The sequence below is a fragment of the Lissotriton helveticus genome, chromosome 11 (assembly GCF_964261635.1).
Source record: "Lissotriton helveticus chromosome 11, aLisHel1.1, whole genome shotgun sequence".
Lineage (NCBI taxonomy): Eukaryota > Metazoa > Chordata > Amphibia > Caudata > Salamandridae > Lissotriton > Lissotriton helveticus.
The window spans coordinates 875571235-875643323 of NC_136072.1; positions in this window are offsets into that span (position 1 = coordinate 875571235).

The following is a 72089-nucleotide window of genomic DNA, read 5'->3' on the forward strand; positions in this document are numbered from 1 at the left end:
CCCCCTTGTCAAGGCAGCTAGTTTGAAACGCAACTGTCGCAATACTGTCAACAGTTCTCCATCTAGAAAGTTGTTATAAAAATTTACTAAGAGAACAATATCATCTTTACTAAAACGAAGTCTCAGTATCCGAAAATTCACTTCCAATTCTACAGGGGTTATTTTCACTCCCCCTATCGAATTTGAGACGAATACACTTAAACCGCCTTTTGCTCTGCCAGTTGCTACATGTAATGTGGGGGAAAATAGGTTTTATAACCTACCAAATGGATTTCAGTGGTGGTCCATGTCTCCTGGAGACATATTATATTGTAATTCTGGAAACAATTCAACCCGGTGCCATTTTCTACCTTAGGACGGAGTCCGGCTATATTCCAGAAAAGAAACGCAATAGGGGAACCTTCTTTAACTGGGTTATTATCCGCTAACACTATGGCCTGTTCTACTAATAAATCGTCAAACGTTCTAAATACCACATCCTTTCCATGCGGAAGAGTGGCTGGGACGCTTTCTGATGACCTGGCACTTTTGCTGCCTACTACAGAGTTGACTATCACCTTTTCAGTGCAATTTAATTCCACTGGGAGTATGCTGGGATCCAATGATTTAGGCTGTTTACCTTCAAGACCAACAATTGGGATTGGTAGGGTTATTGGTTGTATACGTTTGCAGCGGTCCCCGAAGACCTGGTTCGGGAGTCAATCTACTCCTTCCAGCCCAGAAAGCATGGAGAAGTGATTAAATGTGGGGACGTTAAAACCAGAACGTTCTGTATTGCACCCATATAGGGCGCGAGATATTGGAGGATTTGCCAACAATGATTGAGGGTAGAAATAGCTTAAGTCGCGTGTTGAAATTTCTTCTCCGCCTCTGTCGGTGTACCAATCGCCAATGTGTCTGATTACTCTACGGTCTCTGAAATTAATGATAATGACATCCCCCCTTATATCCTTATATATACCCAAGTCTTCTTACATGGAGAATTTCGCCATTGATATTGGAAGGTAATGGCCTATTGTTACTCAACCAGTATACCACTTTGTTTTTGAAGGCTTTCAGTTTTTTCAGCTACCAGTTCCGGAACCCCAGTCAGTACCACGACATAGGGTGCCGCCCCTGGTGGCAGATCTATTTTTTGCTGGTTTACCCTTGGGTACTTGACGGAGGGAGGCATCCTAAGTGCAGTTGTCTGAAAATTGTCTAATTTATTGGCCTGCCCTTCCCCTCTTTCTCCCCTGGGAGTAGTATGGCCCTTATCTGTTATCGAGAGAGCCGAGATGTTCTCATCTGGTACTGGAAATGGATCCTTACTATGTGGTTTATCAACTGGTATCAGCCCTGGTGTTGTAATACACGTAGGTTGTTTTTGTCTACGGTTTGTCAGTTCCCTAGTTAGGTCTGTATTAGTTGTAAGTGCTTTTTCTATGGACTCCAGTTGTTCTGCCATTCTTTTAATCCTCTCTACTAGTGGCAATATTAGAGATTTAACCAATTGCTCCATACTCCCCATTAGTTCTTTAATAGAATTGGAGAGTAGGGGATGATAATCTGACATGGTCTTCCTTGCAGTTATTCCTGGGCTCTTTGGAGGGCTCCGGAATAATTTGGGTGTTTTTGCACTTCTACCATTGAGGCAAATCCCCCCACGCTTTCTTTTTTTTGTTTTGGGCCCTGGTCCTGATGTTTTATTGTGTGTTTTCTTACACGAGCTATGCCTAGGGAATGTTATAGATGATTGTTCCTCAGATATGATTTCTACTGGTGGTTCTACGTTTGAGTCGTTTTTATTTGATTCAGTTGAAGCTGTTTGGTCTTGTAACTGTAGTGGAATGCCAATGTCACTAGTTTGATCATTTTCCATGCTGTGGACTGGTGGAGTGGTTGCTAGCTGGATAGAACCCAGGGATGAACGTTTATTATACAGATGTTCCGAGGATAGGCGCCGTTCCGTAATAGCTATATCACGTTCTAGCACCGAAGCGGCCCTAGTAATAAAGTGATCCAGTGTTCCTCTAACAGACCCTCCCACCGGGGATTTCCTGTCTTTACAGAGGCGTGAACTCATGTTTCTATGGCTTATATTTAAAGGCTGGAATCAAATACAGTTTGGGAAGAGAGAATAAATATCCTAAAAAGGCAGAACTACAATGAATTAGTTATAGCACTATGTAATCACACATTACGAAATGTTGTAAGTCCAGTAGTTGGAAGTTCTAAAGAAAAGAAAAACTGTGACCTTACTGTAAATGTCCCAGATCCGCTATAAGGGGGGTGGCCCAGCCCAACCTCGGCCAGCCCCGGAGGGCCACAGACGGCCCGCCCTTGGCCGGGCTTCGCCTGGCTCGTCCCGCGCTGCGGGAGAGGAGAGTTAAATATATACTAAGTGATGGGAGGGGCTTCTGCAGCACGCTCGTTGGACCCAATGCCTCCTGGGTCTGGTAGTCCTTTATGGGCTCAACGCCACAGCCCCAAACAACCTTGGCGGTAAATGGATGCAGCGTCTCCCACGCAGCGGGAGGCGCAAGGTGTAGGCTCCGCGTCGGGTCCCTGTGCGGAAGAAGGAGTTGCAGGTAAGTTCAATTTAGCCCCAAAGCAGCCTCGAGTTGGATTGCTATGTCACAGCGTGAAATAAATGTCATTAGATAGGAAATGCCTGGTTCCTTTCTGTAGCAACCTTGATCATTCAGCATCAAGTAGGTCCCATTCAAGAGTAGCTTGAACACTGAATGAATCACGCTAGCTGGAGAACCCTTCAGGTAACAAGACAAGTTTGTTACCAAAGCGTTGCATGCCCCATGGAGAGAAATGTCTGTGCAGACTAAGGACACGCTTAAAGCTTCCTCACAGTAGGAATCACTATGGAAAACCTCTGTATCCCCATTCCTTCATCTAAACCTGAACGGTAAATCCCAATACTCATGCACATCACCTTCCCCTAGCTCTATTTATCAGCCTACCTGTAGATATAGGACACAATATTGGAATTGGAAAGTTGTGAGTGGTAGAGTGATGTAACCATGGATTATCCAGTCTGTGGAAGATGCCTCAGCCATGGTGAAAGGTAATTGGTCCATTTTTTCATTGTGCAACGTGGTATATTTTGCATCTCTGCATGCCATTACTGTCTGTATATCCGTTAGAGCATATTCAGAAAAACAGACTAGTACTGTTGATGTAACGTCATGACACATGGGCAGAACGTAATGATTGTAATGTCCTGCTCAGTATTACAATGGGCATAATTGTGACTGTCTTGTTCTAAAATAGACATGTCTTACTGTATAATGTTGATTGCAGAAGACACTATATTTCCCAGTGAATACATTATGCATGATAATGTGGTCATAACATTGTCAACTGCAGCCATAGGCTTTTCTTAATTAAACCTGTCGATCTTGCACAATCTCTCAGTAGCTTCCCTTTGAGAAATTGTCCACAGATCGTTGTATATTCCATACAAGAAGTGCTTTTGACATGGGTTAGGGGACCTAATAAAACCCAGTGAGATCCATGTCATCAGAAAGAAAGGAAAATTATTGCTTCACTTAGGAAAGTGTTGAGTTTTTTATCCAATCTAGGAACAACTTTCCAACACTATATGGCGATGCCACCCCGAGTGTTCTGTGTGTACCTATCACTGATCAGGACTATTGATCTTTAACCCTTGGATGTTACCCAGGAATTGACACCTGTTTGTGTCTGTCAGCCACACCAACCATCCATTCCAATTGGGGTCTGAAGAATTGAAATATTCATAATGTATTATGGTATCTAGTGTATCCTCACTGAAGTGTGTTAAGAGCTGCCAATTCTCCAAGCGTGAGAATGCAGGAATACGCAGTGTGTTCAAATCCTTCATTTTGGCTCTACCAAGACAAAACTTTTGCTGCACCAGGTCCCTTAGTTCATGGTGTGATGATGCATGTGGTTGAAAAAGCACGTTCACAAGATGTACTTGGCAGCACTCTGGAAGATTGTGTGCATTCAGAAGTAGGAAAAGGACAGTTACCAACCCAATCCAGAGAATGACGCAAAGTAAAACAATTGTAATCCAAAGATGTATTCATGGAACACCCTTTGCTAGGAGGTCATGTTGTAATAATTTCATAGTAAGTGTAGGTCAGCAATTTTCTGTAATATTTAGTCTAACTTTGATACACACATAGCGCTGCGCGTTAGAAGCGGGCTGCTACTGGCTATTTTCAACTTTTAAACTGCCCGTTTTGTCGTTTGTTTTATTTTAAGTTGTCCGCTTTTCCCCTGGTTTTAAACATAGCTAGAATTGTTAAATAATTGCATAGTCCCCCTACCTGTGCTCTTTTGCCACAGACCGCATTCTTACACTGTGGCACCTCGCCACTCTCACTGCCACTTGGGCAGCCCGGTCCCAGCGCTCTGTTGACCTGGGGCCATCTTGGGTGGGGCGAGCTAGTCGCTCTTCAGCTACTGGCTGAAGTATAGCACGTGGACTCGCTAGAGGCTGCACTCGGAGCAGTACTTAATGCGGGTAGGTGATAGCCTTACTCCCTCTCTGAACCTTTGATATGCACATAGCGCTGCGCGTTAGAAGCGGGCTGCCACTGGCTATTTTCAACTTTTAAACTGCCCGTTTTGTCGTTTGTTTTATTTTAAGTTGTCCGCTTTTCCCCTGGTTTTAAACATAGCTAGAATTGTTAAATAATTGCATAGTCCCCCTACCTGTGCTCTTTTGCCACGGACCGCATTCTTACACTGTGGCACCTCGCCACTTTTACTGCCACTTGGGCAGCCCAGTCCCAGCGCTCTGTTGACCTGGGGGCCATCTTGGGTGGGGCGAGCTAGTCGCTCTTCAGCTACTGGCTGAAGTATAGCAAGGGGACTCGCTAGAGGCTGCACTCGGAGCAGTACTTAATGCGGGTAGGTGAAAGCCTTACTCCCTCTCTGAACCTTTGATACGCACATAGCGCTGCGCGTTAGAAGCGGGCTGCTACTGGCTATTTTCAACTTTTAAACTGCCCGTTTTGTTGTTTGTTTTATTTTAAGTTGTCCGCTTTTCCCCTGGTTTTAAACATAGCTAGAATTGTTAAATAATTGCATAGTCCCCCTACCTGTGCTCTTTTGCCACGGACCGCATTCTTACACTGTGGCACCTCGCCACTCTCACTGCCACTTGGGCAGCCCGGTCCCAGCGCTCTGTTGACCTGGGGGCCATCTTTGGTGGGGCGAGCTAGTCGCTCTTCAGCTACTGGCTGAAGTATAGCACGTGGACTCGCTAGAGGCTGCACTCGGAGCAGTACTTAATGCGGGTAGGTGAAAGCCTTACTCCCTCTCTGAACCTTTGATACGCACATAGCGCTGCGCGTTAGAAGCGGGCTGCTACTGGCTATTTTCAACTTTTAAACTGCCCGTTTTGTCGTTTGTTTTATTTTAAGTTGTCCGCTTTTCCCCTGGTTTTAAACATAGCTAGAATTGTTAAATAATTGCGTAGTCCCCCTACCTGTGCTCTTTTGCCACGGACCGCATTCTTACACTGTGGCACCTCGCCACTCTCACTGCCACTTGGGCAGCCCGGTCCCAGCGCTCTGTTGACCTGGGGGCCATCTTGGGTGGGGCGAGCTAGTCGCTCTTCAGCTACTGGCTGAAGTATAGCACGTGGACTCGCTAGAGCCCTTTATAATTGTAAGGATATGACGCGCAGCGTGTACGCGCATCGTGGGCGCCGCAGTGACGCCGGAGTCACGCCAGAGTCCAGCCCGTCTGCGCCCGTCCGCGCTGAGGAGGCGCTGGGCGGCTGGACTCTGGATCATGACCTTAATAGATCCCCCCTCCATAGGTACTCCCTTCTGGAAATGCTGCGCCTGAAACCTTGCATTGCAGGATGCACGCATACTTTTGAACCTGCCGATTTTCTCTTCCCCCTACAATGTGGCTGTTATTCTAACCCTAGGCCTATCAACCCCCCCCAAAACTCTCCCTCTGGTCACTCGGATCCTATTAGACCTAGGAGTAAGGGAGTAGAAGGCATTCTGGTCAATGTCCGCTCCCTCGTTAAAAATAAGATAATGTTCAGGGAGATGGTTTCGGATAGAACGCCCGACCTTGTATTTGTCACCGAAACATGGGCGAAAGAGTCGTCTGGCCCTGACCTAATTGAAGCTGTCCCTGAAGGGTACTGCCTGGCTAGACTTGACAGGCAGGGCCGAGTGGGAGGGGGCATAGCGATCCTCTATTAAGATCATCTACAATGCCATATTGTACCTATCCTTGACATACCGGAGTGTTTTCAAGCACTTTATTTCACTATAAAGGAAGTACAGCGCCCCTTACTCAGTGGTATCCTATTATATCGACCACCAGGCCCGCAAACTGGCTTTACCTCCAGTCTCTTGCAGGTTCTGGAACCATACTTTGGTCGGGAGAATTTCACCATCCTTGGCGATTTTAACTACCATCTAGAATGACATGATGTCTCCGATACTTTAAGTCTTACTGAAGGGTTGGCGTCCTGTGGACTTGTGCAGTTAGTCCGCGGGGCCACTCATCGGGCAGGCCATATGTTGGATGGAATTTTCTCAAATGACGTCCGTCTTACCACGAAGGATCCGCTGCACTTGTCCTGGTCTGACCACCTTGCAATTCCATTTCATCTGCAGTATGAGAGGGAGGAAGGAGGCAAAAAGGGAAATCACGTTGTGGAAATGGCGAGAAACTTCAGGAATATTAACAGTCACTCGTTTGAGCCCTGGGCTGCTTGTCTTTCTACCCCAGCCATGGATAATGTACAGACTGCAGTTGGTCATTTTGAGTATGTTATTACTGAGGCTATGAATGAACTGGCCCCTACACTGACCCGCCGCCGAGCCAGGAAGAAACCATCTGCCCCGTGGTTCTCCGACTCCCTTAGGCTCCTCAGACAAGAGGTAAGGAGGAAGGAGAGGCTCTGGCACTCCAGTTGGGACCTCAAGAATAAAGAGGCTCACAAAGTCCTTATCAGGAAATATAAGGCTGAGATCGTGCAGGCTAAACAGGATTACTTTGTGACCCTGACATCCTCGCTCTCTTCGCCGAAGGAGCTTTTCAAAATTGTTGACTCCCTCGTCAATCTACAGGCCCCTGACCCTGTCGTGCCTTCGCAGGACCTATGTGATAGGATTGCCTCTTTTTTTCACACGAAGATAGAGGACATCCACCTAGCTCTTGAGAAACAAAGAGCCTGCATTAGTGTACCCACTGTCGTGGCTGAGATAAACATGCTAACCACCGACTCCTCTTCATTGGGCTCCTTGGACTCCTTTCCACCTATTACTCTTGAGGATCTTGAAATCTTGACTAATAAGATCAAATCCGGTTCCCCCATGGATACTTGCCCACTGAAAATCATCAAGCAGTGTAGGGAGACCCTTTTACCACCGCTGCTGGAGATAATGAATCTAGCTATAAGAAATGGTGTCTTCCAGTTGGAGTGGAAGAAGGCAGTGGTAAAACCTCTGCTAAAAAAGGCCTCCCTTGACCCGGAGGTCTTAAAAAACTTCCGCCCTATCTCGTTGCTTCCCGCTCCGGCTAAGATGCTTGAAGTACACCTGAACAAGCATCTTGCGGCCTTTGTGGAATGCTCGGGCTGCTTGGACTCCTCCCAGCATGGATTCAGGAGGGAACATAGTACCGAGTCGGCCCTCACCATTGTGCTCGATAACATCCGTAGGACAGTGGATGGGGGCCAGACCACCCTCCTGGTCCTTTTGGATCTGACTGCTGCCTTCGACACCCTCTCCCCCTCAGTACTTACATCTCGTCTGAGGGACGTGGGGGTGGGGGGGGCAGCTTTGGATCTACTGACCTCTTTCCTTGCTGGGAGGGAGCAAAGAGTCAAACTGGGTGAGTTTCTATCTCCATCCCGACCTGTGCTTTGTGGGGTCCCTCAAGGGTCGGCTCTTAGTCCGACCCTGTTTAACATCTATGTGACCCCACTGGCCTCACTTATAAGATCTTTCGGGATGGAGGTAGTTTCCTATGCTGATGACACCCAAATCCTCGTCTCTCTCTCCCATTCAGACGTGCAGACCGCCTCCAAGTTTAGATCCTGTATGGAGGCGGTTGGTCACTGGATGATTCAGAACTCTCTTAAACTGAATGGGGAGAAGACTGAGGTGATGGTGTTTGGAGGGAACAACAACATCTGGTCAGATAGCTGGTGGCCCAACTCGCTTGGAGCTTGCCCTTCCCCCACTACTTCTGCCAAGAACCTGGGGGTGATGATAGACCCAGTCCTGGACATGAATGGACAGGTGAGCAGAACCATCTCCACCTGCTGGGGCCTAATCCACACCCTGCGGAGGATTAGGAAATATCTCTCGTTACAATCCAGAAAGCAGGTAGCTGTGGCATTAAGAGGCTCGCGGCTAGACTATTGTAATGCGCTGTATGCGGGGCTGAATAAGAGCCTCCTGCAGCGCTTACAGGTGGTCCAAAACGCCACGGCAAGATTTGTCTTGGACGCTCCCAGACGTACTTCGGCTACGTTAGCCAGGAAAACATTGCACTGGCTTCCTGTAGAATACCGAGTACGGTTCAAGGTCCTGTGCATGACATATAGAGTCATTACAAAAAACAGTGACTCGGGAGTAAGCTCCATCATTTCCAACTACATCCCTGGAAGGAACTTGCGTTCCTCCGGGAAAATGCTTTTGTCAGCCCCTCGCATAAGAAAAGCTAAATGGGGTGGCAGGGCCTTTTCCACCCTTGCCCCTAAATGGTGGAATGAACTTCCTTTTGATCTCAGGTCCCTACCCACATTACAGGCATTTCGTGGTGCACTTAAAACTCGCCTCTTCCGGCAAGCCTATGTGTAGTGGATGAATGGTTCTATTTTCTGATTTTATTGTTAGGCGCCTTGATACCTCCGGGTTATTGTTTTGCGCGGTATAAATTATTTTCAATCAATCAATCAATCAATCAACTTCTTGTTCTTCACTGACTTTAGCTTCTTTTTTCATTGTTAAAGAAAAAAGGTAATTTATTAAGTGAATTTAAGGAGATACAGTTAGCACAATGTGGGAAAATGTTATCTTACAAGCTTGAATATCTTACATGCAATACATAGGGTATACCTACTCAGCTAAAAGGGATTTTTCTACCCACCACTGACGTCTCTGGTTTGGGGGGAGTAAGGCTCTCGGAGAAAGGCACGACTGAACTACTCAGATAGACTTGTTAAATAAGAACACAACGATTGTTGGGGTGCCGTGTCATCAAGTTCCTACTAATCTGTACGATCTGTGCCATTTTTTAACAACATGAGCTGGGGGGGGAGGTGCCTAGACTAATTCCGGACTTCCCCACAGGATATGTTGACCTGTAGACCAGCTAGCTCATAGCGCTACCGTAATGCACCGTAACCTTATCAGGGAACAAATGGTTTCTGCCATCCACTGAACACGACAACCCTGACCCCTCAGGGGTTTTGGAAACAGATCAGAACCTTTCGCTCAGTGAGTCAAGCTTGCTTGTGCTCAGAGAAATATACAGAATACACAGTGGGACGTTTTCAGTATATTTATTGAACTAATGATATTCTTGTATAGAATCCATGTGCTGCAATAATCAGTAGACAGAAGCAGATGAAAATGATTACAAGCACCTAAAGCGTAAATAGCAGATATCGTTTTACCATGGTGCTAAAACCTTTTATATATGCAGGCATATAACAAGGCAGTATTTGACTACTCCTACACTGCAAACCCTATTCTACGTGTGCCTAAAGGATGTGTAAGTGTGAAGCCAAGAATCCCCCAAGGGACAATCCAACCCCATTACCTGGTGATAGAAAATATAGAAGCATGTCTTAGTCACAAACTGGACACCCCCTCATGATGATGTCAGACCACTGCGTGGTGAAGTCTCAGCATGCAGGGACCCTTTGTTCCAGCTCACTTGCCTCCTCTCCTAGCCAACTGGGATGCTCATTATTTATAATAGAAAGTAGCCATGCGAAGTACGTGTAGTTTAGTGATGTTATGGATATGCCGATAGCTCTGTTGCCCCATGAATAAAGATAGGACGACATTTGTACATAGTGTTTAAAGAGGCCTAGTACATAATGTTTGAGGCATCGTGATAATGTTGTGTGAAGCTGCATGTGTAAACAATGTAGTTTCAGAGAAACTAATCCAACATTGTTGTGTATGTAAATATGTGCAAATGTTCTCAGCTGAATTGTTATTGTGAGGACAATGTAAGAAATAAGCTGCTTCACTATATGGACCTAACCTTGGAATATAACACCTGGGCTCTACAATAGAATGCAGTAAAATGTATAAAGTGCACGGCTGCTGCCAAGGAGGCTTCCCGGTGCTCGTGCTACTGAGGTGTGCTGATGGATTATTCCACACCATAACAGGGAGCCACAAACAAGTATGTTTTCAACAATTTGTTGAAGGATAGTTCGGAGGGTGTGAAGAAAAGGGTAGACAGTGAGGTATTCCGAGTTTGGTAGTCAGGTAAGTAAAGGAGCGTCCACCTTTTCTTGTCTTGGGGATCCTCAGGACACATAAATGTTTTTTCTCATTAGCCCAGAATGCTCTCTCTGATGATAGGAAATTAATCTCTTCCTCAGATAGCCTGGGCCTTTATGCTCATATGCTCTATAGGCAGTGTTAGGTTTTTAAATGTAATGCAGTCAGCAATGGGCAGCCAATGAAGGTTGCACCGGGAGGCCGTGACAGAGGCATGTGCAGGTAACTGTAAACATGACTGCAGGCCCAACAATTGTGGTCTTGCTGTGGCAGTTTTAAACTGCCAGTTCAACTTTCAAAATAATCATTTTGGCAAATCAAAAACCTTTCTTTAAAATATTAATAAGTCGGCCCGTAGTAGGCATTACAGGCCACATGGCAGAGTGCATGGTTTTAAAATGGGAGCATATACAAAGGTATTGTTACACGTGTCCTTACAGCCTCAAAAGCTATTTTATCAGTAGCAAGGCTGGCTGTTTCATAAGGAAGCATTGGGGTGCAATATTACAGGAAATTCCTAAAGGTCTTCATTATTGGCTTCTTTAAAATATTGATCAAAATCGTAATTCACTGGTCAAGTTGGATTTTTCTTAAATATTATACAAAAGGTACATTTTAGGAAGTTACCATTTCCTTGCCTAAAACCTCTTGAGGCTAATTAGCATTAGCCTCCATCTGCAGTAATCTGAGTGCTTAAGCCTGATTGAGGTGCAAAGATTGCTCCCGGAGAATGACAAAGGCCTTGGATGTGGGGATGTGTTGCTGTTCCTTTGACTGTTTGACCAGTGGGCTGGGCTTATGAACTGGATTAACTTGAAAGTTGCTTATAATGCCACATGCACATTTTTGCTGAAAACTGGGCAATCACTTTATTTATCCTCCATTCAGGCATGCAGCAATCACAGTGGGCGAGGAGATGCCCTCAGAACTGGTTTATAGTGTCTGCAGTAGAGAGGTTGCTTATTTCAATGGCCACATCTTTAGGATGGCCACACATGCTCTACACAGGGGAATAAAGGCAATGCCATCTTGGTTTAGTTGGTGAGGGACACTGTGGGATCTTTTTGCAATAGGGTACGAATGAAATGCTGCAAACAGGGATAGGGTTACCCATGAAATCTTTTACCTATTGATTAGGGAAGACTTGTGAGTCTCTCCCACTCACAGGCTAGTGCCAGACATTAATGTGGCATACACACTACTTGGCCTGTAGAACTTTAGAAGAGGACTGGGCCTACTGTTTGAGATCTGTGAAGAGCCTAGGAGACTGAGCTTGTTCTCCCTCTTGTATCCAGGGCAAAGCAGTGGACTCCAAGGTAATCCTGGGTGGAGTTCACGGAGTTCCTCATTGTGGCACTCCACGAAGTGCAAAAGAAACTCTACCTTGCTAGGTGTAGCTCGGCAAGTGGCAGAGTGAATTAGATCAATGCTGTTAGCAATGATTGTCAGCGCCAGGTGTTTTTCCGCACTGTTCAATCATCGCGAACAGCACCATGCACAGAGCAAGCATAGGCAACCACCCACAATGAGAAACCCAAAGGAAAGATGTTGCACAGTTTAGTGAATTTTCTCCATGTTTATTTAATACATTTGAAATATTTGTTTAATTCACTAAGTGGCCTAGTCTACCAAGGGGTCTTCCAGCCAGTAGACCCAGTACTAGTCATGGGTGCATGAAATAGCTGTTTCTGTGGTGTCTGTTGAATTGAAACATCATTTAGGCCATGGCTGGCATTCAGTAAAATTACAAAATGTGTCTTTTTGTGCGGTATTTAAATGTTTTTGTCGGCATACAGTTTATAGGTGGGGTAATATATTTTATGCCTTCGGAGGATGTATGTTGTAAAAGGTTTTAGCCCAGGAATTTTTTTGACATTGCTGAATTAAAGTCGTTTTCTCCTGTGTTATCATGCCTCCTTTGTGTAGACAGTGTGTGAGTGTGTTTGCGATAGGCCACCATTTGTCTTTATTCCCCATGCCATGTGGCCAGGGGCCATTTTTAGGTAGTCAGTGTCCATAGGCCTGCAAGTGTTCTTTGTTGTGGCCATACCTCTTTGCTGATTTCTGTTGTTGTGACTACGTGGCTGGCTGCCATTTTGTATTGGCAGCCGGTGTGCTTTTGCCATAGACCTGAATATCTTCTTTTGTTGTGGCCATGCCTTCTTGCTGCTGGTTGTTGTGACCATGTGGCACTGGCTGGCAGCCATTTTGTGCATCCAACAAGTTTGTCTTTGCCAAATGCTTGCATGGATGGATGAGATATCAGATTAGTCATATGCTTGAGGATCAGTATAATATGTAAATTAATAATGATTTTGATGCACAGTGCTTTTAAATATATGAAATGCATTTTAAAAAATTTATTTTTGACTTCCAATAGGTTTTTTCTCATTCTCCCATTTAAACAATGACAATTACAAATTTTTTTAATTTCACTTATTTATTTCAATTTTTTCATTTTAATTGTATTTTTTATTTTAATTACATTTTATTTACTTTATCTAACTTTTTTCATTTGAATTATTTCATAAATGTTATATTTTAAATGCTGATTTCTTTCAGTTTTAATTATTTTAATTTTCTTTTTAAATGATATTCTTAAATGTGATTTTTTTTTGTGCATTTTTTTTCCTATTTTTCCCTTGGTCGATCCATTATCCATCCATCCACCACAGGTCCACAGCCACGCAACAACATTCACTTTTTTAGATATATAACTCCCTTTCTTCCTGGACACCCTGGCTGTGGTGCACTTTAGACACATCAGCATCATCCACTTGTGTAATGACGATTATTCAATTTCCACCTGGATCATATTGCCTGCCATAGGTGCACACTAACCTCCATTTTATTTAAATATTACTATTCACCCATGCAGTTCCCTGCGTGCCACAGGTGTCTCTTTTAGAATATATTGACATAAAGGAAAGAGCTCTATCATTCTGTATATTGTGTGTGTTATTCTGATAGGGAATTTCATTTTATGGGATGGTGGTGAGGTTTCACTTAAAATGATTTTTATTACCTAAGCAGACAACCACATTATATTGCCTTTGTCTGTAATAATTCAAACTGCAAACAATGCCGAAGGACGTTTCTCTCTAAATGTTTGTGTTGCTTATTTGCTTTTAGGTGCACAAGAGAATAGATATCACCTGCAGTATTGCCAAAGAAAAGGCCTGTGCAGTCACATGTCAGTCCTCCAATCGCTTCTGCAGCTGAATTCAACTGCTAAATGAGAGCTTTACGGTGACCCCAAATAAAGATGCTTCTAAGAGAGTAGAAATTGAGAAGATGCAGCCTCCCAACAGTGACATGTTGCTCCAAATCTTTTTTGGACCACCAGGTCATGTGCCTGCTGCACCAGCCACTGGGGAGCAAGCTGAGAGCAGCCCCCCACATCAACGGCAGCACCCCACCTAAGTCCAGGACCATGTCTGTCAATGAGGTGGCCACTGCAATCATGGCGTTGCCAACGAACAGTGACACTGAATTAGATTTGACCCTTTCAAAAAGTAGTGTCAATCGTTTTAGGAAACAGAGCAAAGTGGACAGCAGCCACAGCCAGCAATATAACATTTTCCTGATGTTGGACCAGAACAGGAGGTTGAGCTTCCTTCTGAGCAAGAACCTCTTCTTTTAGAATCATTGTCTCCCAGATCTCCAGCAAGGACATCAAAGGGTACTTCTCCACTATCTTCTTCATGCACCGCTTCTGATGATGATAGGGACATGGAGTGTACCCCGGCAGAGTCCAAGAAACCAAGAAACAAAAGGAGAGGCGAGGGAATAGAAAAGTTCCTGGAAACCTTAGACTTATGGAAGGGGTGATGAGGAGGATGACATTGATGAGGCATTCTTTGTGGAAAGTGACACAGAGGAGTCCGACATTGCTATGCTCGGAGGGATGTGGCACAAGTAGCAACAGAGGCTCCCATATTTGTGAAGCCCCAACTGAGACCTGCACTAGCCTATACCTCAGGAGAAGTATTCACTTCAGAGAGGCAATCAATGACACGCCCACCTACCTCAGTTCTTCTTCAAGCATTGTAATTGACCGAGTAAAAAAATATGTCTCCCCAGTTTGGGACTTTTTATGGTAGCACACAGGGAGACCACATTGCAGTATGCAGCATTTGCAACATGCTTCTTTGTCGATGTCAGCCTGGTTCATATTATGGTACTCTAGGCGAAACAGCCCATATGAAAAAACAGCATGCAATCCAACAGGAGGAGCACCTCAAAAAATTGATGAGCATGGTTGTTGTGGTGAGGAGAGCTGGTTAACATCAGCTACAATTCCAATATCGGTGGGAGGTAATGATGAGGAAGAAGAGGGTGACATCCTCATGCAGAGCATCCCTGTCCTCAGCAGTGCACCTGCAGAATCAACCATCTCAGGGACTTCACAATTGCACAAGAAGACTCAGAGTGAGACGGAGACACCACCATCTACTTCTTGAAATACTCCTGTGTCATAAGCTCCAGAAAAGAAGAAAATCCAGGCTACGCTTACAGGCATGTTTAGGCAGGAGGGGACCTAGGTGTGGAACCAACCAGATCCACGTTTGTACAATGGCAAGCTGGCAAAAATGTTAGCGTTGGGCCACCTACCATTTTCTTTTGTGGAAGGAGTGGGAGTCTTAGAATTTATAGCAGCCATCTACCGAAAATGGAAGCTACCAAGTCAGACCTATTTTGCCAGAGTTGCTGTTGCAGCGCTGCCTCACGATGTGCTGCAGTTGGTTGGACAAGGTTTGCAGCATAGTGTTGTTCACACTAGCCACCTGATGACAGACATGTGGACCAGTTGTCAGGCGACTGATTACACGTGCATCACTGCACACTAGATCTCTTTTACGGTGGTTAAACAAAAAATATCTGCAAGTCTTGGCCCTAAAGAAAGTTTAAGAGCATTCGGCAGCACGCAACAGTGGCCATGTTTGCCATGGAGAAATCACATACAGCTGTAAACATCTTGGGCACATTTAACAGGAAGGTGTATGAATGGCTGTGATCCAGAGGTCTCAGAATTGGATTTGTTGCCACGGGCAATGGCAGAAACATAGTCAAGTCTATGTCAGATGGTGTCTATTTCAGGTTCCTGTGTTTGGCCCATTGTATCAACCTGAAGGTACAAGATTATCTCTGAAAAGACTCCATAGTCAGCAACATACTGACCACCTGCAGAAGAATTTGCACTCATTTTAACCTTTCTTTTAAAGCCCAGAAGCAGTTGAAGATTATTCAGCATACTACGCGTGAACCAAGTAAAGACCTGAAACAGTAGGTGGCAACACGTTGGAACTCAACCTATTGCATGTTGCAACATCTGTTTGAGCAATACAAACATATTAATGACAATGGCATTCAAAGAGGAGGGAATGCAGTTGGGAAAGCTTTGACCATGGGTGTGGGCAAATGTGACCTAGTCAAATGTCTTACACAGATGCTACTCCCGTTTGAGATTTTTACACAGCAGGTTAGCAAGGAGGACAGTACGAAGGGCCAAGCTATCCCTTTGTCGCATCTGCTAGAGGAACAGATAAAGAAGGTGTCTGAAAGCTTTGCACCTGCAGGTGTTATTGAAAATACAGAAGTGCATGCTTTAGTTGAGAGCTTACTCTTTTGCTTGGGTTGTAATGGGAGGCTGCAAGATGACATTATCGTCTCTAAACAACACATTTGTGCCACACTACTTGATCCACGGTCCAATAAAAATCTGCCCACTTTCATTCTTTTTCTGAAGGGAATGTTTCAAAATATAAGAGGGAGATTGTTTGGAGACCTGGAAGGGGAACAGCTTCAATGTAAAGTCCCACGCAGCAGTTCTTGGGTGCCATCTTCAACTTCCAGAGAGGGCAATATTGTCTCACTGTAGCTAACAACACCATCAACCTGGACACTTGCAACAACAGCAACAGAAGGACTGGAACCAGCCTCTGCATTGTATTGGCTTCATTTGTGAGGGCTTAAGTCCAGTGCAGAGGTGATGGAAAAAACTTTGAGCAAGTGGTGGTGCCATTTACCATCAGCAGGATGTTCCAGTAGTAGCTGGATGATCAAAAAAAGGTCTATGTGGATCATAACCTATTGATGTATTGGTAAGGGAAGATGTGTCAATGGCCAGAGCTCAGCAGGCTAGCAATAAAGTATATGGCTTGTCCTGTAGCCACTGTGCCTGCTGAGTGTGTGTCCAGTGCAGCTGGTGTGGTTGTTACAGTGAGAAGTACCAGTCTCTCACCTCAAAACACGGAGAGATTGACTATGATCAAAATGAACCAACATTTCATACCACACAATTCGACCATTCCTAAAACAGCACCGGAGCAGGATGATTGGTCAGAATCAAGTGTTTTATATGACCAACTTCTTGGTGAACCACCCAAGTCTGAGATCAAACTCTACTTCCCGTACTGAGTATGCCAGTGCCCCATATACCTTTTTAATTATTTCTCATTGAACTTCTATCTTTGTAAAAACCAAGAATGTAGCTTGTGCAACATCATTATTTTTGTGGCAGATTTATGCTACCTCATGATTTTGTAGTCACATTTATTGCCAGATTGCCGGTGGACCAGTGTGCATTGAAGAAGCCTCCACAATTCCTTCATAACATTGGAGACCATGTCTGCCCCTATCCTTTTTTGCATTACTTAGCACTAGCAGGGCTGCTCTAGAGGATTGTTGAGTTACAAAAGTGACAATACCAAACTCAAATGTGTTGCACGTGTCAAAGATAAAATGTGTACCTACTACCTAACCTACCCATACTTGAATTTAAAGCAATAACTGAAATTAGCACAAAGGTGAGTGAGTGATTGTGTGAGTGATTGATGATTCATGTAGTGGCAGACAGCAAGGGAGGGTGTTGAACAGTGATTTGGGAACGAGCTTGATGATTTGCAGTTTGGAGACTGAATGATGGCCGATCATTTATTTCCTGGAGGTAATTTGCCCTTTCACTCTTAGCCCGATTTACTTGCAGAGTCCTTTCCTTTTTTCTGTTCTTCCGAGACCTGAACAGTCACTTTAGTTAACAAACAAAAACCTATGTAAAATACTGCAATTCTGTTTCTCTACTTGTTCTTCAGTTGCAGCGCACTATATGCGTATCTTGCTCTGGTCATGCCGGTTTTTGATGGAGTTACTCTGAGTCAGGAGGTGGATGGAGTAACTTGGGGCAGGAGTTGTGGGACTACCTCATCAATAGTGAAAAGCATGAAGGTATTGATTTCTAAGGGAAACCATTTGTCTGAGGCATAGTACTCAGCTAAGTGGAATGGAGATAGGTGCAGTGATTTGTGAAATGCTGCTGTGTGTGTGTGTGTGTGTGTGTGATGAAAGTGAAACTCTGAGTAACCTCTTGTTTTTTTGGCTCTGTCTCTGAGTCTTCTTGATACTCTCCTTTTGAAGCTAACCTTACTTCTGTCCTCCTTCTTGACTCTAAAATACAGTTTATATTTTACAATTTGCAAGCATTCTAGTCTCCTACACAAATGAAAGGTGAAAGCTGAGCTCCACACTCGAACTTAGCTACCGGACCTATCCAGACAGGTACCCAAGTGTGATGGACATTTACAAGGAGAATGCAGATGCTCCACCTAATTTTGCAATACCGGATCATTTTTCTTTTAACAATAGGATTTAGAGAACTGAGTAGGTGGGTTCACTCCCAACCTAGAAGACAGAACATTTCGATATCTGATGACTTGGGTCCCTGGGGCAGAAGGACTGTTTGCAATTCATTTAACTGTGCCGCACCATCACCCACCGACCACGCACGCAACCTGGGATTCATCCTGGACTCCTCCCTCACGATGACCAAACAAGTCAACGCCATCTCATCCTCATGCTTCAACACCCTGCGCATGCTCCGAAAGATCTTCCGGTGGATCCCCACAGAAACTAGAAAAGCGGTCACCCAGGCCCTCGTCACCAGTCGACTGGACTACGGGAACGCCCTTTACGCAGGAACCACAGCTAAACTTCAGAAACGACTTCAACGCATACAGAACGCCTCCGTACGACTCGTCCTTCACATCCCTCGCCACAGCCACATATCTGCCCACCTGAGAAACCTGCACTGGCTCCCGGTCAGCAAGAGGATCACGTTCAGGCTCCTCACCCACGCATACAAAGCACTCCACGACATGGGCCCCGAATACCTCAACAACCGCCTCTCGTTCTACACACCTACCCACCAGCTCCGATCCGCCAGCCTCGCCCTCGCAACAGTCCCAGGAATCCACAGAGCCACCACCGGAGGAAGATCATTTTCCTACCTGGCCACCAAGATATGGAACTCCCTCCCCGCACACCTATGACTGACCAAGGACCATCTCACCTTCAGGAAACACCTCAAGACCTGGCTATTCGAGCAGTAGCGCCCCCCCTCTCCCTCCAGCACCTTGAGACCCTCGCGGGTGAGTAGCGCGCTCTATAAATGTACTGATTGATTGATTGATTGATGTATGAAATGAAGATAAAAAAATTGATCAGTTATTCAGTTTATTTCCACAAAATTATTTTGAGGGGCAAACCCAGTCACATAATTTTGCTTCTTTAAAATAGACCGCCTATAGAACTAATGTTGAGCCTATTGTTGAGTTGCCTGTACTAATCCTAAAATCTCTATTCCAAATTTCCTTAACAAAACTATATTTGGAACTAATGCATTGTAGTGAATCTTTGATTCTAGTCTCATTTCTCAACCCCCTTGATGGACCAACTCAGTCCCCCTTTTTTTAAATGAATAGATGCATACTACTCATCACTGTGAAATAGCTTGGAACTGTTTGAGCTACATAAACAAAGTCACAGGAAGAACACCTACTCACTGCCATGACTGATTCACTATGGTGACAGGAAGACAGTCTGCACTGGCTTCTTAATTAGTCAGCAAAAGTGAGCACCAATGATGAGTACAATTAGGTACAACTGAGCACCTGCCTTGCAGAAACTAGAAACTGGCTCACATAATATTTAAAAAAAATCTTTTTATTGACGTTTTAGGTACATAATCCGAAAATCATGCATCTACATCATTGCATGTCGTTCAGTTTTCGTGCATTACAAGTTGTATATTAGCAGAGATGTGGAAGATCTTGAAATCTATTAGTCATCAGTTGAGGTGTTGATTGCACTCTCCCTTCTAATTCCATTCCCAGGACCCCATCATCTGTTTCCACCACCATATTGCTATCATCCAAACATTACAGTAGCCCTTATGTGCACCTCCATGACTGCCAGTAGTCTCACCCTCATCACACTGAAATGGCCCCACTCCTCTTCATATAGGCCTTGCAGTTTCCGCATACGGTTATGTGGAGGGTTGGCCAGCATACACATTCACAATGGGTCCAGTACATCCCTCAGTCTAGAAGGAAGCGGGAGGAGTTCTGCATATTCCATGGATAGCTCTTGCCACAATATAAGATCCTAGAGCCATTCTTTATATTTGGGACCCCTGCCCTGGGGCCTAACCCATCTAGAGGCCACCCTACGTTTTGCCAATAATAGTTCCAGAGCTGTGTATTCCCTATAGGCAGGTTCAGTGTCCTCCATGTAGCCCAGTAGTGCCATAATCAGTGCAGCGAGTAGGGGAGCCCCTATCATCTCATCTAGGGCTTCCAAGACCTGTTGCCAATATTTTTTCATGGAATTGCACCCCCTGGCTATGTGTAAAATATATGCCCCCTCTCCTCTGCATCAGTCACATTTATAATCCTAAGTCTAAAATCTGTGCATCTTAACCGGTGTGTAATACAAGCAATGGAGGAACTTATAGTGTATTATCCACAATCAGCTATTGGCTGATATATTTCCAGTCTGTTCTGTTTGCAGAAATATTACATCTGCCTCCCATCGCTCCCTTGAGCCAGTAGGAGTGTTTGTCAGTGATGCTTGCGTATGGTAATGATATAGAAGGGAAAACACATGTGCCAGTGAGGTGCACAGTTGGAGGGCATGCAATGAGCCTAGTGTAGGAGTTTCTTGAGGAAGTACGGGTGTATTTGCTTTGACACTGTTTCTTAGTCTCACCTACAGAAAGAGCTCCATGGGTGTGGGCTCTGTGCCCTAAAATAATTGTTCCCTGTTTTTAAAGACTCCCATTAGTATATAGGTCTCCCCAGGGGTTTATGTAAACGTTGTGGAACATTTTTCAACAGCTCAGCTCTCATGTCACCTCGAGGTCTGGATAGTGTGGGAGTTGAAACAGAGGTGAATACAACATTGGCATAGCCAGCCTCCTGGGTAGTCCTCTCTATGCAGCAGTAGTGCAATCCACTGTTTTCGGGTTTGTTTCTCTGTTTTTCGGTCTATTCGCAATAAACCGTGCCAGTGGAATGGGATCCATACATCTGTATTTGATGGCCAGATGCAGAATGTAAGGGGGTGGATGGAACCAGTATGCTGCAAAATATGCCTGTGCACACATGTAACATAGCTCCATGTAAGGGGCTTCAAATATGCCCAAAAAGAAGGGTCATGTTAGTATATCCTATTTGAGTCTCGGTTGTTTCCCTCCATGCACTCTGATCAACTGCAATTTAAGCGTTTTAAAAAAAGGAACAGCCCAAGTTATACAGTGAGTTGAGGAAGAGATACAACAGTATTTTCAGAATTATTATTTTGATCAAGGAGATCCTCCCCACCATTGATAAAGGCACGGCGATCCAATGTGTTATCATGTCTGTCTGGGATGTCAAAGTTCTTCTATATTGAGCATGAATAAGTTCTGTCTCATCTCTAGTGATTATTATACCCAAATATTTTACCCCAGACTGACATTATGGAATTGGGTATGGTCTATGGTGTATGGTCGGATCGACTATGTGAGAGGGAAGATATGAGACTTCTCCCAGTTGATGGTGATCCCCGATATCCCTTCAAAAGCTGTAACCTCATATAGTATGGGGTTGAGACTAATCTGTGGGTTTTGGACATCAAGCATGATGTCATCGGCATAGAGGGATACAGATATCTGTCTGGAGGGGGAGCAAACGGCATGTTCTCAATAAAGTTTTTTAAAGTTTTTATTTTTATTGATAGTTATGCAGATTACATACATATAGCTCAGCTATATGATAATGCATACAGTCCCGGATTTCCCAGGCATATAGTGCAATACATTGCTACACATGAGGCAGTCATGGTACATTGATATTATGAATCCGAACCAGTCAGTGTGTCTTGCTCTTTTGATTGTAAATGCTGTAACAAGGGTTCCAAGAAATCTTTGGGCCTGGAGGCAGCAAGGAGCAAGGAGCTCCTCCGCATAGAGTGCCAGGATGTCAAAGCAGTAAATCATGGGACAGATTTATGTCGGACTTGCCCCACGTTTACACCACCGTTGCGTCACGCAACGGCGCGGAAACGTGGCGCATCCCTGCGACCTATTTACAACGTGACGCATCTAGGCAGGTGTGTCACATTGTAAAGCCCTGCGCCACATGAAACCTGCGTCAGGTTTCATGTGGGCGTTCTATCGCAGGGTGGGCGTTCCCTCGTAGCAAAGCCCCGTAAAACTGACGCAGTGAAATCTACAAGATTTCACTGAGTCAGTTTTACGACACTGCTGGGTCAAATCCTTACACCTGCTTGAAGCAGGCGTAAGGAGTGATGCACCACGTTATGTATGGGTGGCCTCTGTACATTGCAGGAGTTGCGTCGCACTTGCGACGCTACTCTAGCAATGCGCCGCCCGTACACCACAAGATGCGTCACGCATCTGCCCTTCCTTGCACCATGGTGCGCCGCATTGTAAATGCGGCTCATCTGTGGTGCCGCAAGGAGGGAATTGCGTGACGCATCAGTTCTGGCGCATCCCTGCTGATTTGCAGAGATGCGCCAGAACTCATAAATCTGCCCCCATATCTTTTATCCATTGCTCAGAGGAGGGGAAAGCTCTACTCTCACAAGTCATTGACACCATTCTTTTGGCTAATAATAATGCTATTTTCACTAGTCTTTTTAAATCTTCCTTCAGGAATGGTACCAGGTTTAGCAGACATGGCGGAGTGCACAGCTGAGCTCGATATTAGTCATGTCTTGCAGTCTATTGATATCCACAACCCAGTACTCCGCCACCCTTCCACATTACTGTGCAAGATGCCAGAAGACCGCTCTGAGTTGTCATTATCTCGTAAGCTGTGTTTTAATAGTTTGTGTGGAGTGTGGTACACCTGATGCAGGTTTTTGAAATGGATGATACATAAGTTTCCGTTGGATGTGAGCACACCAGTGATCTGGCAGCAATACTCCCAATCTTTTTGCGTAAGCTGTGGGTCTAATTTTGCGTTCCACTGTTCCATATCCCGGTAGTGTGGTAGCAATGTTTTGTCTTTGGCAGCTCTATACAGCTTGGTCACCATTGTATGTCTCGTGTGGCTTATAGTTAATGCATGCAGCAATTGTAGTGTAGGGAACTCAGACGGGGATGTAGGGTACTATGCCTGTAGTGCTTTCTTGAGCCTATATAAGGTGAAAAGGAAAAATGATGTTTGGTTGTGTACACATCTGAGGTCATTGGTCGTTAAGAAAGTTCCATCATGGAAGACGTCCTGCATTTTATCAATCCCCACTGAGATGTATGGCAACCCGGTTTTTAGTAACCAATGCTCCTTCGTGATAGGCCTGGGGTAGGCATGGGGAGTACAGAGGCAGTTATGCTGCTCTGCGGCTGAGTGCCTGCCAGGCTGCAATAGTAGTGTCAATTGGGTTAATTTGTGACTTGGGTGTGCCCCTGTGCGTGTGCGTCAGCATGGAGTTCAGAGGGATGGGATGTGCATCTCCTTCCTCAACTGCCACATGCTGGATGAAATCATGAGTAGTATACCAATAATGAGCATAATGAACTTGAGCACAGAGATAGTATAAATATAGATCAGGTACACTGAACCCCCATGTTTATAATCTAGGGCAAGCTTTGTCAAACGCACTCAAGCCTGTTTGCCTCCCCATATCAGCCTGATTAATAAGGATCAAACTGTCTTAAAAAAAACTGTCGGCAGCTGAATTGGGATAGTGCTTAAACGATAAAGGAACTTGGGAAGCACAACTATTTTTATGAGTGCAATGCGGTCTGGCAGTGACAACGGAAGCAGAATCCATTTGTCAACCTGCTGTTCTAATTGTATGCATGCTGTTCCGTAATTGTCTCTAGTGACTATCTCAGGATGCCGGTGAACCCACACCCCAAGGTATTTGACGGGGTTCATCGACCACATTAAAAGAAATTCGAGTTCATGAGAAGAGGTGGCCTCGGTGAGTGGCACCACCACAGATTTGGACCAGTTGATGGTGAGGCCTGAAAATCGTCCAAATCGTATGTATTCTCTTGGAATTGGCGCCATATAGTTATAATAGCAGCATGTCATATGCGTACAGTGATATGCTCACTGGGGAGTGGGTAAATCGTAGTGCCGCCTCTCCATGCCTCTACATGCGGTTGTCCGAAAACTAACCCTGGGTGGAGTTCACGGACTTGCTCTATGCGCAATTCTGTGGAGTGGCAAAATAACTCCTCTGCACTACGCGGAACTCCGCAAGCGACGGAGTTCCATAGAAAAATGCTGTTTGCGGTGATTACACAGTGCAGATGCATGTCCGCACTGTGCAATCATCGTGAACGGCACCTTGCACAGTCCATGCGGTCCCTTCTTTCCCTTTACTGCTGCTCAAGTACATTTTTAATCAAACTGCAGCTTTCTCAATGCAAACAAGCAGTTTCTCATCGCGAGCGGTCGTGTGCATGCATGACCACTCACAATGACAAACCTCACCAGAAATCCTGCTTTCTGGAACTCTGCGAGCTGCGCGTAATACGGAGTGTGGAAAACTCCACGAACTTTGCGACCGGAGCATAGTTCACCACCCAGGTTAGTGGTTCCAATTTTATCACGAATAAGAGGGGGGGACTGAGGACAGACCTGCCTGGTTCTCCTGTTGATCTGCATAGAGTCTGGAGTGGTGCACTCAACGCGTATCTGTGCAATGGGGCCAGTATTTAATAGCCGTATTCAGGAGACAAAAACTGTGGGGAACCCCATTCATTGGAGTATATGAAAGAGATATCCCCATTCTATGAAGTCAAAGGCATTGACAGCATCAAGCATCATGGCCGCCGCCTTCATCTTCAGGTTTGGAATGTGGTACATAGCGAATAGGGTACGCAGATTGTGCGAGGTGGACCTTTCGGGAATAAACCCAGATTGGTCCGGCAGAACCAAACATGGCATTAGTGGTTGTAGTCCAGTTGCTATGATTTTTGATAATATCTTGCAATCAGTGTTTATTAATGACAGCGGCCGGTACGAGTCACAATGGGAAGGCGGTTTATCCTTTTTAAGCAACTTAATGATGAGGGCCTCTCTGAGGTTAGGTGGTAGAGTGCTCACCTCGTGGGCCTCAGCATAGCTCTTGAGAATATATGGTGTAAGTTCTTCAACATATTCCTTATCAAACTTGCAGGTGAGTCCATCTGGGCCCGGGGATTTTTTATTAGGAAGAGTATTAATCGCATGTAGGACGTCTTCCAAGGTTATAGGTTGACTTAGATATTCCCGCTGTCTCTCTGACAAGCACGCAAGAGCAATGTCTGCCATGGATTCCCAAGTTTGTGACATGTACATATCTGCATAGGTGGTCCTGAACTGCGCGACTGTGTCCTTTGTTGTTCTCAATAATGTTGGTGCAGTTTAGTAGTGAGCTGTTCCACATCCCATGCAAAAAGGAGGGGAGAGATGTGCATCCCTGCCTCCAGCCTCGGGAGATTGGGAAAGGGGCCAAGCTCACACCGTTAATCAGGGCTCTCACCTGTGCCTGGTGGTACAGCAATTTTATCCAGGAGAGGAAACCAGGAGGCTTACCCATCTGACCCAACACCCCCACCAAATATTACCATTCCACCAAATCAATCCCTTTGGAAAGCATAAAAAAAGACTGCCTCCACAGCTATCTCGGGGTCTACATCTTGCAGTTGAGCATGCAACTATCAAAATGTTGCACCCGTATATTGTGGGTGCTCATATGGTCTATCCTATGTGCTCACATAGTGTGTCATGAACATGCCACACACTGTAATGGGTGACACCACTCGTAAAATAGCACTTGTGAAACAAGACACCACAATATATAAATGCGATATTTTGATAGTTGCATGCACAATCATGCTAATGCAACCTGCCAGCATGGCTGACAGATCACTTATTGAAGTATATCTTTTTGCATTCTGATTACAGACACCAATTAATCACTAGAACTGTATGTAAACAGTGCGCATTAGATGTGCATGGTTTGTGTTAATGTTACAGGATTCACTAAGAGTGGTACACATGGGGCTGGACCCCGTGGAGTCATGATGAAGAGCTATTAGGGGAACAGTTCGAAACATGTTGATAAAAACACATTACTGAGGCAACCAGACTCATTAAGGTCAGGTTTCTTCTCAGGAAACGACCCCTGATTTGTAAGCATACCAAATAGCAGCGGGAATAAAAGAGTAGCCAACTATTCAGGTATTTTTAGATTTACTTTCCCTTTCCCCTCCACATCACTGCACTACATATAGTCTAAAATAAAAAGTGCTCCTACATAATTCGCAAGTCGCAGCATGCCTCGATCCACAGAGGATTGAGAGGAACCCCAATGATGAAGCATGCCACCTAGGGGCAACCCTGCTGGGTGAGGGGTCTCTAGAAAAAAAGTATTTTTTCTAGACAAGGAATTACAACATATTCTTGCTGGATCCTATCTAATTCCCAAAGAGCAGGTTTTCTTCGATATACTATATTTTTGTCTAACTATGTAACTTTCAGGAGGATAAACCTAGCATCTACCTCTGCCTCCCTCACTACGTTGGTAACTGTAAAGAAATATTAGAAAGGAAAAAAAAAGCAAAGAAAGGGAAGAAGAAATAAGGAAGTTAGGGGGGAAATAAACAAAATACAAAAAGCAATGGAAAACACCAACAAATTAAGAAAATATATAAAATACACAAAGGCGCACACTAATACAATAAATGCAAATGAGGGGTAGAATAGTTTGATGGGGGGATTACAGAGATTAAAGAGGGATTGAAAATTAGGACCAGCATCACAAACAAGGTACAAAAACAAGATGGCTGCACCCATGTGAACCACTTGGTTCTGTTTGTGTGCAATTTGGAACGCGAGAACGCACTCCCTTCTTGTTACATTTTGCAATGCAAATGAGCGCACCAGCAAACTCCACCCAGGCATGGAACTCCCCATACCACAGCAGAGTTTTTAAGGCCACTCCTCAGAATTATGGGCAGATCAACTCCGCAAACTCTGCCTGGGCCTAATCTTGAAATTTTCAATGGGAAAGGAGCCACATGTATCCAACTGGAGAGACCTACTGTGGGCGTGAATTTCAAAATTTTTTCCTGCGTGGATCCTGTCCTCCAATAATCTAAATTTTATTAAAACCTTATCCACTCTTATGACATAGAGCCTTTTTGGCATGAGCCTGCTACCTTTGCCTGCTGAGGATTCCAGGCTTCCATTTCATAGATTAACTCCAAAGGTAAAACTTCTGACTTTGTCAAACCTGGCTTCTGTGTGTAAATCATCCTCCATAAGGGTCGGCCTTAACTCACACCTAAGTACCGGTCAAATGCACTCAGAAGTCCACTGTTGGAACTTAAAGCTTTCTGTAGCTATTTTGAACCTTAATTTTCAATTCATATCTACAATTTCCCTTATTGGATTTTTTTTTGGGGTGTGATTTTATTAGTGAAATTCACTCTATTTTCAAAAATGGTATGGGATTTTTTTGTGTTGTGTTTTGACTTTATTCCCTTTTAACTTGAGAGTCTTGAACACTGGCATAATTTGTATGCTAATGTTCACTGGAAGCTGACTTTCTATGTAGTGTAAATGAAACAGAGGTACACTATGCAGAAAGCCCCGAAAACCCTTATTGGCTTACATGGCTTAAATTAATATTTCAAAGTGCTCTGTTTGTGGTAGTACTGAAAAGCAACTTAGACTTATCAAATGGTTGTGTTGAGCATGCGTTGTAGACATAGAGCCAATAAATGAGGCAGACACTCAAACAGACATTTTAGACCAATTTAGAAGAATAACATAGATTTTTATATGATTTTTAGACACACATATCTACTGAATCAGGTAAGTACTTTAGACGTTATAGATTTTTAGAAGTAAAACAGCTGAAATTCACAGTTGTCATATTTGAGGCATGAACCTCAAAGACAGTACTGTAATCCTAAGGGAGAAACATTCACTTCATAGGTACACTTACAAATGATTATTTGGGTAGCTCTACTTGACTTAGGATGCTTATGGTCTAAAATCCAAAGAACTATCAGCGGTTCGGGTTTACCTGCCCTGGTGTTTCAGGGTGCAGAGGTGCTGGTCACAATGGTAGCCTCAAATGCTACAGGTTAAACTCTATGGAGGAGTACCTGTGGAAAGAAAGGCTGCAAGTGGGGTCTTTTAGACAAGTCTGGCAATACCCAAAGAAGAGGCTCACCTCTTCTAGGTGTCTGGAACCCAGGAACACCATTGGTTTATGTGGAACTGGGCAGGGGGGTTCAGGTGCAGGGTTTTTTGTCTGGTGGATCGCTACAGTTCGAGGCTCTCACATTTTGTCAGGGACCTGGGGAGGGGAGTAAAACAAGACTGCAGGGCCACTCTTGGTGATGGCCCCAAAGATTCTGAGGTCTCCTGTAGACAGGTTGATGTAGAAATCAGTGGTGTCTGTTCTAGACACACAACATGCCTTGCAAGGACTCTGGTATAGCCCAGGTATTGGTGCAGAGAGGCTCAGGGAGGGCTTCACATCTTTAGACTTAGAGAAGTGACAGGAGTGACCTCCTGGACTCTCAGTGACCTCCTTCTGATGAGTTGCTCCCTTTTTGGACCCAGTGGTCAGCAAAACGGTAAACCAGGCAGATGCATAGGGTGGCTCTTCCACCCCAAGGGAGATCTTTGCTGGTTGTTGAGAAGCTGGACAGTCATCCAAGGGCTTGGAAAGGATGTGCAGCTTTTGGACAAATCACTGTCTGCAGTTGTCGAGGGGCGAGCAGCCTGGCAGAATTTGGTGCTAATCTTTGGTGCAGGCCCTCTGCTCTTCTTCTGACAGTCCTCCTTCATCCTTCCTCGGTTCTCAGTAGTACAATCTGAGTTCCTGCTTCAGGATGGACAACTAAATACCGAATTTAGGGGCATTAAGGGGAGAGTAAGAGAATTTCCAATGGGCTACTTACCCATGGGGTGACTACACCCCCTCTATTCCTGCTAGGTGCAGGCATAATCATGACCGAGAGTTCCTAGTTTCACCAAATACACGATGGTGAAATATATCTTGGGTTGTCCACCTCAGGTAGCCCCCCCTAGGGGTGTGAGTAGCCTGGGAGTGATCACACCTTCTAAGCTACTAGCTAATTTTCCCACCTGTCCTGGTGCCAAAAGTGCCTCAGGGCAAGAGGCAGCATTTCCCAGGTCTGGAAGTACGCTGGGGTTGCATATGAAAGGTGGTAGATGCTTTGTAGTCTCTGGCCTTGATACAATAATTCACTGGCTGCGTGGTACCAGTCAGCAAGCACACTCTAGGACTAGTAGGATTTCAGGGGGCATCTCTAAGGTGCCCTCTGGGTGCATGTCATAATAAATCTAGCTCTTGCAACATTACAGATTTCTCAAGACAAGGACACCAAACCCCATTAGTTTCAGTGAAGCCATCATGTAGCTGGGTAAACCGTAATTGCCAGTGCCCAGTACATGTCCTTAAGATAGCCTCCCTCATCACTTGCAATATCTAGTAATTGGACTAGACATCACAGGGGCATACTTGCTCATGTAGATATGTCCTCATGTGTAATGCAATGCACCCTGCCTGAGGGCAAGAAGTTCTGCTGTACGGGTGACTGGCACATACTGCATGCAGTGTCAGTGGGCATGGCACACAGGAAGTGGGTCATACTGTATTTTTAAAATGGTTTGCACTATTTCAGACAGCCTGCGATGACAGTCTGCAGGTGTTTTTGTGGGGGTTCCTTAGGGTGGCATAATACATGCTGCAGCCTTTAGGGACCCTCTTTAGTACCTGTGTCTTGGGTACCAATGGTACCATGTTACTAGGGACTTACAGGGTGCAAAAGGCCTTGTCAATTGTGTTATAAATAACCCTGGGCGAAGTACTACACTACACTCGCGTAGTTTGCGCTACTTCGCACTACGCGAATTGCACATAGCACAGTGCAAAAAGGCATAGCGTAGCGGTAATTTTTTGCTTGGTCCCTGTCCTCAACATCAAGTTGGCGACCGCGAGCGAGCAAAATGACATCCCGGCAAGCCTTTTTCCTCATTATCAGCAACATTAAGTTGCCAATCGCGAGCGTGGAAAATAAACCTCTTGGCAAGATTCTCAACGCAGGGAGGTCAGGTTTCGCATTGCGAGTGGTCGCGTATGCTCACGACCGCTCACGATGAGAAACTACCAGTCCGCGTTGAGAAAGCTGCCGCTAGAGTTGAAATCTACTTGAGCGGCAGAAAACGATTGCGTGCACTGTGCAAGATGCGGTTTGCACTGATTGCACAGTGCGGACAAGCATCCGGCACTGTGCAATCAGTGCAAACAGCATTTTGCACAGTGCACTACGCAGTTCGCGTAGCTACAAGTAACTCGCGTAGTGCGAAGTGCACTACGCGAACTATGCCCAGGGTTAGTTACAATCAGACATTTACCTTATTTTAAGGGAAAGAGTACTGGCCCCGGGGGGCCTATTTAGCAGGGACCCAGTGCACTTTCAGTCAAAAAGCATCAGTACTAGGTCAATGTGTGGGGATGACTATGTCAAACGGAGGCACTTTCCTACATGTACTGATGTATACCACCTGCCCATGCATGTCCAAGGCCTTGTTTGTTTTATCCATAATTAAAGTTTTGAAAAACTGAAATTAAAAAGTAACTGCTTGAAACAGCAGCATGTGTCACGTTTGAAAGATTTTGCAGGCAGAATTCCATCAGACTGACTTTCATTTCAGAGGGTAGCTGGGAAAGCAAAGGAACTGGTGACTCCAAAAAATGACAAAAGAAAACAATGTAGAGATGGTGGTGTAGAATACTGAAACACCAGAGACATTGAGGCAGGGACAGGAGTCCTCTCTACTCCAGACTTAACCATTGGCTCACATACGGATTGGCAAGTAGATGACTGGGCGAAAGGTTTGGATCATATAGCAACTACATATTGAAGTCCATTTTTGTTTTCTGCATATCTACATTGGATGTGTCTGAATTTACACTAAGGTTCAGCGGAAATTACTTGGTCATTTTTTTATTTGAATATATATATTCTTTTTAAACGTGTACATTAGTGTGTTCAACAGCACAAAGTATGCATTTAATTTAAAATGCATTTCACCCCAAGTCCAATGTTTAGAGTGTCCCTTTGAAAAAGAAAGAGCAAAAAAAAATATTCACCTTCAGTTCAGAATTGTGGAGAACCACAACAAGTCAACATGCACATGTCAACATACCATGAGGAAGAGTCTAGGTCCTTTCCATCATCAAGCCAACCCCATCCCCTACACAAGATGGATTGAATCCAGGCATGCAGGTAAGTGTCTGTCTAGTGACATGCCTTCATCAATGACATAAGGGCAGGGAGTCCGACTTAAGAGGTGTAATCCCAGTTGTACTGTAAACTTCTATGCCTTTTTAGGACTGCTTGATGTCGACTAAGAATCAAAAAAGAGCGCCCAGTCAGCCTTTATGGTTTGCATTTCATCATTCAGTTGATAAATGATGCTTCCAAAGGAAGCCAGCGTGCAAAATGACTTCTGTCCATCATTCTAAATGGTGTGGACAAGGGAGGCTTCCATATCCTCAAAATGCAGAGTTTCCCTGCCACATGAGTGGATGCTAACCACCTCTTCTCGTGGTTTAGTCATCAAGATTATCAAAGTTATTAATTTCCGCAAGATCTACTGAAGGCTGGATACACAGCATCCCAGCCATGTTCAAGCAAGACCAAATGTCAGACCAGAAGGCAGATATTTTAGGGTAGAACCAAATGGTGTGCAGAGTATTTCTTACCAGTTGATCACATCTCCAGCAGTTGGACAATGGTGCAGAATAGGCCCTGTATAGTTTGTGGGGAGACCAGTGTCAATCATGCAGTTTGAAATAGAAGAATTTCAGACATCCTTTCTTCAGGTATCTGCTATATGTCTGCAGTATCTCCGACCAGACGTCTTCATCAATGTCCATTTGGAAGTTAGTCAACCAATTTCTAAGTAGTGGTCTTTTGGTAGGCTTTTACAGTGCTTACCTGAAATATGGGAGTACCATCAAGAGATCAACCATCTATAGGTGGCCCATTTCGTTAGATAATTATGTATTGAGAAGCAGTATTGAGATGACTGAGCGTAGGCCACAACATGCTTTTCTGAAACAGCTGACCAGTTATCTGTATCTCCAGGCTTTAAGTGAAAGACCAAATCCATCCTGGAGGCTGGAGAAAATTTTCAGTGTGCCATCTTGAAAGAGAGGAACCTACAGTAAGAATATCTCTGGTTGACCACAAGAGCCAGGAAATGGTCACATCCTCGGTCTGGATAGTAGCATTGTGCTATAGTGGGGCTGCAACATTAAGAAATCTGCCTTGTTTCACCATTCTGTGCATCAACTTCCAGGTTCAGAGAGAACACTGTAGAGTGAAGTTTGTGGGATCCTTGGACCCTAGCAGCTGTTTATAAATAACCCGTGGACCTACAACCCCATTCTGAAGGTGGCATTTCATAAGCACTTTTTGAAAATGGTAGGCCAATTGGGATAGTTGTTGGACTGCTAGAATTGGCATCTGCGTAGAGTATGGGCGCCTTGACGCCCGTTGGGCTAAGTTTTGCGCATGATAAGATTCGCTTCATTCATTCACATGGCCTGGCAGGGCCTATCTTAGACCCAGACTTAGTGTTTAATTTCTACATCTATTTTCCACAGGGTCAGCAGTGGGTCTGAGAGGGATCATGCTGAATACAGTGTTATGACACTGGCCCACTCTCATCTTGATGGTTTGGATTTCGCTCCCAAAAGAAAGGTGTAGACCTTCCCATTTCATGAAGTTCCATTGCATTTAGCCTATTAAAGTTGTGACATGGTCCGACACTATTGTTGTTAGATGAGAGCTAATTAGAGTTCCCAGGTACTTCAGATTATGCATTGTCCACATAAATGGGAAACCAATAACCAAGCCAGCAGTCATGCTGGTCATCATTGGCATCGCTTTGCTTTTAGTTCAGTTTATTTTGTAGCTGGACAAGGTGGAGTAAGTTGTGATTGTGTCCATTAAAACAGGAATAGAGTTAGTTGGCTTCAAACGTGTCATTAGGATGTTGTCTGCATATGGCATGATTTTCAATTCACCAGGATCCCGAATACCTTGGTGATTCTTGATTTTGAAATGCATTGGCTCAATTGAAAGCAGAAAGAGAAGTTGGGAAAGGGATAACACTATGTTGTGCCTCTGTCAAATAGTAGGGTCTCTGAAAGGAAAAAGTTGCAGATGATCTGTGCTGTTGATGTGGAGTACAAGGATTGAACCAAGTAAATATTGATGGGCCCAAAGCCTACTTTGGTCATGTCTCGAAATACGTATCACCACTCCACCTGAACGAATGCCTTTTCTGCATCAAGGGATAGGGTCATCTTCTCTTCATGATCTATGTGGACCTGCTACAACAGATGTATTATAGTCCTCAAATGGTTCCGTGACGAGCACCCCAGGATGAAACCCATTTGGTTCTTCTGAATTAGCAAAGGGGCATTCTGCCCAGTCTAACAACATGGACTTCAGCCCAGATTTTAATGTCACTGTTCAGCAGCAATATAGGTATGTAGCTGGAAGTATGTTGCTGATCCTTATCAGATTTTGGTATTAGGGAGATATATGCCTTGGAAAACTCCAGTTGCCATCCTCCTTTGGAGGTGGCATCCTGGAATACTTTGTTCAAGAGGGGTATCATTAAGCCTGCGGTGATATTATAGAGTCCTTCTGGAAGCCATCCTTTCCTGGAGCCTGCCCAGATGACATTTGTTTGACAGCATCTGCAACTTCTTCTTCCATTATTCCTTGATCAATGGAATCCCTCCGTGCCGCAGACAGTAGTGTGAGCAGCATGTCCACAAGAATGCAACTTTTGCAGGTGTATGGGCCGGCTGTTCTGATGAATACAGCTGGGTATAGTAGTTGGTGAATTCTTTAGTAATGCCCAAGAGGCAGTACAGAGCTGTCGGGCAAGAGTATGAGAAATAATTCCCTCTCTGTTTCAGTTGAAGCATCAATAAGCATCCTGCTTTCTCCCCTTTCTCATAATGGTGACTCGGAAAGCAGAAGAGCTCTTTCTCCATAATAGAAGTGTAAAGTGTATTTAGATCATATTTTTTCTTCGACTGAATGAGGAGGCTGCCATTCGATGGGGAGAGTCTGTATGCATGTTGTTGGGCATGCACCTTTCATTCAAGTTTGTCTTGGGAAACAAACATCTTCTGGCGCTGTGACACTGCACCAAGGATCGTCATTTCCTCAGTATACACCTTTTTAGATGCCCATAGGTGCTGGTTTAACATAACAGATCGCTTGTTTAGGTCCACGAAGTGTCAGGCATGGGAGCGTAGAGTCTCCTTGTCCTGAGGCCTTCTGTACGGCAGAGAAAGCATTCAGAAGTATGGCATGATGTACTGGGGATCTAGCAGAAGAGTCACTGGTGCATGTTCTGATAATCCTGGTGTTTCAATGGTGCAAGGGAGTACTTTGGGTAATAAGGTATAACGGACGAAGAAAAAGTCAATCTGTGTCTCAGTGGCATGGTCGCAAGACAAAAATGTATAGTCTCTCTACGTGGGCCGAAGAAGACACCACAGTTCAGCGAGGCCATAGTCATTCATCAGATCTTTAAGGGCTAATTTGTCCGCGTTTGGTCTACCCAACCTGTCCAAGATCGGATCAAGGGATTTATTCCAGCTGCCCCCATTACTAGTTAGAATTTAGAGAACAACGTACACAGCCTGCTGATATGGGCCATAAATGGTCCTTGCTTTGTGTCGAGGAAATAAATGGAGATGAGAACTACAATGTGGCCCTGAATAGAGAGTTTCACAAAGACATATCCTTCCATGTTTTGGCTCACATGGACTAATGAAGGAGTATGGGCACTCTCCATTTGCTGTATGGAGCTTTGGAGTCATACTCAGAGTAATTTTCCAGTCTCTTCAGAGCTTGGAGGATTCTATGCCAGACATGTGCATTTCCTGAAGGGGAAGACATCTGGTTTATGGGGGAGAGGGCACACAGGGTAAGATTTTATTTTACTTTGCGCAAGATGAGAGGTCATTCACATTGAATGACCACATTCAGAGCAGTCTAGTATTAGACATTCATATATTCAACATTGTGAGACTATGGCCAGTGGTTTCGTGTGTCCATGCAGATCTGGTAGTTGGACCTGAATGCATCCTCCACTGCAGGGCCAAGCAAAACCAGTATAGAGATTATTGAGAGGGGTATGTGACCCTGTGTCAAAACCTTTAAACAGTTGGGCATACCTCACATCATAGCTGCTCCATGGCAATAACATAGATGTAGTACAAACAAAAACATGATGATGCATTTAAAGTACAAAAGTTGCATACAGGCATGGCAATAGCCAAATCGACAGAGAATAGAGACTGAGTTGGTTCCTTATTGCTTAAGGGCGGACCTTGATTTATTTTGTGGGCAGGAAACAACCTTCTTGCCCCAATTTCCCACAGCGAGTGTCTGGGGGTGTGTGAGAAGTCTAGGTTCAAGGTTATCAAGGCGTGTGAGATAGGAGTTGATTCTGTGAGCCATGGTGGAGACTCTCTCCATTGGGTGGTGGTTCCCATGTGGGCACCATCCTTATACACAAGAAATTGATCGCCGGGGCAATATATTGTCAAATTGTTATGTCCACCATGAAAATCATAGTAGCAGGATCAAATAGGCCCTATATTATGTTTCATTTGTATCATAGTAGCAAGGCTCAAACAATTTTCTTTAGAACATTGAAATGATGGGAGTAGTCCACCACTAAGTAGACACACTTTCAGTTAGAGTCAAACAGGTCAGAAAGCCTGAAAGCGTGCAGCAAGGCCTGGACATGTTGGTGATATAGTAAGCCTGTCAGGACCAGTAATGGTGCTAGACCTCCCCAGCAGTTGCACAGACAAAAGTGATTCTCTTCTGCATTTCAGGTGGAGGGTAAAATGTGAGGCCTGTGAGAGTAGGTAGGAACTCCAACAGGAAGGTTAAAACATATTCAATTCCTGGAGCTCTAGAACCCCAATATTGTTCCTCCATCTCATATCTTCAAATTGCATATCTTCTTTCCTTATTTTCCACAGCTCATCGCCCCAATACAGGGGTGAAGAATCCTACCTGACCCCCTACTTACAATGTGTCTCTCCTTGAGTCTAGTCTGCTGACTCCAGAAACCTCCGGACCACCTGTGGGGAAAAAAAGGAGGGATTAGTCCAAAGAAAAACCCAATGACACGAACAAGGGACTATTGTGTCGTTGGACAGGGAGTCAGAGTTACTGTCATCCCAAGTCAATCCTGCAACAAAGGAGTAGGAGAAAAAGGCACAGACCCCAGAAGGATGGAGAGCAAGAGGAAACTGGAAAGCAAAGATGTAGTAGAGGACAAGCATTAAAACAGGATGCTATTCGAGCAGAAGACAAGTTGGAGGATGCCGCTGGCCTGGACGAGATTCCTAAGTCCTGGAGCGAGGAGTGGTGGGCACCCCCAGAGGATGCTGGAGAGCATCAGAGTTGCAGTGTAGCAGGTGAGATACTGAGGTAAGGGTGGGGTGGTTATCAAGGTTGGAATGGTGGAAGGACCCACACTGAGAGGAGAGCACACAGGGAATGAGCAGTGTAATAATTTTAAAAGCATTGTTGGTGCTGTTTGGCCACAAACCCAGGACACCCAGCCCATAACACTAAACAGACACTGCACCTAGGGCTCTGACTTAAGTAGCCTCATTGAGAGCTTAAGAGACACATTGACTATTGGGGAGGGGACAGAGTGAATGAACAAAAACCCATAGGAATAGAACCACATGAGGATAAGCTGGGGGTAGATCCCTGACTTTAGGAGAGGAGGATTAGAATATGTCTGCTGAATGGGTATGAGAGGTAAAGACATTGGATATATTAACCCTCAAGGCGCCTGCTGAGTTTCCCACTCCCAAAAGCACAAAACTCCCCAAAGAGAAACCACTTTTTCAGTCCAGCTAAAGGTGTGGTGATGGATAAGGAAAGAACTATTTCCTAACATATACTTAACAATATCATTTTTTATTTATTTTTGGAACTCCATCCCACAGGGAAGATTGAAAAACATAACAAGTCAAGACAGATTACATGACGACTGGCATAGCCTGTAGCCTGAATTATACATATATCCAACCTTTATTATTGAACTCAGTTTCCAGTAAACACCAACATTAAGAAATACATTCAGCCTCTACATTTATATATCCACCTGGCCAGTTGGTGTTAAAAGTGGACCCGGTCATATGGAGGCTGTGGTAAACAAGATAGCAGAAAGCTGGAAAAAACTCGAGGAGGTCATGGAGAAGTTTCTAGCCAAAGCAAAGGAAGATAGAGAAAAACTGAATAAAGTGCTAACCGGCCAAAGCCTAATGCAGGAGACTGCAATTGGAAAGCTTTCCGGTGTGTTGGGACAGCAAAGAGGCCATAGGGCCTTACTCTATGTGCTGTTCCAAAATTATGTCAGCTGAAAAGATCTGGACTACTTCTTCAATAACTTTGAGCATATGGCTGTGGCTGCAGCCTGTGGGGTTAGTAGCTGGGGCCCTTGTTATCCGGTGACCTCCAGGCTGCCTATCAGGCCACCACCTCCAGGGAACTACACCATACAGGGACATTAAGAGAAATATTCTTAAATGCTTGGGGGTAGATGAGGAGACGTATAGAATCAGACTATGTCAAATTAAAGAAGAAACCCCACTTGTTCTTTACTATCACTTAAAGGATATGACAGACTGATGATTAATACCCCTTACTGCCTCAAAGGTAGATATTTTTGAAAAGATATATCTGGTGCAATACCTCTCCTCCCTCCTCCCTCTATACAAAAAATAGGTCCGTCAAGATGCGCAGCTAACCGTACGAAAGCAGAGGAAGTAGAGAGTGCTTCAGTCGATCTCATGAATTGCAGAGGGGACAAGAGGATTCCAATTGGAGACATGCCACAGGGGATAACCTGAGACACTAGAGGCCTCCTATTCCAGAGAAAACAGATATTGTAACGCTGATGCCAGGACCCATACACAGACCTATCTCTCCAGGTTCACAATGTTTCCAGTGCGGTGGCTTTAGTCACATCGGCGGGTTTTGCCTTCAAACAGATAAATCCATGGAGAAAGGGCTAGTGAGTGCTCTGTATTGCTCTGCCTTGGAAGGCCAATCTCCTTATCATTGTTGTTTATCAGTAAATGGGGAAACTGATGCTGCCTATGTGGATACTGGATGTCTGCAGAGTGTGATGAGACCTCAAATCCTACCCAGAGGTATAACCTATACCACTGGGTCCGTGAACATACAATGATTCCATGGACACAAAAAGAGATATCCTACAACAGAGGTTCACATTCAACACCAAACTGACCCATGGTTCCCTTGAGGGTATGACTGATACCCAAGCTACCCAAATCCTTAATCGTGGGGAATGATTTTCCTTGCTTAGAAAACCTGGTTCAAGAGACTTAGAAGGGGAGAGATGCCTGGTGGGAAACTGCACCCTTTTCCGTGGCCATCAACCATGAGTGGTGACCTTCGTCAAAAGTCTGAAAAAGCAGAAGACAAAGAGGGAGGGACAAGAACGCTCCCCGAATAGTACTGCCCACCTACACTGATGACAATATCAGGGAGACCAATAGGAATTTTCATGCAGCTCAGTGAGAAGACCCTGCCTTTCCGGAGGCATGGAATAATGCCTCAGACCAAGAAGTGCCTGATCACGTAGGTCCCCAGTTCTTAAAGGATGGGTTACTGTATCAAAAGGGATGGAGTACCCACCCACCTCAACTCCTAGTCTCTGCTCCCTTTTGGGAAAAAAGTCATGTTCTTGGACCACAGTAATTTATTAAGGTGCCACTTTAATCTGAGAAGACTGAGAAAGATATTCTAGAGAAATTCTACTGGTCAGGAATTTACCAGCTAGTAAAGAAATATTGTAGAGAGTGCCCCATATGCCAGAAAACCTACAGAAGTCATCCCAGTAAAGTTTCCCTGATGTCCTTACCTGTCATAGATGAACCCTTCACAAGAGTGGAAATTGACATAATATGCCCTCTCCTGCCCTCCTCTAGTGGATGCCATTATGTATTGGTTCTTGTTGATTATGCCACTCAATTTCCTGAGGCCGTGGCCTTAAAGCAACTCAACACCACAAACCTAGCCAAAGCTATGATTAGCGTTTTCTCGACGTTGGAATTCCCATGGGAGATGTTAATGGATCAAGGGACCCCATTATTTTCTAAACTCAGGAGGCAGGTCTGCCAACAGATGAGGATCAAGCAAATCCATACTGTGGCATATCACCCACAAACAGATGGGCTTAGCGAGTGCTATAATGCAACATTGAAGAGCATACAAAGAAAAATGTTGGATTTGGAGACAATGAAATGAGAAGATATTTTGCCCCTTGCATTGTTCGCAATCAGGTGTAGAGAACAGAAAAGTACTGGATATTTCCCATTCATGCTTCCTTTTGGACATGGCCAGAGAAGAGTGGGAGAAAGAGAAAGATAGGGCCAAACCCCTATTGGGGTATGTAACCAACCTGAAAACGCAGTTAGGTCAAATCGGAAGCAAAGTCAAATCCAGTATGGAACAGGCCTAAGATTCCCAAAAGAAATGGTTTGATAAAAAATCAAAGGAAAGTTCCTTCCACAAAGGGGATTGCATCCTCTTAATGATGGCTTCTTCCGATCACAGGGTATTAGAACAAACGCAGGGCCCCTAGGTGGTTTTAGAGAAAGTAACTCCTGTTACCTATCATATAGAGTTAGATCCCAACAAACAAAATCCCAGATTTATTTAATTAGATTCCTGAAAAAATGGGAAGGTCCCATGCCTGTGCTATTAGGGTTGCCTAAGGAAGATCCTCTCATATATGCAGAGCATCAATGCAGATCTCCCAGCTTGACTTAAACAGGAGTTGACCCAGCAACTTTAACCCCTTCAGGGTGTATTCTCCCTGTTACTGGGTAAAACTTCCCAGTTGGAACACCCTATCCAAACGTCCTCAGGGGAAAAGGTATGGTTGCAACCATATTGCATACTTGAAGCTAGAAGAGATACCAAAGAACAGGAAATGAATCAAATATTACAAATAGGCATCATTGAATCAACAAATAGTGAATGGAATTCCCAATTGTACTGGTCCCAGAACCTGACAGGTCGGTCAGGTTTTGCATTAACTTTAGAGAGTTGATTAAGATTTCTCAAATTGATACCTACCCTCTTACAAGACTAGATGAAATGGTGGAGAGATTGAGAGAGGCTAAATACGTTTGCACTCTGGATCTCTGTAACCCTGGCAAGTACCCCTTAGGGAACACGATAAATAAGAGATGGACTTTTTTACTCCTGGAGGGTTATATACTTTCATTGTATTGCCTTTTAGACTTCACGGGGCCACAGCAACTTTACAGCACATGATGAAACCATACTTAAACCACATGAACAGTATTCATCCCCTACATAGACAACATTATTATATACTGGCAGCTGACTTCAGAGCACAGAGTTCACAGTTCGAACCCCAGCTCTGGCGGCAGCTCAGCTCAGCACTATGTGACTCTGGGCAACAGCTCTCTTAATTTCCACGACGGCACCCAGTGCTTTGAGACCCTTAAGGGTGAGTAGTTTGTGCTTTACAAATACAGATTTACATATCTCCAGACCATTCTCATGCTCTGGGAAGTAGGTTCAAAATTAACTCTGCCTAGAGTCACCTAGCAGTCTGAAAGGTCAAATACTTGGACTTTCTTCTGGGGAAAAGTCATATACGACCCCAATTAACAGCCATCCCCAATGTTTCCCTACCCGGAAACAAGAGAGTTCTCTGTGCCTTTTTAGGTCTTCTGGGGCACTATGGAAGGTTTATTCCCTGCTTTTCACGGATAGTGGCCCCCTTGACGGAACTGAAGCCCAGATCCCACATCCTGAGTTGGCACCTCTGTCTGCTGCACCACATCCTCTCCCTTTGAAAGTCCTGAGGGCCTTCCATACATTGAAAAAGACCCTCACCTCTGAGCCAGTACTTATCAGCCCTAAATACGCTAAACTTTTCATCTTAGAAACCGATGCATCCAAAAGGGGACTGGGGGCAGTACAATCCCAGATAGATGGTAAGGAAGAGGAATGTCCCATTGTTTATATCAGCTGGAAACTATACCGCATAGAAAAAAAGCTATGCAGTGGTGGAAGAAGAAGCTTAACGCATCAAGAGGGCCATAGAAACATTATGCTATTATTTAAAATGCTGAGATTTTAGCCTCTTCATGGATCAAACCAACTGGAATTTGTGACTTGCAACAAGAGCAAAAATGAACGGGTACTCTGCTGGTTCTCAGCCCAATTCGCTTTCCGTCCTTGCACTGGAAAGGAACAGACCAAACCAATGCAGACTTAATTATCTAGATATTCCCAGGACCTCTTTTTTTACTAGTAAGTAAGTTATGGGAGAGGGATGTGAGGAATCCCGCCCCTACTCCCTCTATTTACCATGTGCCTCTCCTCGAGTCCAGGCTGCCTACTCTAGGAACCACTGAAGCACCTAGGGGGAAAACAAAGGAGAGATTAGATCAAAGAAGGGACTACTGTGTTTTTGGGCAGAGAAGCGGAGTTACCGTCATCCGGAGCCAATCCTGCAACAGAGGAGGAGGAGAAAAAGGCACCAACCCCGGAAGGATGGAGAGTGAAAGGGAAAATGGAAACCGAAGACTAAGAGAAGGACGAGTATCGAAGCAGGATGCCATCCAGTGCAGAAGACGAATCGGAGGACTAAGCCAGCCCGAATCCTGCTGCTAGGAGTAGTTGACACTCCAGAGGATGCTGAAGAATAGGGTGATTTACTGTGGCAAGGGCCGGATGGTTATCGGGGTTGTTAAGGCAGAAGGACGGGTCACGGTGAGGGGAGAGCACACGGAGGATGAGCACTGTATTCATTTTAAAAGCTCCATAGGCGCTGCTTGGTCACAAACTCAGAATGTCCAGCTGATAATAACACTAACTCATGCCTCACCCAGGGCTATGACTTATGTTGCCTCCGAGAGACACATTAACCATTGGGGAGGCGACAGAGGGAATGGAAAAAGCCGATAGGAATAGAATCAGAGGAGGTTAACCTGGTGAGAGATCCATGACTCTAAGAGAGGGGGAGTAGACAATGTCTGCTTGAATGGGGATTCTAGGAAAATAAATTGGAAACATTAACCCACAAGGCGCCTGCTGTGTTCCCCCCAAGCATAAAACGCTCTCCAAAGAAAAACTCATTTTTTAGTCTTAGGAATTCACCTAATTGTGTGGTGATTGATAACGAAAGAAGTATTTCCTAATGTATACTTAACGCTAATGTTTCTCATTTCTTTTTGGAACTCTGGGTGAAGCCATCCCGAGGAGAGGATCCTTTAAAAAACAAAACAAGCCAAGATTGATTACGTGAAGACCGGCATATTCTGAATCATACTCATACAAAACCTTTTTCTTTCTCCCAAGTTCCAATGAACACCAAAATTCAGAATTACACCCAGCCTCCACGTTTACATATTTGCCCAGCCCTCCAACACATGGGTATCAGCATATTTGCTTTCCAGTGCCAAGTGATGTTGCTATGCATTGACCATCTGTGTCATGAATTTGGCGAGTTTGGTGTGTATACCTTTAAGTTCCTGGTGTAGGGAGAGATGGATACCTCAACAGTAGTTAACAAGTCTAAGGCGTCCCAAATTAAAATCACAGGTCTGAATACGATCTGGGCAAAGACTATTAAACTGAGCTTTTTATTAGCATTACATAACAAGAGGAACAGTACGTCAGCAAACACAAAGTAAAAACCAAAAGATATAATATATAAAAAAGATTTTTTCAATTTATTACATTCACAATGTTTAAAAACAATTCATACATAAAAACATTTCATGAGTACACTTGAGAAAACAAAGTTGACGCTGCGTTTCGGTGATTCAAAAGATGTTCACCTTCTTCAGGACAGTTTTCTAAACAGTGGAGAACAATTTTATTATTTATACAATCATGTGTTGCTGACGACAACCTCTATTATATTAACACAGTTCAGATTAGATCTAGCACTATATTTCTCTGTACCATATATAAAGTGCTCACACATTATTAAAATAACACAGTTAATATCATATACTTTCAGAAACATGTAATAAAAAGAATGTAATAAAAAGCACAATAATTTAAACAATGATTTAAAAAGGGGACCCGACACGTACTCATATCTCGTGTAGTGCAATAACTTTAACAGTCAGGACCAGCAAGTGTCCCAATCCAAGATAGCATTCACGAAGCCCACGAGCCCACATTCATTACCCAACAGAGATGTGCATGGGTAGCCCCAAGTTCCCCTTGCTTTTCTGCAGGAAATCGTATGGCTAGTCTGTATGTTCAGAGGCTGCACAGGGGCAGAGGCCTGAAACAGCAGTCAGTTGTCTGCAGCGGGCGGCTTACAGTGCCTGTATGACTGGGGCACAGCAGGATCAGCAGTCAGCACCCCATGTGAACAGCAGTTTTAGGCACATTTATTTCTGGCCCTGCAGGGTGGAAAGTCATCGTGACAAGAAAGGGTTCCCGCAGCCAGAATGATTGGGCAGACCCTGAATTACTAGCTCTGTGTGCAGCTCCTCCTCCACAGGTTATACTGCTGTGGCAGGGCTGGGTGGTGGGAGCATGGGCCAGGGATCGGAGCCAGATTACCATTCCAAAGTCAGAGGGAAAACAGCTGCCCAGGCACCACTGTAGCCGTACTTTAGGGCAAGAGTTCTCGCATCTGTGCAGTCCCCTCGTGTTTCCCCAACTTTCTAAAAGAGGCATATTCAAAATGGTAATTTTAAACCAGACTTTACCTTTAAATTCGATTTTACATTTCAAATCAAATGAGTAGAAAAAATATTTGTCTATCTGTTCTCACACTGAAGTTATCACTTATTAAGTTAATAAGTTAACCTGGTGTTGGTCAATGGGGGAGATATTCTTGTTACTGTGGAAAATGAATATTGGAGTTGCCAGGGCATGTAAAACGTAAGTACCCATTTCCTACTTTTTAAATATCAAGGACCCTGCCCTATTAACCTTAGGGGTCTACCTTAGGGGTGACTGATCAGTAATAAAAAGGAAGGCTTAGGCATGGCAAAAGGTTTATTTTGCAATGTCAAAATGGCAGTAAAAACTGCACTACAGGCTGCAGTGCCAGGCCTGAGACATGTTTTCCCTTAGTAGTTTATTGGGTATATTAAAGAGTGCTGCTGCCCACTGGTCGCATTTAATTTACAAACATGGTACACATGGTACCATATTTGAGGACTTATAAGTAAATTAATTGTAACAATCAGGTGTATACTAATTTTGCCATGTTAAGCAGAGAAAGTACAAACACTTTACAAATAGTTAGCAAGGGTAAAGTGCACAGAGTCCTAATACCAACACAAAACAGGTTCAGCAAAAACAAGGCAATGAAGCCAAAAAGTGTGGGGGAATAACACACCAGCGGGGTCAGGCCTAACGAAGAGGTAGATGATCTGCGTGTAAAGCTCAGAGGTGTGTTTGAGAATGTGAATCAGGCCTTACAAGCAATCACTTTGAAATTTCGATAAGTTTACCAGAAAAATCACAAGTCCCACATTGCATTAAAATCCATGCACTTGTGGCAAATACCATCTTCCCTGTACAAAATGCTAATACTAACAGAATACATATCTAGCTTCGGTGCCCTTATCGAAAAAGGAGTTGTTGAACAATAACTTCCGACTGGTATGTTTTTCCGGGTCGACTGAAAATTATATTAAACTAAATAAAGTGTGGATAGGATAACGTTCAGAACAGTGATCCTAGGTCTGGGGTTTACTGTAAATTGCTGCAGTGTGGACTTCTAAGCACACCATGAAGCATAACCAGTGCCAATTAGAGGGCTGCAGACTGGGCGGACGTGCTGCAATAACCCCGATGAGCTGCCAACCAAGCCTCTGTTCTTATCCTGGGAGCACTTCCCAGTTCGCAGACACCGAATGATACTCTCAGCGAGAGACAAGGTTGATGTCCAACAGTGGAACGCTCCAGAAATAGAAATCAATTGCAAAATCATAACGTTTCATATATAATTCAACCGCAGGGAAGGAAGAGAAAATATATATATATATATATATATATATATATATATATATATATATATATATATATATATATATATATATATATATATATATATTTATATTTATATATATATATATATTCTCTTCTTTCCCTATGGTTGATATATATATGTATATATATATATATATATATATATATATATATATATTTTATTTCTAGGGAAATTTCACAAGGCATTTGAATTGATATTCGAAAATATCACAGGAGCGTTCTTTCTGCAATGGAGTTGGAGACCTTGGGAAAAACGCACATCTCCTCGCAAAATCAGCTTCTGGGGATGAATATTCATTAGCAAGCTCCTTAAACTGAGTGATGATCTTGTTTTTAGTATTATTAAGGGAGACATGAGGATACATTTGTTAAGCACGTTTACAAGGATGCCAGACAGAGCACAGCCCATGCTAAGTGCTTCTGCGGTGGCGAAGGGAAGCTGATAATTAAGCATTGCTATGCAACCGGGGATGTCAAACGGCGAGCGCAGGAGAGGGATAGGCCGTCATTAAATGCCGCTCTCTGCCGCTGGAAAATCATCAGGAATTTCTAATTTAGTGGTCTTTAATTTGAGCAGGGCTAAATAGAAAATGCGACTATCGTGTTTAATTCAGCATACAGTAGTCATGTACAACAACAATTTAAGCATATGTAAAAACAAAAGGCAAAAGTGAGGTTTCTCAAGATTTTTACTTAAAATAGCGACAGAGTGCATGGGGCACCACTCCGTGCTTCGTTTGTCCAGAATTATCTTTTACTCTCATGACTTAGGTAACGCACTCATCCGTCCTGGTTTTGTAGCCAACTTAAATTTGCATGCATTGATTTTTGACCTTGTACTTAGAAGTAAAACTATATGTCCCGGAATGCAATGCGCATTCTTAAAAAACATAGGACACGCTTTCTGTTTTCGATGTGCCATGTGAACAGTAACTAAAAATACATTTGCCGGTAACCATACGTTTATGAACAAATTTGCCTTTTTAAATCTGTGAGCCCACAAAGGATTTCCTGCATGGCGTAAATTGTTGTATGTGTGGGAATACCTCCACCACGAATCCATTCTTAAATCTCACTAACGGGGAGGAGTAGTTGGCGTTCCAATGCCTGGTTTGTGTGTATTTCCTTTTTTTTAGTTTTAAAAGTACATTTTATTAAGCAGGGGAAAGGGAAATAACAGCTTGCAGGTTCACCCTATAAAATGATAACAATGTATTAAACACATTCGAGCAATAATAAAGATAGAACAGGAACATTTTTGCAATTATATGGAAAAAACAGGATAGGTTTGTGTGAATTTCCAAACTTTAGAATTTGTCAGAAGTGTTCTTCTATCACAACGTGATGGGCAGCCTGTCTGCCTTATTACCAGTGCCATAGGATATAATGCACTTGTAATAAGATGGAGGTAGCACATACACCATGCTCTAAATCAGGCCCTTGGTTTCTGTCCTTTCGTAATCAGGAACTGGTCGGAGATTTCCCCTAGCTAAGGGCTGAAGTAACTCCCCTTCCAAGATGGAAGGGGAATGGTTCACACTCCAAATTTGGTATCTCTGCATGGGAATGGCCTTCTGCACTGAGAAAAATATTTTCTGACAGAAAAAATAACGTGTCTGAGCACAGGGGAACAAGTCCTCCTGTGCAGACTTCACAGCTATGAAGAACTCCACAATTTGAAAACTAGACCCCAAAGGAGATGTAAAATGACATTCACAGTAGGACACCTAGAAACCTGTACCTGATGCAAGTTGCCAAATAGGTGTGCTATTTAGAATATTGGTTCATACAAAAATGTAGTAAAACACCACGTGCATAAAGATGTAAATCTAAAGGCATATATTTACTACTTTTTTTGTGTGAATTGGACCCTTTGTTTGCTTCTTTTCCAGTGTAATGTGGACATCTGGCACCCATTATAGTTAGAATCAGGGTAAATTCCAAAATGCGTTCAAAACCCGATGCATTTGCTGTGTCTAAGTTGTTCTGTGTTGCTCTCAATATGCTTTCACTCAAATTCTCATTCTACGAGTGTAGTAACACTATTAATGTTTACACTTCTGTACTATAGCAATGACTAGTGTAAAAAAAAAAAATAGTGTCTTGGCGTTTCAAGTCCATAGAATTGCAAATATATTGCCTTGGTGGATCATGCAAACAATGATTTTTAAATCAATTCACTTAAGGCCTTATTACGAGTACAGTGGTCCTGGGACCGTCGTACTCTTGATGGCGGTCCTACCACCACAACCACCCATCTGCCCTAGTAACACCAATGCCTGCACCAGTATCAAGGACCCCGTTGTGGCGACGGTCTGACAGTGGCCTGAATATGCTGGCAGTGCCAATGCCGGCACAGACGAGCATATTCCGCCTGGCATCCACCACTATTTTGATGGCGGGTACCCCGCCATTAAAAGGGTGGTGGACATGCAGGTAGGGGGAACCCTAACAGGGCCCCTTGCTAACTCTGAGCCTGGGGGGTGCATGTGGGGAGTCCATGTAGTGCTCCCCTGGAATGGCACCATTGTTCCTTTACGATGTGATATGCATGACATGGTGCATGCCACGCCATGCAGGAACGTGCTGCAGGATCTCTCGCGGTGGTGGTATGCTTGTTAGGCTCTCCTATGAGCCTGACATACCACTGCTGTGAGACTACCACAACACCGCCCGCCCATCCTGGATTAGAGGGGGCTCAAAATGGCATTTGGGTCTTCCTGGGACCACAGCAGTCTGGGCCGAAGACCACTAAAGTCATAATAAGGCACTAAATCTGTGACAATGATAGGATAATTTAAATAGTTTGATTACTTAATCATGATCCAGTGACGAATTGCATTCCGGTTACATATATTACTATTTCTCTAATTGTTTACTTTTTGTTTTACGATTTGTTCCACATAAGGTGGTTTCCAAATGTGTTGGATTTTTAATTGCCTTCCTTCGCCCAGCTAAAACGTATGCAAATCAAATCCAGCTAAAACTGATATATCCATAATTAGCCAAGGTTTGCTCAGTTAACAATGGCAAGGTATGCACCCATCAGTAGTGGAAAAACAGTTTGGGGCCATGTGCCAAGTGGGATGCTCAGTTTCTACTCTTCCCAACTGTTCCCCTCCTATCCAAATCAGCTCAACCGTGCTCCCTTGCACCAAAAATAACTGAAAGCTGTAAAGCCAAATGGCTCAAGCAGCTTTCAGTTTCAGTTTGGATGGTTCATCATTCAAGGAAACAAATCCTCATACTGAAAGTGAAGCACCTTCACTGCATCCTGATGTGAGGTCTTAAATGGAGTAGTCCTCTGGTTTGTGCACTGAGTTTCCCCCATAGATTCATGGATTTGACCTCCTTTTCCCAAGCACTGGATAAGTAGAGGTATGGATGTGGAGATTAAATAATGGTGTGGTACTTGCTCATGAGATATCTCCAGGAGAGGATTTAATGGGCTACAGGAAGAACTGGGCCCATTGACAAAGCAAGTATTCTTCCTGCGGTTTGTTAATCATGCCCAAATGGAGCACATGTTCTAGGTTGCCAGGTGTAGGGATGGACTGTAATGGGTAGTGTGCAGGGAAAGTGCAAGCATTCGAGCTCTTTTATTACTTGCATGGAGTAGTGGTGCTCACTATCACAATCACATATCCCCAAGTCTCTCGGATGCTGGTGGGTTTCCATCAGAGAGAGTGCAGGTGTCACTACAGCCTCAAGGTATACGTGCAAAGAAACCTTCTCTGCTCCTGTGCTGGGCTTGTGCCTTTTGGCTGTGCGAGCAGGGTCCTGTCTGGCATGATGGAGGGATGGAATGGGGGTCAATAAAGGAATGTACAAACGCTAGATATTCATTGAATGGAATGAGGGGGTGCCGGATTTTTTTAAAGGTATTTATTAAGTATATTTAAATTCAAAGACTTGTAGAGGGGGACATTGGAAAATAAAATAAACGAATCAAGGTGTGCAGGTGCTCTTCTGCAAGACATGCTGGTTTGCTATGTGCTGATCACATGCACTGGTCATACTTGTAGTTTCTATGAGAACATTGTAACTACATTTAGGGCCTCATTACGATGTCGGGCAGAAAGCCTCTGATCAGCGGTCGAGGCTTTCAGCCCAACATGGTAGTTTTACAGTCCGACCACAGTATTAGGATGACTGCGGTCAGAGTTAAACTTGCGGGAGAATTCTGATGTGGTTCCGCTGGGCTCAAGGAACCTGTCGGTGCATCGGAAAGACAACATAAACCCTTAATGATGGCTGCTCCGCCATCGGGAATATGATATCGGTTTCCGACCACTATTCCATGCCAGTGTTTCTGACATGGAAAGGCTGTGGGAAAGCAACACTGGGGACCCCTAGCAGGGCCCCTTACCCTCCTGGCCCTACTCGATACCTATTGTGCACCCCTAAACATCCCTGCACCATGTCGTGCCAGCCACACAGTGCAGGGATGCACACAATCATCCATTTTTCAATGAAAGCTTGTGCTGAGGGCCTTTTCTGCCTGCTGCACAACTTCCATTGGAAGATGGATGGTTGCAACTGCCCTATGGGTGGTCACATCATAATCATGGGGTCAAAACCCCCGTCCTAAGGTCAGGTGGTTCCAAACCGCAACGGTGCCGGGCGGACAAACGTCCGTCCAACATCGTAATCAGGCTTTAAGAGCCTGATTAAGATGGTGGGTGGACTTTTGTCCCATAGGGCAAGGCCCTGAAAGCTATTTTCTCTGTGGCAGGCCTTGCTCCTATATATAGAAAAACAGGGTACAGTTAATATATTAATACTGCAGCTTAGGAATGGGACCAGCCATAACAATAATTAAATAGCTATTTTTAATAGTTAATAAAAAAACATGTCAATGTTGAAGTGGGATTTTAATAAATGTTAGGGAAAATAAACTTTAAACAAGCTAACGTTTTCCCTGCCTGAAGTTCCTGGAGGCTAATTTGTATTAGTTCTCCAGCCTTGAATAGGTGTGAAAAACCTCCCAGGATCATACAATTAAGTGCCATGAATGGGAAGAGATTACCCCGCTGAAGTCCACAGAATATTGATATTGGAGGATGTGGGCATCCGTGATCACCACGCTGTTAAAACCTGTTTGACAGATCTGTTGAGACACACGTAACATTTGTGGCACACTTGAAATTAAGAGAGAACAGGATGCCAAGACACTTACTGTGGATTCTCTTTCTTGTTGCTGAAGGACCTTCTCTTTGTCCTACCAGACTTCTGGGTTTGCTGTGGGTACTGTGCTTGCTTTAAACTGGATTAATGTTAGATTTGGGAGGACACTAGGATTACCACAGTACACTCGAAACACACCCCACCCCTTAAAGCCCAAGTTATGTGTGGCCAAAGAGTTTTGCCATCTTGAAAGCCCTGATACATAGATTTATGGGACTATTGCAGTAATAAAAACAGGAAACTCTGAAATAATGGGTATGGTCAGCACCGGGAACTTTTATACCATCAGTTAGGATGAGCTCAAGAGTCACCCCCACCCACTAGCTAATGCCCGGCACATTCAGGCACCCACTTCAAAACACTTCTGGACCTGGAATATAACAGAAACGGACTGGACCTGTTGTCTGTGACCTGAAAGGAGCGTAAACATGCTCTCCATTGTACCCAGGACAAAGGGGTGGACTCCAAGGGTCATCTGATCAACCTATGTGAGCTACAAAGACATCACAAGCTGCAAGATGACTTTTTTTCCTGAAGTGCCAAGATGAATAATGGCAACTAGGACTTTGATGTTGGCATCTGCCTGTTACATTGAGAGCAGTGTTTAATTTTAGCCGGTGGGTGCTTGTGCGGTCCCACTGCCCTCATTTGTGGGTACCATCACTTGTTTTAACTCATTAGACTGTTCCTGTGAACAAGAGAGAGAAAACACACAAAGGGTAAAGAATGATAAAGAGAAAGACGGACAAACCGTCCCAAAGGGTGAAAGCAGGGACTTGTGGGAATGAGATAAAGTGAAAAAAACTGTGTCTGGGAGTGAATTAAAGAGGCCAGAGGTGGATTCAAGGCCATGCTGCATTGGTGTTCACCACTCTGACATTTAACAGTACCAGTAACGGTACCAGTAACAAGCTTCTCATGAAAGTTTTAGGCACTGGCACATTTTTTTCAAATTAAGTAATGTCTGAGAGTCTCTAAATGCTCTATCTTTAGGTCCTAACAATGTTAAAAGTGTACTTCTATGGTTGAATGGGACTGAATCAGATCAAATCTGAGACGGGATGAACCTATTTAGATTTTTTGACCTTGCGCTCCATCGCAGTTGGCCTAAAATTGTGTCTAGGTTCTAGTTTACAGTGACCATTGGCGCTTTGCATGTTGTGCCCTTTTTTCATTTAGTTCTTTAAAAATTAATATCCTCAGGGCCTCTGTTGCATTTTTGGTTGTTTTGGTGTCATTTTGTTTATTATATTTTACCATATTTTTCTAATTTAGATGGATATTTTTGTTGATTTTCATTTTGACTTTGTTACCATTTTGATACTGCATGCAAACTTTAAACATTGCCCAAGTTAGACCTGTCTGCTCTATGCCACAGCTACCAGGAGACTGAGCTCAGGTTCATACAGTGGCTTTAATGGTTCACCCTGATGAGGATTTCGATTATTCCTTGAGGTTGGAGGCCACCCCGCCAATAAAAATGTCATAAAGTTCACAAATAGATTGTTAGAAATGGGATTTCTGGTTGGCTGAGGCTTGCGCCAAAGCCAGGCAGAAACCACCACTCTAGTTAGGGCAAGGAAGTTACACTCCAAAGATAACCCCTGCTCACTCGCTTGGCAACGTGACACGGGCAGTAAGGCTGATCCCCGGGGCAATGTAAGTTAAGTATTTGCGCACGCACCCACCAGCAACAACACCCCAGGCTCCCCACAAAAGGAACTCCACACAAGGTTATATAAAAATAGCCTTTGTATTATCAGAACACATCAGAATCAAGATCACAGGATGTACATTGTGCCAACTGGCACGGGCAATATTTACAAGGGATTATATACATGGGACAGGGCCACATGGACCACTGTCAGGAATAAGCACTTTTAGAACTAGCCGTTGGTAGAAATAGCACTTTGTAGAAGTAACACTTTTAGAACATAGAACACAAAACTTGTAGGCCTAGAACTTAGAACATAGAGCCTATCGGACACGGACAGTACCTTCCGTACTGGTTGCGCGGGATAATGCGAGTGGTCTCCTCAGTCAGCCTGAGCGGGCGGCTGGCGTGCTACAAGCATTTGACTGGGGCGACCAAGGTATGTGGCTCAGAGGAGGAGGGGGGCAGGGTGCGGGCGGCCCAGCGAAGCGGACGCGGCTCAGAGGAGAACGGCGCAGCTCGAGGCATGAGGGCGGCCAGGCACGAGCTGCCGAGGTGCAGGATGCGTGTGGCCCAGGCGGAGCAGAGCACGGCTTCACAAGGAGCGGTGCGGTTCTAGGCGGGGGCGGCCAGGCACGAGCTGCAGAGGGGAGTGAGGGAGGCACACTTTAGGCGAAGCCCCAGCGGCCCAAGGAGATCAGACAAGTCCCAGCAAATTGTCAGGGAAGGCACAATAGAGTCCACTGGTCCTGGGACTCTGGTCAGGGGGCAAGCTCAGTATCAAGCCCTTGGAGATAGTTTTAAGCACCAAATAGCAAATGTAGCACTCAACCAGTAACCACTAGTAAAAGGTAAGTAGCACCTACGCCACCCTAACCACCTTAGGAAAATATTACGCAGGGAACTGTGAACTCACTAGCATAACTATACTAGGAAACATAACCACCTAAGCATAAAAATAAATTTAGGGGTACAGGTCAGGAGCATTACACATGATGCATAGAAACACATTCAGAGGTGTACGTAAGACACATGACGCATAAAACACATTCAGCGGTGTAGGGAAGACACATGACGCATAAAACACATTCAGCGGTGTAGGGAAGACACATGATGCATAAAACACATTCAGCTGTGTAGGAAAGCAACTTTGTACATGATGCATAAAACACATTCAGAGGTACCAGAACACAGGGTGCGCAAAACATACAACACACAGTACATTTCCTAGCACCCTAAGAAGCACATAACTCACAACAAAGTCCAGGTTGCGCCACTGCGCCAAAAACCTAAATGTAGCAGCTGCCCACTACTTGCTGGGCAGCTGAGGACAGGGACAGAACATGGCCTAAACGCTGCAGCTAGCTGTGCAGCTGGGGAAGGCCAAGGTAGGGATGAGGGAGTGCGTCTCACTCCTAGTCCAAAGAACAAGTCCCTAGAGAGAAAACCTAAACGGTGCAGCTGCCCACTAATTGCTGGGCAGCTAAGGACAAGACTGCGACAGGGGCCCTTACTGGCCCTTCAGAACATTGCGCCCAAAACGTTGGATCCCTCTGGTCAGGAACTAACGCTGTGCCCGTTGGAGCCCCCTGGCTCTGAAAATAAACATGCCCATCGCTGGAGCCCTCTAGGCTCTAAAACAATGTGCCCCCAGGAGCCCTCGGGCTCCTTAACTACACAGGCTGCGCAACAGGTGGGAGCCACGGGGTTCAGCACGGGTTTCTTGGAATAAATGCCCCGGTGTTGGAGCCTCGGCAGGCTCTAAATACACAAAATGCCCAGAACGCTCTCGTGGGCTCTAATTACTAAACTATTCCCGTCGCTGGACTCGGGAAGTAATGGTGCGGGAATGGGGAAGCGGCCCACTGCCAACCGGGGCCGCTCTCTCCTCACAAACACTGCCGCCATGACCAGCTAGCACCACTGGGGCGGGCGGGCACCGGCAATATGCCCCGACGCCCCCCTCTTCATTAAGTAAGTCAGGGGCCCCACTCACCCGATTCTCCGGCGGTCCTCTGGTCAGGTCTTTCTCATTTGGGCAGCGCGGGGCTCTCCTTGGCCGGCGCTGCTCCTAGGGCGTGTGCGGGCTGACTTCTGCCGGCGACATGCGGGGCTCTCCTATCTCACGGGAGCCCCACTTCAAAAGGTGCCCTGCTTCACCCGGCCCCCCATCTCGGTGCCGGGACTTAGGAAGGGAGCCCGCGAGGTTCCGGGCTCAGTCTTTCTCCGGGGCTCCCTCTCGCTCATGGGAGCCCCGCAACTCTACTTTCGGCCCAGCCGCAGGCCCCCCCCACGTCACAGGCGTGTTTGCCTGACTTCCGGGCGGCCGCGGCGGGGCGGCAGCGGCGATTTCTACACTCTGGGCACAACGAGGGGTAGGCTCCCTCCGTATTAGAAATAATTTAAGTAAACAGCAATCCTCGGCGGTGAAAACGAGGGGTAGGCTACCTCGTGGGTTAAAATATAGTTAGTATGCGGGGTGGGCACCCGCTCTGGCATAATCACAGGGGAATCCCCTTGGAGAGGGGTTCTCTCACCAGGGCTGCAGCACGGTGCTGCGCAGCTCCCCCTCTCCCAGCTCAGGGAAATTTAAGCAGAGCACTTACAGGGCACTAGGGGGGCACAAGGATTCCTGGGGCAAAAGAATGGAGCAACCAGCTCTTTAGCAAAGGTACGTCCTGCAGGCATCTAGGCAAGGAAGAAAGACCCCAGAGAGCGAAGGCATCCAGGGGCTGGGCATGGCCCAGGGAGGCAAGCCTTCCCCTGGGCCCCAGCAGCAGCACGCCCCTGGTAGATTCTAGTCAGGAAACAAGAACATTTTACAAGAGGTCAAAGCCTCTTTTTATACACACAATTGCTTTTTCTAAAGGTGCAGGCAAGGGGCGAACCAGATACAACTGGTTCCTGAGCACTTCGTTTTTGCTCAGCCCCTCGACCTATTCACAGGATGGGTCAGGGACATCAGACACACCACAGGGGGTGGAGCCAGCATTGCGAGGGGAAAGCCCAACCCTATTCAGGTCCCAGGTGCACTCCTCCCCAGCCATCACACATGCAGACCTCCCATTCTCCACTGGGGCAGACCCATCCTGACTCCTGGAGCCTGGCACACCAGCCAGCTCCAGCCAATCACAAGCCAGCACATTCACTGCACAGACACACCAACTTCTAGAAGTGGCACTTCCATACCAGCCACCATAACGCCGCACACATCATTGCGCAGCATTTAATCACACGAGTCGGCACATACCAAACTCGCATCTGCACTCCCCACGCAACAGGAACTACCAGGGACACACACATTCCCCATGCATTCCTATGGGAGGGCAGGCCAATCTCACACGCACTCAGAGAGCGCACACACTTTACACTGCGCCACAGTGCTAAAGTGCGCAAAGACCAGAAATCATTATAATTAGGTAACACTAAAAGGCAAAAGTTCAGGGGTGAACCTGCCAGAAGGGCCAAGTCCAACACACATCTATTGAACAATGAATATTTTGGCCTACTGCAGTTTCATCTACATCCACACACTAAGATTGGCTAGCCAACACAGAAATATTCTGCTGTGGGTGGTACTATCTAGTGCAATGCACTGATCACCCCATTATGAAAAGTAAACAAAATGGGGCAAACAAGTAAACATGAGCATAGACTAACACACAGGTTCTTTGTGTGGGGCCAATAGAAGTTCCTCAAATTTAATTTAATTTTCAGAAAGTGTATTTTGTCATTGGACATATGAACGCTACTTCTCATTTAGTTTGTGATCATTATTTCTTGGTGTCTTAGATGTACAACTGTTTTGGTAATGCACACATACTTTTCACAGTGCCCTAAGTCAAGCCTATCTGCTGTGTGACAGAGCTGACAGGGTGTTGATCTCAGGTGAATTTAGTGACTTTGAGAGTTCACCCTGAGAAGAGTTGTAATTATTCCATGAAATGGGTAGTCACCATCTCCAAATAATAATCAAAGATATTACAGTTCCGAATTGAGCTTGAAATAAATGGCCCATGAACACTACTGCTACATTTATGGTTTGGGGAGTGGAGGTCAGAACATGTCTTATTGGTGTAGGATTAGTACTCAAAATGGCTGGAAGTGTTTTGGTGGACAATATTAGTACTAGTGTGTATGTAGATTTCATGAAAAAAGTGTTTGGTAGAGAAAGTCTCCTGGGTGAGTAATGGATAAGAGATCACAAATCATATTGCTGGTAATAAAGGAGTTCTTTGTAGAATCAGTCATTTGTAGGGTGTGGTAAAAATGCTATTTGTTAGACCTATCAGCTTTAGAGTGGTCTTCCTTCAAACTATTTACCTACTTACCTCCAGGTTTTGCTGGCCATTGGACTTTACCACTGCTAACCAGTGCTAAAGTGTGTGTGCACACTCCTCAAAACATGGTTTGATTGGCATATACATGATTGGCATATTTGATTTACTTATAAGTCCCTTGTAGAGTGGTATACCATATACCCAGGGCCTGTAAATTATTTTCTATCAGTGGACCTAAAACACCTATTGTGCTATGCACTTATGTAGCATCTGAAACATGTCTCAGGCCTGGCATTGCTACTCGAATGCAGTATCACACTGCCATGCCAATTTGGTAATTAAACATCTGTCCCAAGCCTTAAAATCCCCTTTTATTACATACAAGTAATATAAGATACACCCTCTTTCTTGGTAAAGTCTGATTATTTTCATTCCAATTTTGAAAATGGCACTTTTAGAAAGTTGGCCTTTTCCTGTCTTTGGAACTTTTCTGCTTGACCTGGGAGACATGTCGGGGTGTGACTGACAAGCTTTGTGAATTCCTCCCAGACAGTCACAGAATCAAGTGATGAGGTTTGCCTGAATGAGCCAGCCACCTGCTAGCAGGATGGTGGGTGGAACTGATCACAGCCCCACTTACATCTCAAAAGCTTGTGCTTAACCTCCACACAAATGGCTTAACAACCCTGTATTGTCATTGAAGCCAGCTTAGAGCCAGGGTAGAGGAGTCAGGAAAATACATGCACTTCAAAAACCTTTCCAGAAGCTTCTCTCACCTTCCAGAAAACGGACATCAGGGTATTGACCCATGAGGTATAAAAGTGCATTCTAAAGGTTAAAACAGTATGTGGCAATTATGATGTTGGTCTTAAAGTCTCAAACCTTAGGACAGAGGCTTCACGACTGGCATTATTGGTTTCAATTCCAACTGGCTGATTATGATACAGCCGGATGGAATTGAAACAGGCTGGTTATTCCAGCTGGTTTCTGACGGATTTAAGGAGCCCATCGGCCTGTCAGACTCGGCCCGTAATCTATCTGGATGGCGGTTGACGCCAACCGGATTCTGATGTAAGGTTTCGGCAGGATTTCCATGCCAGCCTTTCTGAAATGGAAACTCAGACTTAAAGCCTGTTTGAGGACCCCTGGCATGGCTCTTTTTCCCTTGCGGCCTCCGGTTGAGGGCCGATGGAGCAACTATAGTGCCCCCTGTCAATCCCTGCCCCATGTGGCAGGCAGCTCGTGGTGCAGGGATTAACACAATCTCCCATTTCTTGATGGGAGTTTGTGTTCTGTTCGTAACACAAGCTCCCATTGAGAAATGGGAGAATGCAACTGCACCATGTGCGGTCGCATCATATTTAGGCAGTCAGGACGGCCGACCAGAGGTAGATCAGTCCGATTTCTGCACAGGTGTCGGTCAGAGGAAACTCCGACCAACATTGCTATAAGCCCCAATGTGTGCAATCATTCTAATAACAGTTTAGCATCATCATCTCATTAAAACCATACAGGCTGAATCCTTCAGGGGGATTCAACTATGAGTGCCAACATAATGGTGCTCAATTTGGGCTAAAGTGCATTCACAAAAAGTTTAGGCTGTATAAACAATCCTGAAACAGGTGGATCTAAGCTGCAGCATCCCTGGTCTGACACTACAGATGCTATGTAACATATTTTGACTAATTGAACTGTAAAAATTGCATTAAATATGATAAAACACTAAAGGCTTTATTACGATGCCAACACTGTATCAATATGGGAACCTCCCGGCCATTGGTCGGCGGTTCCGCACAGCTAATTACATTGCGACCACACATGGTGAGGTCACAGACCCGCCTCTATTGAGTACTGGGTGTATCCTCAAGGTGTAACTCCCTTATTGTTGTTTACTGAGGTCACAAACTCCCATTTCCCTATGGGAGCATGGGCTGCGGCCCTAAACCGGCCATAGCACAAGCTCCCACAGAGAAACAGGAGTTTGTGTGAATCCCGGCAGCCTAAGTCAGGCACCTCACGGTGTCTGCTACATGGTGCAGAGATTCACAGAGGGGCCCTCTCTGCCCAAAACCAGAGGCTGCATGGTAAAGGGACCCTGCTAGGGACTCCCAATGTTGCTTTCCGCCAGGCTTTCCAAGTCAGAAAGCCTGAAATGGAAACCCTATTGGAATCCGATATTGTAAACTCAGTGGCCGATGGGCTCATTGAGTCCATCTGAATCCAACCGGAATGACCAGTTGTTTTCAGTTTTGACCACCTCCATTGTAAAGCGGTGGTCAAATCTGAAACCGCAATGAGTCTCGAAAGCATCCAGCCTGTGGACAGAGGATTTATGAGCCTCATCATAATCGGGCCCTAAGTGAGCAGTCATGATAACAGTTTTAGAAGCATCATCTTTGGGCTCACATCATACTACTGTAAACATTAGCTATGTTTTCTGTGGCCTGGCCTCATAGAGACAATTTCAGAGATTTAACTCATTGGACTCATTTATGGCTAAATAAATGCTAAAGATTAGTTAGAAATTACATGTAGTGAATCCTCTGTTTTTCTCTCATTATGGTAAAGAACTTAGAGATTCTTGCTATGTCCATGAGAAATGTGCAGCCTCCTTACGTGATCGAATGCTGCAAAATTATTGGCCTTAGTAGGAGGTGCCTTTGTGGCAACAGTTCAGCACAACAAATGGGTGATTGATTCTAACATAACATGTGCATTTGTAAAGCACACATTCACCCATAGGTATCTTGACGCTGAATAACAGATGTTTATTGTTACCCAGCTCAATGGTACTCATTTTATCGACCTCAGATGGATGAAAGGCTGAGTGGACCCACTGGGATTTGAACCTGTGACCATGAGATCGAACACAAGTCCCTGCAGTAGATACATTAGCTCACTGAGCCATCAGACCCGGCTTCTGTGGACTTACTGCACCGTCTGCACTGCTGATCAATTGCTAATTGTGATTTCCAGTGCGCTCTGAATTCATTGATTGGCAAAGTCAAGAGTCTAGTGTTCAAAGTGTTCCTTAGTACCTGCCTCTACAGGGCGGCTTTCAAATACAGCTGGCAGACCATGTCCATATGTGAATTGTAAAATACCAAGGCACCTGGGATATGCCTGTTCAAGGAAAGATCGTGCTCTTACGAGAGGGTCCTTCCTTGCTTCTTGAGTATGTTCTTTAAAACTGGCACTGTAAAGGATTGCTGATTTAAATTGTCCACTATAAAGTTTAGTGTTTTGACCACACTTTGGAAGTATGACATCTATGGGCTGCGTGCACCATTAAAGATTGTGTTAAGTGTGTTTTTCATGGACCCGGCCTCATCCCTGGATACTTGGTGGTGGTACATAATGATGTCTTTTTTACATTCCACATCCATGTTCACCAGACCAAATCAAATTCCAGTTGTATCGGTGTATATCTTAAGGTTTTTGGAACCCCAAATATTTTTCTGTAAACTGCTATGTGGGAATGCTCTAGGATGTTTTTAAGTTTTCCAGGATAGGCAAGGTTGTCATAGCTTATTATGGGAAATAATTTTGCCCGGATGAATGTGTGTGTGTCCCATTGGTTTTTCGACACTGTAGTTTATGTTGTAGTTTAGCTATAGCAAATGTAGTTTTGTCCGAGTTTTCCTCTATGGCCTTTGCTTGAATAAAGACTTTGCCTGAGGCCAACAGCCAGACTCAGTGTTAAATGTATTTGTTGGTTGTGGGGATCTTCAGGGGCGTGTGGTTGCATGACAGTTAGTTCTTTTTTGCAGATTGAATAAATATTAAGACTTTGTTTATCGTAGCGTTGACCATTGATGTGCTTGTGGTGTTACAGTCCTGCATGATACTCAACACCCACAGCATTTCAACCATCGTGAGATCTAAGATTACTATGTCATCGGCGTACTGTATGATGGGAAGCTTGAGTAATCCAAGCCTGGGGGGAATGCAGAATCCCCATTGATAGTACCTGGGCTAGATCAGCTGTGAACAGGTTGAATAATGTGGGTGCAATGATGCATTCCTGCATTAATACCTTGTTCATATCAATATTTCATGTGGCATGAGATTGTGTTTGCTAAACCTGGGTCGGGGTGTCTGTGTATAGGATGATGGTTGTGCCCAGTAGCTGTATTAGGATCACCCATGCTGCAGGTTTGTCCCTTAGTATTTATCTTCGATACCATTGAATGCCACACTGTAATTTATAAAGCAGCCTATAGTGGGCTTGAGGCTTTTTTCACTGCTTTGTCAATCAGATATGAAAGGGCAATTACGTTGTCGGTGGTAGCGGCCTTTGGGCGGAAGCCCGTTTGTTAGAATGGTAATATATCGTTGACAGTGACCCAGTCTCAAGTTCATGCAAGAGCATCTTCACATACGCTTTCCATTCTGTGACGAGTGAGGCAATTAACATGTAGTTTTCTGGAGCCGTGCTATTGCCCTTTTTATGGATGGTATATAGGATGAACATGCGGGAGGACTCTCAGATGACTGCCTACTTCTGTGACCTGCTTTGCACTCTGCTAGACTGCTGCTGTTGCTGGAAGGACTTTTGTACTTCCTGGAGCTTGCCTTGATCCCTCACAGGCCGCTCGTCTGTTTAGCCCTGCATCTACATCTGCACCCAGGTCTACCAAAAGTGACTCCAAGGGCTAGTTTGCTGGCCTCCTGTTCAGAGCCACAGGGACATAACAGGCTCCCACCATCTTGAATTTGCACCTGAATGAGTCCCGACCCCCCCCCCAAGAGGTGCTCTATCAGTCCTAGACCCTTGGATGTGGTGCTAAAGGTGCCCTGATGGCCATTTTTCTAAAACAAAGCCTTAAACAAAATTTGGCCAAAAAGTGCTCTGAGAACCAGGAGGTGACAAGAACAACATGCTTGCCTTTCCGCCTGAGGTGCAGTGCTGATCAGATTAACTTTGTGGCTTCCCCCTGCTATGTTCTGGTTCAGGGGTCCTTCACCAAAGGTGTATCAGATCTTGTGGAATTGTCTTCAGATGCAGATTTCTGCCTCGCCCCTCTGAAGTTTTTTTACTACCATTTTGGGGACTAAGTATGAACGAAAATGTTCACCAAGGATTCGACCCAAGTCCATCTGATGATGGCGCTCCCTCATTACACACCTCCTGCAGCCTTGCTCCTCTAAAATTGACCTTCTCAGACAGGTTTCTACAGAATTTTTGTAAGTCCGAAGGTATGCGCCGACAGGGCCCAATCCACTTCTTTGACCCAGACCACGCTCCATCGTGGTCGGCCTTAATATTCAACTTTTACCCCAGCTAGCACGACTAGATGTCTGCAGTTGGTGCATTGATCTTTCAGGCACTATTTTGGACCTTAAATTTTAAAAATTCATAACTCTGGATATACTGATTGGGTTTTTAGTTTTTTGGAGTCAAATAATTTATTATAATTTACTCTATTTTACATAATTGGTTTGGGATTTTCCTTGTGTTGTGATTTATCTTTATTACTATTTTTCCGCTGCATGAATACTTTGCACATTAGCTCTAAGTTAAGGCTGGCTGCTTTTCATGCCAAGCTACCTAGGGTTAAGCACAGGTTATTGTAGTAACTTTTTGTGGTTTATCTGCAAGGTATTGTGGTTGGTTGCTTGACCAGGGCTCACACCCAGTCAACCAACAACCCAATTTCTCACACTATTGTTTTAGTAAGTTTATGTAGCAGCTTCATACACTTGACAATATCACAGAGTCTTCTGATTCAAATGCCAGTGCAAGAGCAATAATTACTGAAATGTAGAAGAACAAGCATTTCACATAACCACCACTAAATAGCCAATGGGTAGAGAAAGGCAGACACTGAATGATTTAACTCTTTGGGCCTGATGTAGATCATGGTGGATGGGTTACTCCATCACAACGTTGACAATTACCCCGTCCACTAAAATATAAATGCCATTGCTTAAAATGGAATGTATATTTCGGTGAACGGATATTCATCACTGTATGGACGGAGTAACCCGCTAAGATCAAAACCAGGCCCTTAGTCTTATAAATTACCATTTATTAAATTCATACTTTAACAAAGTACCCCGTGTGAAATGTTTCCTTTAGTGAGATATCACTGAATATTGGACAACTGTATGGTTTATGAACCTTGGGAGTATGAAAGAACAAGTTCCTCCTATGAAATTGGAACCTGTAGCTTTAAAGTCACATGCATATATTTGCAGCGGGTGCATTAACCCATGAAGCATCCATGTGGGGTTTTAACCTATGAAATTAAGTTTGAATTCTGGTAGTGCTCAGAACATTAATGTGTTTTACTCCTATTCTGAGAATGAGGGGTACTGCAATCTTTCCACTTAAAAAACTATGGGCTAGATGTATGATTTTACTGGTTATAATTTGCATGCAGTCAGTGTGGAATTTTTATAACTGACCTATGTACTTGTATGTTGTTTCCTAAAAATCGTAATTAGAGTGAATTGCAATCAAACTTACCTTATTAATTTTCATGAGTTAGGTTCCAATTTGTGACTCACAGGGATTACAAGGGTCAGCAAACCACAATGTCAGTTATTGCATTTCAATAAATTGGGTTTACATTAAAGCAGCCCGTTTTCCTCAAGTGGTATGGGGTTACTTTTCAAAATGAAATCTTTTTTTTTCAAAAAAGTTTCACTGAAAGCAGGCAGTAGTTTCTAAAACTACTACTTACTCCCTGTGATTTTTTTTTTAATTCACAAAGGGCAATGAATACAAAGGGGACACTTTCCCCTATGCAGTAGGTGCTCTCAACTTGGGGTCGTTAACTTTACAATGTTTTGCAACCACAATAACGGTCACAAACTATTAATACATTGGGCACCAATTCAGTGTGTAAATATGACATCCACAACATACCCTTTCCAAAATCAAATATGTATCCATTCGCAATCCTATTTTAGAAGTTGGATAATCTTTAAAAAAAATCTTAAAATGAGAATGGTACATAGGAAAACTCTATTTTGTGCTTGCAAACAATCCTCTTTTTTGATATGGAGGATTTGTGACCGCAAAATAGATTTGTAGATTTGCTCCTTATGTGCCATTCAACGTAGTTAAATGAGAAGAATTGGTGCCAAGACTGGCAAGTCACTGTTCATTCTCCTCAATGGGACAGCAGTGCTATTCTTCCAAATACAGACACACATAGGCCCTCGTTTTGATGTCAGTCGGAAAGCCTCTGCAGGTAGGAAGCTTTCCAACCGACATGCTTGGCTTGACTTCCGACCGCCATATTACGATTACGGTGGCGTGAGGTGCCTGCCACACGGTGCAGGGATTCACAGAAACTCCCGTTTCTTTATGGGAGCTTGTGCTGCAGTCGGAAACCGACTGCAGCACAAGCTCCCATAGAGAGATAAGAGTCTGCAACCGCACCATGGGCTAGATGTAGGTAAATCAGATTTACAGCTTCATAAATACCGAATTTTACCGATTCGGTATTCATGAATCGGTAAATCTGATGTAGGTATTCATTCGGTAAAAAATACCGAATCGGTATGATTCGGTATTTACCGATTCTGTAATTACAGAATCGGTATTTACCATTGATTCTTATGGGCCTTGAAGCCCATAGGAATCAATAGCAAATACCGATTCTGTAATTACAGAATCGGCAAAAATACTGAATTGCCAAGTGGGACAGGGTGTCACTTTGACACCCTGTAGCACTCCAGTTTTTGCCTTGTGTGCAATGTGACACACATACATGCCCTTAGGGCATGTATGTGTGCCACATTGCAAAGATGTACATGCAAAGATGTGCATGTACACAGAAATTCGTAATTTACCATGCAACAGTATTACATGGTAAATAACGAATTTCTAAGGGCCTGTGGCACTGTAAACTGTGCCACCTACATTTCGAATTACAGAATCGGTATATTTACCGATTCGGTAATTTACAGAATCGGTAATTTTACCGAATCGGTAAATATACCGATTCTGTAATTTTCAGCCCCCTACATAGCAAAACCCAAATACCGGTCGGTAACGGCCAAAATCGGCTGTTACCGACCGGTAATTGGCGACCTACATCGAGCCCCATGTGCGATCACTTCGTAATTGTTTATGCGGACCGCTGACCCGTGGTTGGTCTGGGAACTGCAGGGATGTCTGGTGGAGGAAACTCTGAGTGACATCCTAATTAGGCCCTTAACATCCAAGACATAAGAGGCAGGCCTTTTGCTTTGCAGATTTCAACAATAATGGAAGTAAGCACACTTCTCTCTCATCTTTTGCAATGTTGATATTTGCACACACAAAAAAAACATTTTCTAAAACACAAACTCAAGCTTATTGGCTTTGTCACTGACTGTTTATATTACAAGTGCTAATATTGTCTATGATAATTTCCTAGTAAAAAAGGAAACCGCTTTATGTTGTGGCCGATCATTGTTACTTAATACCCCTTTTAATTGGACATATGCCTATCAGTCCTTGTTTTTCACTCCCTCACTATTTCATTGTCTCTAGCTATTTTTCTCTTCGACTAAAGCTTTTTGTCTATTTTTCTCTTTCCCTACCTTTTCTTCTCTTTTTTCCTCTCTCTCTCTCTCTCTCTTTCTAGCTCCTGTTTAGTGCTCAGCGTCTATTTCTTCTTCTTTTTCATTGTACTCCCCTTTCGTGTTTGATTTTTTTTTTTTTTGCTGAAAACCTTTGTAATACATTTCTTACATACCTGTAATATTTATGGGTGACATAAATATTATATGTATAATTTTTCTCATTTATAGAAACAACATTTTACACCGTTACTATATCTCCCTACGTTTTACGATGTGAAGAAATGGGCTTACAATTTCTATTAATTATTCATTATGAAAATAGAAAATAGGAAATACCATCCCCCCTGTGCTAGGTATTTTAAGAGCTTGATACATTGCTGGTTTTATGAATCGCCTCCTGTCTAGGAAAAGAAAATGTTTCTTTTTATGATTCATAAAGCAGGAGGAGTTGTTTTGTGTTGCTTTATGGTGGGGTTGGTCTTCATTATTCCGTAGCTTGGGGAAGAATATGCGCTGTTTGTCTTCTCAGTTTATTGTCTTGTTCCTTTTTTCTTTTCAAAAGAGCGGGTCATAAAAGAGGATGATGACATGTACCCAGAGTGTTGCTCTGTGAAGCAGCAGAAATGCTTCTTTAAAGTCTGTAAATAGAGGAAATGCGGTTTACCCAGACTCACATAATATTTCTAATTAATGTGACCCTGTCCGTCAAGATTTCCGAAAATAAATCTACATAAATCAGCTTCTCATATATTCCCAAGAGCACTCCGACTAATTTTGTCTAATGGATTCCTTTTGTTATGACATTTCAGTTCAATTTGAAGCTTTTCAACATGATGCATTTGAAGTATATGTGATAGTTTGATACAAAGATATCCATGAAGTATTTTTCTCATGATCGTGCTCAACCTCATTCCTTTAATGTGCAGTATGCCCCACAACAGATCTGATCATAATAATACTGTGGTCCACCAATAATATAAAATAATAATTTCAAAAAGCAGTTAAAAATGAAACAACATTAGAATGATGGGCCTAATATACAAGCAATTACGACTACCCATTTATGACTGGAAATGTTTCCTCTTAAGAATGGCGACTATTCAAATAAGTATTGGCAATACCAAAAGGTCTAACTTTATAGGAAAGTTGAAAGTTTATTGTTTAAATTGACATAAATTGGTATTCAATAATAATTTACACAAATACATTCTACACATAATGAATAGTTAAAATAGTATTAAAAAAGGCTGAAAACAAGTATTTTTCATGTTAGAAATAGGGTTTGTATCAATATTAGTACATTAGGCCAATATCACTCAATCGGTCTGACTGTTTCCCTCCAGGAAGGTTGGGAAAAGAAATTGGGGTCTAGTGGAGGAGCACATCACACAGAAATAAATATATTTATTCTCCTTTAAAAGAAGGAAGTATCTTAAAGACCTTTCCTGCCCCTGCCCTGAGCCCTAAAACTCAGCCCCCTAAAAAATACTCGGACCCCAGCCTCCCTACCTGAGCCATAAAACCAGCACCCTCCGCCTAAATCTACCTCCATCTCGCCCTGGTGCCAGTCCAACCTACCCAGCCAGGTCACGGAGTATCCTTCCAGCTGCATGCTTTCCTCTTCCTTTCCCATCCCCCGAGAAATCTAAAACACCAACAGCCATAACCCTGCATATGCGGGGTTAAAGCATTTGCATTGTTAAGGCAAGATTTGCTCAGCTTGAGATGAAACCGTAGGCATGCTTAAGGCCACGTTGTTAAGTGTTGTACCCTAATTCCCTTAAGTGCATCCTCCTCTTTGGTGCTCAGCCAGGATAAATGTGATGTCTGCGTGGAATGTTGGAATGCCTTATGAGAGAGTGAGTGGAATGTTGATGTGCCTGCTTTTGTGGTGAGAGTGGCAGTTGGAGAGAGTGTGCTGAGCAGCAAAGATGCTGCTCCTGGTGGGACCTGTAATATACTTCCACTGAACCAACCAATAAACCTTATACTTGTGTTATACTTCCTGGCTACCTCTGGTCATCATTGGATCTAAATTTGTACCATTGCAACATTGGCGACGATCTGGAAGAAACCCTGCGTGCTTTGGCCACAAGACTACGGAAGGTGAGGAAACTTACAATTTTACAGAACTTTATATGTTCAAGAAACTACTTAAAGCAAAGCAACTTTAAAACTATGGAAAAGAACGCCCTCCCGATTCCCACCAGTGTCCTCCACCATTTGGACAGCCTGCCCAAGGCGCTTCACATTCCTTACATCAATAGTTGTCTACTTCAAGAAAAATATACAGCGCTAACCACTTCACTTTCAAGATTGACAAATCAAAATACTGATCCACCTGCGCCTGATGTTCGTTTTTCAACAGAGTATAGCAATGTATTTAAAAATAGGGAGACAACTTTGAGAGTCAATGTTATTTATGACCCTTGACGACTGTTGCAGCATGAGTTTGCCATGAGATCGGAGGGCCAATCTATGGAAGATTGTTCCATGTACTTTGCCAAGGGAGTTCGTGAGCCGCAAGTATGGTGTTGACTTGTGTATCCTGATCTGATATGCGGCAAACCGTTCCTTCATACACCAAACTGCAGTATTTTGGTGACTCTTTAACTATTATTTAAAGCCTGCCGTTACACTCAGCGGCATTTGAATGGGTGCCGCGAGCCACGACACTTCAGTGAGAGCCGCGAGACTAATGCAGTCTGTTAGGAGCCTGCCATGCTGTCACAGGCTGTTGCCGTTTCTCTACAGGGTATTTGAATTGCCTGCTGTTTGCGTGACCATCACCAGAACACGCTCACCTTATTGTTCTTTGTTGTCCTGGTAACTATATGATGTTTCAGTCCTTCACGTCCTTGCCTCCGCATTTCTTAAGTCTGCTGCTCACTTTAGCCTACATGCATGAACGTGTTGCAAGCCACCCGGTTCTCCGTCGTGCTGCGTGCCTCGATTTTGGATCTGCATGGTTATTCATGCTCAGTGCTGTGTGCCAACCACGTTTGCTTATTAGAATTAAGTCGGAGTATTTGCCAACCACTTTTTTGTGTATGCTCAAACAATAAAGCTTCAAGCAAGCCTCGCCGCACCAAAACACTTCTAGTATCCAGTAGAACTTATCGCCTTACAACATTGTTGTGATTCATTAATATTGGTCCTCATCAGCGACCATACGATTGTTATGCAGTGCGTTGTCTATGTTTATGTTACGTCACACATTCCATTTTGGAATGCTTGGAATGGTATTTAGGTGATGTCATCCGGCGTCCCTGGCATTCTTCCCATATCTTGTCCCCGTCACTACCCCTGTTCCAGCTGTGTCTCCGTGGGCCTTTCTATCCTAATAAATACTTTAATCTCTCCACTGTGGCCCGGACTCTCTTTACAACAATAGCGACGAATATATAAACAGAGGAGAGGCTCACAGACACCGCCGATGTCATCGAAGTGCATCACGGCATTAAAATTCAAGCAAAGGGTAAATCCAGTGAACGCGGCAATAAAAATCGGCGGAAGAAAGTAAGTGACATACCGCTAGTAAGTCGCCGCTGTGAGACTTTGTGTGGAGGCGCACGGTGAAACTGACACGCGCGTGAAGCATGATGGGATTACTCTGAGCGTCCCACACATCCTGCCAGTTCATTGGTGTAACGTCACGGACGTAATATGCGTGGCCATTTTGGGTGACGGAACCAAGGAAAATCCTGTCAGAATAACGCACGAAACACGAACGGAGGAATACATACAGTGCAAAATAGTAAATAAAACGCACAGTGCCGACAGCGCCAGAGGAATGTACGCCAGCTAAACAATAAAAACTAAACGCAAATTAACAATTGTCATGGAATGCTAATAATCAGCAGGGGCGGAGTAGGACAGTACATGGGAGTGTGCACTACTGAAAAGCAACCAAAATTAAGCAATTAACAGGCTAAAGAAATAAAAGGTTTTGTAAGTGTAACAATTGTTTAACTGAATATAGGAGAGAAGTATTAGCAAAACAAGTAGAGGAAGCCAAGCTAAGAATCTATAACTGGAGGAAGTGGTAAACAAACATGGCTCAAAGTAATAATATCTGCGTTCCACCACTCTTCCTTGAATAACCAGGGAAACCCTTAATGAAATGGAAAAGTTGGTTGAGGGCCTTTGAGAACTATATTGTGTCTATAGATGGCAAGGGATACGACGCCGAGAGGAAGAGATCCCTTCTGTTTGGATTGTTAGGGAAAGCAGGTCAGGAGGTATTCGATAGCCTACCAGAATACGAAAGTCCACCTGGAGTGTTTATACATCTCAATGAATATCAGGAGGCTATCAAAAGGCTTGAGAAACAGTACGATGAAGAAAGCAATATAATGGTTGGTAGACATAAGTTTGCGTTGAGGAAGCAGGAAGAAGGTGAAACAATCAAAGAGTATATAGCATGCTTGAGAATACTAGCAAAGGATTGTGAATTCAATGAAATGACTGATATCTATATAAGAGACCAAGTGGTATTTTATTGTCACTCTAAGAAGGTGCAAGAGAGATTGTTAACATGCAGAAACCCAACTCTACAGGATGTAACAGACATAGCTAAAGCCATTGAAAGATCGTTAATTACTACAAAAGTATTGTCATGCAGAAGTAGCAATGCTAACGTGTTTTATCTACAGGACAAAAAGAAAAGTGACCACAAAGGTTCTGAGAAAAGCTAGGGAGACAAGAAAGTAGGAAGTAGAAATTTAAATTGTTTCAGATGTGGGTCGCAAGAACACCTTGCAGATTGCAGGTCATGCCCGGCCATTGGTAAAAGGTGCATGAAATGTAAAAGGTTTGGTCACTATACGACACTATGTAAAACAATACTGAGACCAACTGAAAATGTGAAGGTTAATACCGCGGGGATTTTGATGAAGAAATGTGTGATAAAGTTGTACTCTATGTGGAGATGGTAGATGGAAAGATAAAGGGGCCCATTGGTGATGTAAAAATTGGAAACGTAGAATTACAGTTCACTGCGGATTCAGGGTCACCTATAACAATTATAATTGACAAGTTATTCGAAGAAAAATGGCAAGATGTAACGCTACATGACACGGACGGAAACCCCAAGGCTTTCGGAGAACAGGATATCGAAATGATGGGTTATTTCTGTGACACATTAATATTCAAAGGTAGAGTGATAAACACTAAAATATACGTGGCAGTAAAAGGCAGAATCTTGGTAGGATGGAAGGACTTGGCGCAGTTAGCTGTGATCCTTCAACCAGGCGCTAAGGAACCAATAATACTTAGAGAGGAATTCATAAAAAACATATGCATAGTGGAGAATCAAGAAAGTGTTGACGAAGTAGTGGAAAAGTACAACGAAGTCTTTAAGGATGTAATAGGGTGTGTTAAAGGCTTTACGCATGAAATCAGATTAAAGGAAGATGCGGAACCCATCACACAAAGTGAGAGCAATTCCACTGTCAATAAGAGAAGAACTAAAAGAGGTGCTAGCCAAACTATGTCAAGAAGGCGTAATAGAAGAAACTGATGCATCTGAGTGGGTATCCGCAATAGTGGTCTCAAAGAAAAGGAAAACAGGCAAAATGAGGCTGTGTGTGGATCTCAGGTCCTTAAACAAAAACATTTTAGTGAACTGCCACCCACTCCCAATGATACAGGAAATCCTACAATCTGTAGTAGGATCAAAATACTTTACCCTGATTGACTTAAAAGCCGCATACCATCAGGTCATGTTGTCAGAAGAATCAAAAAAGATCCCAACATTCGTAACGCCATTCGGCGCCTACAGGTATATAAGATTGCCTTTCGGCCTGGCCTTCTCATCCGGCGTGTTCCAGAAGTTAATGGATATCCTGTTTGGTGAGATTAAAGGAGTCAAGGCTTTCCAGGATGATATCCTGATACATACCAAAACTGAGCAAGAACACCTGCGAGTGCTCAGCAAAGTGTTAAGCATCCTAAAGAACAAAGGAATGACGATATCAAAGGAAAAATGTAAATTCATGAAAAGGAAAATAGAATACCTGGGACACGTGCTAGCATCCAAGGGAATAACTCCTAAAGATGACCCTGTCCAAGCAATCAGAGAGGCACTGGAACCAAAGGATAAAGAGACCCTGAAGTCTTTCCTGGGACTCAGTGAGTACTACTCCAAGTTCATAAGGGGGTATGCAGATAAGGTGGAACCATTAAGGAAAATATTACGGAAAAACGTGACGTACGTTTGGTCCAGTGAGCCGGAACTGGCATTTAACAAAATAAAGAAGGATATCGCTGAGGCACCCGCTTTGAAAGCTTATGACCCCAGGCTGGAGAACATAATCACAGTAGACGCCAGTGCCAAAGGCGTAGGAGCTGTATTTTGCCAAGTAAAAGGAGGCCAAGAAAACACAATTGCGTTCATATCAAGGAGACTAAGCGACACAGAGAAGCACTACTGCACGATTGAGCGTGAGGCACTTGCGTGCGTTTGAGCCGTGCAAAAATTAAAAAACTACCTATGGGGGAAAAGATTTGAAATAGTAAGAGACCGCAAGACATTAGTGTATATGATGGACGGAGAAGGACGTGGAAGCGGAAGAGCAAGCTCCAGATTGATAAGACTGCTGTCTAAGCTCAAAGAATACATGTTCAGCATCAGGCACATCAAAGGAGGTCTAAACAGCAGGGCCGACTGTCTATCACGGCTGCCTATGGTCAACCAGGATAATAAATCACTGGACGATGTGGAATGTGTAGTGGGCTGGGTAGATGCTTTGGAAACCGACTATGGGTCCATAACAGAAACAGAGTGGAAAGAAGGACTGGAAAAAGACAAGACAATAAGTAAAGTAATGAACTACGTAAAGTCAAAGTGGCCCCCTATCAGGAATTTACAGAATGAGTTCAAAAGCTATCAACAGATAAGCGAGGAGCTAACAATAGAAAATGGATTTCTAAAGAGATGCGACCAGTTCATTCCACCAGCAGTTTTGAGAGAGAAAATAATAAAGTTGGCTCACAAAGGGCACCCCTGAAGTAGTGTACCAAAAAACATTATCAAAAAACACTACTGGTGGCCGGGAATGCATCATGAGGTGAACAAATTTATCAACAGGTGTGAGTCATGTCTAAAGGCTGATAAACATTGGAAGATAAGTAAAGGAGAATTACAGATAGTGGAAATACCCTGTGGACCGTGGCAAAAGGTTGCCATTGATTTTGCGGGTCCGTTTCACGGATTGAACGAAGACTGCAAATATCTCATTGTTCTGATGGACTACTACTCCAAATGGGTGTATTACAAATTTGTGCACTCAATCACAACAGAACAGGTAATTAAGTTCTTCAAGAAAACGTTTGCGATAGAAGGACAACCCAAAATCATTGTCTCCGACAACGGCATGCAGCTGGTGTCAAAACAAATGACTGAGTTTTTTGAGAGTGCAGGCATCAAGCAAAAAAAGACACCACTGTATAGCCCAAAG